The following is a 72,089-nucleotide window of genomic DNA, read 5'->3' as shown; positions in this document are numbered from 1 at the left end:
CTGGGCCATGACGGAGCCACCAGGGGAATGTAGTGACAAGGGCCCATGTTTAGGGGTGTGGCCAGTCAGAGGGGGTGTGGTCAGCTGACCCAGAGGCTTGTATGTATGTATGTATGTATATATATATATATATATATATATATATATATATATATATTTATATATTAAGTGGACACAGGACATGGGGCCTACCAGGGGTTTCCCTGTTCCCCTGTGGGCCAGTCCAACCTTGGTTCTAAGGATGTGGGAGAAGTTTCAACTGTATGGTGAATCTGAATGGATTTGGAAACTTTACTTTTACCTACATACATCACTACAATGCTATAGGCTGAACTTACTTATTATGATGTGTCAATATATATCTTCATAGACAAGGGGTGAAATGAAATAGGAGATTCACATAGTGAGAGATTTGGTAAGAAATCTAAAAAATTTTAAAAGCGCAATCATTTACACTGTAAAACCAGTTTGATTTTGCAGTGTAAATGATTGCCGCTTTAAAAACTGGAGATATTTTACCAAATCTCTCACTTTCTGATTTCCTCATCCTATTACATTTATTTCCCCCTTACTTGATTTACTGTCTCTGTCTCTGTCTCTCTCTCTCTCTCTCTGTGTGTGTATATAAGAAGTGGGAAGGAAAAGAATGTCCTATTGTGGTCCAATGTACAGTATTAAATGATAATGATAAATTAGTGCACCACAATAGGACATTCCTTTCATTCCCAGTCTTATAATACTTATTTTCGGGCCGCCTTGTATTTTACATTTTGAAGAACTCCTGTAGGCCGTGCCGCGGCTACAGGAACATGGTTGCCGGCCTCCTGCATGAGGACATGTTCACATGTCCCGGGCCGGCCGCCTGTTACATTGACATTCTTGGCCAGATTCCTGGCCAACCACTCGTGCCTCTAGGGGGGAAGGGGCAGGCCGCGGTGGACGAAGGACTGCTACTCGGAGGATGGAGCCGCAGCGTGGGGAAGCAAGGCAGGGCAGAGAGACGGGAGCCGCAGCAGTGGAGCACGGACCCGGGCCTAAAAGCAAGTTACAGTACTATGTATTGGGTGTTATAATGGGGGTGGGGGATCTGCCTGTGGTGTCCTGGTATAATTATACAGGGGGAGCAGCCTGTGGTGTCCTGCCAGGACACCACAGGCTGCTCCCCCTGTATAATTATACCAGAACAGTCTTGGTGTAATTATACAGGGGGAGCTGCCTGTAGTGTCCTGGTATAAATAAACAGGGGGAGCAGCCTGTGGTGTCCTGCCAGGACACCACAGGCTGCTCCCCCTGTATAATTATACCAGAAAAGTCTTGATGTAATTATACAGGGGGAGCTGCATGTAGTGTCCTGGTATAAATAAACAGGGGGAGCAGCCTGTGGTGTCCTGCCAGGACACCACAGGCTGCTCTCCCTGTATAATTATTCCAGAACAGTCTTGGTATAATTATACAGGGGGATCAGCCTGTGGTGAAAGGTATAATTATACAGGGGGAGCAGCCTGTGGTGTCCTGCCAGGACACCACAGGCTGCTCCCCCTGTATAATTATACCAGGACAGTCTTGGTATAATTACACAGGGGGAGCAGCCTGTGGTGTAAGGTATAATTATACAGGGGGAGCAGCCTGTGGTGTAAGGTATAATTATACAGGGGGAGCAGCCTGTGGTGTCTTGCCAGAACACCACAGGTTGCTCCCCCTGTATAATTATACCAGGACAGTCTTGGTATAATTATAAAGGGGAGCAGCCTGTGGTGTCCTGGTATAATTATACAGAGGGAGCAGCCTGTGGTGTCCTGATCTTTGAATATAGGGGAGCAGCCTGTGGTGTCTTCTTGTTATTATGCGGGGGAGCAGTCTGTGGTGTAAGGTATAATTATACAGGGGGAGCAGCCTATGATGTTCTGGTATGATTATACAGAGGGAGCAGCCTGTGGTGTCCTATTCTGTTATTTTAATACTGGGGGGCAGCCTGTGGTGTTCTGATATTATACAGGGCAGCAGTCTGTGGTGTCCTGTTATTATACAGGGGGAGCAGCCTGTGGTGTCCTGTTATTATACAGGGGGAGCAGCCTGTGGTGTCGTTATTATGTTTTTTTTTTTATTAATACATATTTCTTTACCGAAAAGCCGCCATTTAATGATGCGTTGTTACTTATGGGCCAGTGCTCTGGACTTGCCCCCCAGGCTAAAAGTTGCCAGCCAGCCCCTGCTTATTGTCCAGTGGTAGCACACCCCAGAAAAATGACTCATGATCTGTGTAGATAGACACCAATAAAGGGGTACTTTATAGGTGATTAGTATCTGTGCGATTGACAAACCCAGACCAATGTGTGTATATACTCTGTATGTGCATTTCCATGTGGCTCTGTACAATCCAGTAGTCCTGGCAGCAGATGTGAGATAGTTTGAGTATATGCCTTAAAACACCCTGTTCTTGGTGGTTTCCCACCTGTCACCCTGTGTAACATAAAAGGGAAGAGAATAATGTGGGGTATACTGTAGATGTGATGTGCCGCATGACCATCACCAACTGCCGCCCGCATGCCACATTGCAATCCTCAGTGCACAGCAATATCACTGGCATTTCCTGGACAGCAGCTGATGTGGACGCAGGAGAAAAGGCCTCTCAGGTGAGAACAATTTGCAGGCGATTATTTTCTGACAGTGATTCTCCTAGTGAGTTATCAGTGAGTGGAGCTCAGCGCACAATTACATCTGTGCTTTTTCTTTCTCTTTTTCCCCCCTTTTCTTTTTTTTTTTATTTGATCACCTTCTGCCTCCGGCTACAATGAGCCGCCGAGAGTTATCCCAGCTGATTGGAAATGAAGGTCAGTAAAATGTTTGTTTAGTAAATTAAATCTTAGACCAATGTCTCATCTCTAGCAGTTGGCCATTGTAGTGGGAGGGATTATAGTAGTGGTGGCTGGCCAGTGTCGATGTGTTACTGGCTGGCACCTCCCATGCTGTCAGTTACAGATCAGGAACCGCTAAGCATTGGGGCCTGCATCCATACACTCATACTGTTACAGCTCTGTTTTTCAGTTGTATAGTAATATAATATATAAATCATGTTACTGCTGGAAGTCTTATTGTACACCAGCAATATCTGATTCTCACATGTTACATATGGCTATTTGTTATATCTACAATATATGAAATATCGTTTTAGATGGACCCAGCCCGAACATCAGAGGGACATGGCTGAGGTCAGGACGCCGCAGACCATCCCGTGGGAGTCAGTCAGCAAGAAGATCTGGACCAACATCGGGAAGAGGAAGATCTGGACGAAGAGGAAGAGACCATCAGGCAGTTGCAGACAGAGTAGATCACCTCCTGCTGGACAGCATCATGCGGCTCGTCCTGTCCCATCTCCCCACCTACAGCAGGCGCACCATTGCAGACGGAGAGGAACCAGAGTACTGCTCCATCTGTATCTCTGACATTGGGGTAGGTACAGAAATGGCTGTATCGTACTGTCACCACACCTTCCATGTTCCCTGTCTGACAGAATGGCTGCAGGTCAACAACATCTGCCCTCTGTGCCGCATGAGACTCTTGAACCCGAATCATTTCTCCCACCTTTACTGACGGCTCCCCAGCAAAGCAGAACAACCAAACATAAGATCATGGTCTAAAGCGGTAAGTTCCTGTTTAATTTTAAAGTTCAAAATATTTTACACTTTTAGAGTGTTTTTATTTTCAATTTACAGTTTTTGAATTTTTCAAACAATTAAAAGACTTGTCACTGATCCCTCCAGTTCCAACAATTGTTGTTACATGTTTACAGTGTTTTTCTCTTTTAATTATCTGTTTTGAAACTGGAGGGAATTGACGTGAACAAGATGGGGATTAGGGCTACTGGCGACACCCCAAAAAAAAAACGACATTGAGCAGCCACCTCATGGGTGTGTTGGAAGAGCTGCTAAGCTGCTAATTATTTTTAAAGTGTTGACAATTAAATCCAACTCATTAATAATTTAATAATTTGAACATTCAAACTCTGGTAAACTTCAGCTATTAATTAGTAAACCTGACCCTTTTCATCGCCAATATGTCTCTAAGTCATTATTTTACAGTCCATGCAAATTCGCATCTCATTAAATTGTCGATTCAGGCAAAAAAATGACATTTAAAAAAAATGCGATAATGTGCGATTTCAGAAACTTCCTAAATATCGCATCCTATTTAGGGCCACATTTATTTTAAGAAAAATGGCAGCTAAATCCCTGAAAACACATTTAACTGCAAATATTAAGCATCCCCCGAATGTACCAAAGGGGACCTCAGCGGATATCTCCGATCCCTGCTTCGATCCTCTCTGCATCGCCGCCGGCCACCTCCCCCATAGGTTTCTATGAGGGATGTGAAGCTGCCCGATGCATCAACAACGGGTAGACCGGCTTCGCATTCTTGGGCTATCGCCAATCTGAGGTGGCGATAGCCCATTGTAATTTTAACAGCTTTTTAACATCAGAGACCTGTAGTGACATATTGTCATACCTCCCAACTGTCACGATTACAGCGGGACAGTCCCGATTTTCGGGTCCTGTCCCGCTGTCCCACCCGCGGCAGGCATTGTCCCGCTGCGGGGGGTGGCAGTTGGGAGACCCCCCAATCTAATAGAATAGATGCTGTGCGCATGCGCACAGCGTCTATTCTCGTATGAAAATGAGGTCACGTCTAATTAGCATAAGCCGTGCCCTCATTTGCATACGCCCCGCCCCCTTTTTCGGGCGCTATTTCCCCAACACAGAAGTTGGGAGGTATGTATTGTGGCTATATAAAGGAATTGCACATTTCTGCAAACCAAGTAAGAAAATTGGCTGCGATCTCAGGGCCTGATTACGATTTGTATGGAATTATATAGCCGCAGAGAAGCTATAAGAAATAGACACCTCCTGATCCTAATGCTGTTCAAGGGGGTGACTCCATATTTAGCAGACTCCAAGGCAAAGGTTTTTGACGGCCGCTATGTACCACTCAGTGGTGAAAAATTTATATAACACATGTTAAGTAAGAAGGGCTCTCATGTTTGGGCCCCAGCTGCACTCCCTGCAACTATGGTAGATACTATGTAGATACAGTAGCATGTATGCACTGCCTAGTGAGAGGGTACGTGCTGCCCGGTGCCCTGACAAACATCCACCACCACCCCCCTCCCCAGAATCTCCTCTCTAACATGGGAGGGGATGTGTTCCCTAACACATACCCTTGCATGCGGCCATCCGCCCAAAAAATAATTTAATGGTCGCTCACCATCGAATGATTTTTCTGCCGTTCGCATTAATCGGTCAGGGTCCGTGTTCTCACCAGGGAAAATGTTTTTTGTTTTAACCATATCGACCTAATACATGTTGACCTTTTATCATGTGTCCACCTACTGCCAGTCGACAAATAGTGGTCAACCTAATGACTGCCTGCCTGTCACATTTTTGGATCAAGGGCCTGATTCAGACCTGTTCGCTAGGCTGCGTAGACTCACAGCCTAGCGAACAGGTAAATGTCAGCTGCCCACCCTGAGCAGGCATCGACTCACCTGCGTTCGCAGGGGTATGCTCAGCATTTTCATGGGCGCACCCGAGGTTTTTGTAGGATGTACCCCTGCACCAACCCCCTGCCTTCCTTTCCCGGAGCAAATGGCCCAGCGAGTGTGAAACTCAACTATGCCGTTCACTCCCAGGGTTTGCACATGCTCAAACCAGGAAGATCGGGGATGGGGACACATTCTGAATCCCTTTGCCAAGATCCAAGGGTTGTCAATATCTTGGAATCGGATCACTACATTTTGGCAACAGTACCTGATCCTAGGTTTAAGTTGTACATCCTGTCTTTCTGTTTAAGGAAAGAAAGGAAGGAGGGGGGTCAGGGCCGGCGCCACCACTAGGCAGCCTTAGGTATTTGATCAAGATCAAGATCAAGGTGAGCGTCTCCCTCTGCGTGTATGTGGATGACAACAAATTTGTAAATACCTACATTTTTATATAACACAATTTTAATAAAAAATATATTAAATGGATAAAATAGACATACAACATTTATATGGATAAAAGCAATAAATGATAAGTAACCAATAGCTCGAGTGTTCTATGCATATGGGTATAGTCACCGATAGGTCATGTAATCTGTTGTGGCTGAGTGTCCGTTCCTAGTTGTGACTCACTGGTATGGCTTGATCCCGAAAGCAAGTTCAAATTTTGTTTTATGGCTTTATGGAGGAAACAGCCTCCTATACTCCTGGGATGTTTGCAGCACTGGCTAACTTGGAAGTGGATGAAGGCCTCAACCGGGTTGTCACCCAGGAGAGCCAAATGTTGTGATGCTGGGGCTGGTCAAGACACTTTGGTAGCTTGATGGTGACTGAGTTGAGTGGGTCACTTGCACAGAGACCAACACATTTCGTTGCACTAGAAACTTTATCAAGGTGATCACCTATCTGTTTGAAACACGAGTACTAGTTGCTGATTGGAATAAAAATGGGGTTTATTAATAAAAGTCATGTGTCATGCACCTGCAATTGGCCTATTGTAGAAAACTGGTTGAGTCTTGACAGGAAATTGTGAATAAGGATAGAATAGTCTGTGTGTGGGTATATATAGCATATATTTATGCATTGTATTTATATATATATATATATATATATATACACACACACACATCAAGCGCTTTCGGGGTCGCCGCCCCGTCGTCAGGATACCAGCCCAGATAAACAGGTTACCAAAAGTGCAAGTCCCATCCCCCCACATTAATTAACACATTGATTACTCACCTGTCCAGAAGCGGGTACTCCGGCATCACAGCTCCAGGGTCCCCACTGCACTCACCAGCACTTCCTGCGTCTTAGCCGGAAGCTGTCACTGGAGCGCATCTTGCGTTCCAATAGCTCACTTCCGCCTCCCGCTGTCAGTCCGGCACCCCTATTGTGTCAGTACAAGGATCAACAACCAGCAGCAACGTTTTTAGACAATCCTCTTCAACCTCTAATCAACCATAGGTTGAACAAGATGGACGCAAGTCTTTATTCATCCTCACCTACTATGTAACTATCAAACGGCAATCCACCTTTTTGTTGGATACATCATTTTTGGAAAACTTGCAACAACTACCACCATTAACTGAAGACTGCAGCTTAGCTACAAATGACATTGTTAATCTTTATATGGTGATACCGCATTCTTTTGGTTTAGTGGCTATTAAAATATTCCTGGTCTCCAACAGTGACTTTGAGGCAAATTAAATTGATTTCATATTATTACTCCTGGATTTAATTTTACATAATAACTTATCCTTTATAACAATTAGTTTAATTTACAGAAGCGTGGATGTGTGATGGGATCTTCAGTGGCACTTTCTTATGCTAACATTTTTATGGGTACTTGTGTATTTTGGCGGCGCCCGATTTCAGCATCGTTCGATGAACGTATCGCATCGCATGCCATGTACCCAATGGCATGCGATGCGACGCGATTTTGACCCCCTATACGATGAAAAATCGTATAAGCACCCTAAAGGTTGCTTTTGAGCACCCTAATGGGTGCTTACAATGTTGAATGCACCCCCACGCCACCCCCCCACTATAAACGTGAACCTGAAGCGTGGCGAGCGCAGCGAGCCCGCGAGGGGTGGCGGTACGCGTCCTACGACCTTTTCCTACCCCCACTATCCACGTCGGCGTGGAGTTGAGAATAGATTAGTGTGGCGAGCGCAGCGAGCCACCGAGCCCGAAGCGTGGCGAGCACAGCGAGCCCCGCGAGGGGACGCGGATACCTTTACAGGTAAACGCGTCCCTTCGCGGGCTTCACAGGTATCCGCGTCCCCTCGCGGGGGTCGCTGCGCTCGCCACGCTTCGGACTTGGTGGTTCGCTGCGCTCGCCACACTAATCTATTCTCAACTCCACGCCGACGTGGATAGTGGGGGTATGAAAAGGTCGTAGGACGCGTACCGCCGCCCCTCGCGGGCTCGATGCGCTCGCCACGCTTCGGGTTCACGTTTATAGTGGGGGAGTGGCGTGGGGGTGCATTTAACATTGTAAGCACCCATTAGGGTGCTTAACATTGTATAAGCACCCATTAGGGTGCTTATACAATGTTTAATCGCATCGCATCGTATGGCATTGTATGCCATGTACAATGGCATACAATTTGAAAATTGTATGCCATCGTACACTAACCAACGAAATCGCGTCGCATCGCATACCATCGCATGCGTAATGGTATGCGATGCGATGGGCGCCGCCAAAATACACAAGTACCTTTTTATGTTTTACAGATAGTTGTTTTTCAAGTAATTTTTTTGTTATTTAAATGCTATATCGATGATTTATTCGTTATATGGCAAGGTGATAAAATTTTCAGTGCACATAATTCACTCGATAATCCGATAAAATTTAAATTTGAAAAATGAGTTATCAATATGTTCATTTTTTGGACGTGGATATCCATCTGGTTAATAATTGTTAATACTGTAATTCGATCTTCTTATTGATAAATCTGTAGAACACGGCTACAATAAGCATGAGCTTCTACAGTGTTAAGATAAGAGTATTACAAATTGAATACCTTATTGTAGTCAAAACCTAAATCGGCCAGTATACCAAATACCCTTATGTGGGTTAATAGATATAATACTTCCTCTAGGGTGATCTCATTGGTGGTGAAATATTGTTGTCCGGTAGTTGAGAGTGATAAGGCACTTCCTTTCACTAAACATTCTATCATGCCCTATATAATAAAAGGTCACACTTTATTGTGAGTGTGGTACATCCTGTGAAACCTGCACCCATTTTCTCCTTGAAACATGATAATCCTACACATTTAACTCCATAACCCATTTGGTGAGAATTGGAGAAGAAAGAATAATCCCTTTTCCCTTAAGAGTTATGGACAGCGCTCTGGACATATCCTAAAACCTTTTATTATATTGTTTATTCACTTGTTTTTTTGGTTGAACAAGTTCCTGGGATATATTGGAGCTGCTCCTCCTGAAATTATGCCCTGATCACTCCAGTGTTTACACACTTTAGTCTCATTGGCCCTTATTCTGATCGGTGCGGTGTTTTCCGCTTGCGGTCGTACCGCCGATATTTGTCGTCTGCGCATGTGCAGAGGTCACTCTGCGCATGTGCAAGCGGTTTCGCCGTACGTTTTTTTTTAGACGCCGCACAGGGGGCGGAGAGGGGAGTGAAGGGCTACTTAGCCTCATTACCCTATGCATACGCCCCGCGTTTCATGGGCGTTCCCATGCAAACGCTGGGCGTATGCATGGTAATGAAGCCGTGACGCATGTGTAGGGGGCGGGCATCTGACATCGCCGGATGTCAGCTGCCCGCCCCCATACATGATTTCATACGGACAAGTGTCCGTGTGGTCTAGGGTGGCGGGAGCTGGTGGAGCGTGCGGCCCTGCATTCGATGGTCGGCGACCATCGAATGCAGGGGCTGCTCCCAAGATGGAGGAGGCGTATCCCCGTCCACTTTCATGCGGACCGCCACATATCCGCGTACGGACGGAGGTGGCGATCCGTATGGAAGGCGGGGATTCGCCTGCACGGTCCTGGCCGCATATTCTGATCTGGCCGCACAGATCAGAATAAGGGCCATTGTATCATGCCCTGTTACTCTAGGGGTCGCAACCTCAAAGACCTCCTGGTCAAAACTAATATCACATTTAATCCACTCCTATTGGAACTAGAGATGTGCAGGCTCTGATTTACTCTTATTTCAAAGAAGGATCTTATTGGCTATCAACTGTCAACAACTGTCATGTGATTTGGGATAGCCAATAAGATCCTTCTTTGAAATCAGAGTAAATCAGAGCCTGCACATCTCTAATTGGAACCATCTTGGTTAGGTTAATTGCGACCAGGCAAGCTATTTAAAATTTGACACCATTTTACTTGTTCCTCTACATATGTGGTTTATCAGCTTATTTGCCCTTGCAGTTTAAATTATATAGGGAAAACCAAAATGCTAATTTAAGGAGCGTATGCTTCTACATCGTAGTGCCATATGCTTAGCCTTATCCAGTGTCAAAGATGATCAGCCGGTAGCCCGGCATTTTTTGGAGCAGCATCATCCTCTTAATAGCTTAACGATGATCGATTGAATACCTGCATCGATCAGATGTGGCAACCACTCCTTGCTTCTCCTGTGATGTGAGTCCCGCTGAATACGTTGTATGGACATAATTGCACCGAGGGGTCTAAGTGAACAGATTTCCTTCTCTGTTTTTAGATAAAATAGCATACTACCACTTTTTCTACATGGTCCTTAAGTATCCTGGTATTAGCTCAATTTTTGGGGGAAGTATTACTTATTCATAAAGCCCCAGTTCTGTATATGGTACAATTTAGATTATGCATTCTTTTTTTATATCCATTTATATATATGTGGTTATGTTCATTGAACTTGCATCTTATTGGTTTGGTGATGGTTTAAGCGCACTCGTCCCTGCTGACCCAGTATAATGATGTCATCGTTGTTAGCGAAAGGGCGGGTGTCTGGTCCCATCCCACTCTGCCACACACTTCTTGGTGAGACTCTGCAATAAAGGTATGTCCACTTTTCTATATGTTGTAACCTGATGAAATTTTTTTATTAAATCTGAAACTTTTTCATTTATTAGATAAAATATAAAACAATATAATCCCTGGTGCAAGTAAGGGCTGCACTTAACCAAACTGGGGGTTACCTTCCCAGTAGAAAATAAACAATGGTAAGTAGACAGGAAAAAGCGCCCAATAGTTAGGTACAAAATGATGTGATCTTACTGTTTATGTACAACATCAAAAAAGCCTCTTACAATCCCAATGTATGATTCAACAATGTCACAGGAAGGTTTTTCTTGTGCTTTTCTCCATACGGGATATGAAATAATAAAAATACAAAAACACACAATGTGTAATCTCATTTTGTACAACAAATTGGTATGGGGATCTCCCAAGAAATAATAGTCCTTTATGTGGTTACTCCTTCTTCCACCAGTGCTTGTTCGGATAAACAGTATAGGTTCACCACTTGTCACCCACAATGTAATATTCTTACATGTATGCTTACATGCAATAAACACCATCTAAACACATAAAGGTTTATTTTGTGGTATGGTTATGCGTACTTGTATGCTTACTTTCAAAGTATGTGACTCCTCCTATCAACACCATCTGGGAATTACCACTGAAGGCCTGACTCAGAGTCAGGCCTTCAGTGGTAATTCCCAGATGGTGTCGGCCAATGAGACACTTGAAGACACATAGAGAAGTTTGTGTAAAGAAACCTTGATAGGAGGAGTCACATACTATTGGGCGCTTTTTCCTGTCTATCTACTTACCATTGTTTTTCATTTATTGGTTTTACTTCTAGTGCCTTTTATATGCTACGAGTGCTGCACCCCTCTCTCTCTCTCTCTCTCTCTCTCTCTCTCTCTCTCTATATATATAGCTTTTTGATGCTCGGCACTCAGGGTACTGGGGTTGTAAATCAATAATATGCCGGGTGCCTTCTCCAATGTCAATTTGGATATCTGCGGCTGTGCGGGCGGCACTCTCGGTCCTTGATGGCTATAAAAGAATTGAGCCAACTGCCAGGCGGTGATACGTTTCGATTTATTATCGTCTTCAGGTACATGAAGACGATAATAAATCGAAACGTTGTATCACCGCCTGGCAGTTGGCTCAATTCTTTTATAGCCATCGCCACATCAAGTACCGAGAGTGCCGCCCGCACAGCCGCAGATATATATATATATATATATATATATATATATATATACAGTATATAGATTGTAGGTAAAGTCTTGTGGCGGGATGCACTAAACTGATAATGCGATATAAACCCTGTTATCGACTTTTACTGCATTTTCAGATGTTTCAAAGCCCCACCGCCTGAGTAACCCCATATAAGCCTATGGCCGCTCCGGTGAGAACACTGGCCCAGACCGATTAATAACCACTGTGCTGGCTATTAATCGCCGGGAAAGAGCCCCACACACACAGCGGTGTAGGGGCCATTTTATGAGTGATGCAGTTAAATTAAGTAAAATCGCTCAGAAATGGGCTGTATATTGCTATGTTTGTAGGCCCCATAAGTCTGCGATCATATCTGAGTCAACCATGTCGACATTGTCGCGTTTCTTTATAATGCCTTCATTATAATGCCCTTCAATAGGACAAATAACTGCTTTGTAAATACAGCTGTATCTAAAACACAGGGCAGAGCTGATGGCAATGAAAATAAACTATGCTGAAAATACAAAGGCCTGTATCATATGTAAAGTGCCGATGTAGGGTGCACGCTTCCATACATTGCTATACACACAGTACTGCGCCAGTATTAATTGACCATACATATTAAAGGTGCCCTCATATCTCTTACTAAAATAATAACACACAAAGACAACATTCCAGACTTTTCTTTAGTTTTGTTGTTTGTTTGTCATTTTAAATGATTATTTTACAATTTTTAAAATCACACACAAAAAAAAGGAAGGCACTTAAAAATCTCTTGTTTTCTCAGCAAAGAATTCAAATGGATTAGCTTCCGTGTTCTCTCAAAAGACAGATATACATTACAAATATAGAATATAATTAAAAAAAATAACTTTAGGAATAATTGCAGCCCTTTTTCCAAGATATGTGTTATCCTGTAGACAGAATGACAAATTATTTTCCCAATGCAAGCCCCATATAAGGACAGAAGTAGATCCTAACCTGGCTGCAGAACACTGTATCCTATGTCATGCACACTGCAGAGTAAAGTAAGAGCATTTGTGATAAGTGTGTGTATTATATAGATATATTATATAATATATATATATATATATATATATATATATATATATATATAGCTGTGATTAATAGACAATTTTAAAAGATGCATGAGAACTAAAAACAGAAATCTCATTAATGGACACTGAAAGTGTCAACAAATGCATTTAGAGGTTTAGAGGAAGGTGTGCTTTTAGAAGCAGTTTCTCCACTGTTTCACCACTAGGGGAAGCATCTCTGTTAATATAAAGGATAACCAGCAAAAATACATGTTTTAAGTAAGCGGGAGCATCAGGTACTTCCAAATACCTTTTCAAAGGTCCTTTGCTTTTTCATTATAAGCATGTCCATTTTATATTTCTAAAATGGTACATCTCTCCCTTTATAAAAACAACAGAGGTTTATGAATGAAAATACAGGTGACTTTGTAAAGTGTTTGCAATATAAAGACGGCAGCTGTATTTTTTTAGAAAGTGCCTCTCATTACTATACAGGACAGAGGACTTCAGATTTATTTCAGTCATGCTCCCTGCTTATGATCTCTTTTGAGATGCAGCATAGTCCAAAATTCAATCAAGCTAGCCACACCAACTTGCCAGTGATGTTTGGCAGCAGTTAAAATAAGCGATACATTTTACATGATATAACTCATTGTGGCCCTTCTAAGCAATATCACTTGTAATATCATCTAGTGTGTACAGTCAATGGGCCAGATTCTCTAAGCTTCAAAAGGGATAACATGGAGAGTGATAAACAACCAGCCAATCAGCTCCTACCTGCCATGCCCCAGACTGTGTTTGAAAAATATCAGGCAGGAGCTGATTGGCTGGCTGTTTATCACTCTCTATTTTATCACTTTTGAAGCTTAGAGAATCTGGCCCAATATCATTAACAATGCACGCTCCTGTGGGTCCTCCTTTGTCCTGGATGTACATATGGTGGAGGACACCACTATGTACTTGATACCTTCATCCTGCCAAATCCCCATCACCCACGATATCGCTGGGTACACACATTGTATAGTGTGTACCCAGATTTTGGGTGGCAGTTGGTGTGACTCCCCTATTTGAATTATAGACTGTGGTGCAGCCCCACAGCTGGAGCCATCACTGTTGGCAGGTAGTGTTAGAATTAGTAGGAATATTACACAACCTCATCTAGAGCTAGGAGCAAATTTAACTTAAAAGCGCAAACTTGCAGCTGGATACATGATGCAAAGAGGGGTTGTGGCAAACTCAAGAATTTTATTATTTCTGCATGCAGGGAAACTAATTGACAGCTTTATTTTACACAAATTTAGAAATGAGATGGAACCTGTCACTTTTCCAGCATGACCCTCAGATTGCCTTTCCCTAATGCAACAAGTTTTTGCCATGGTAAAAAAAATGGTACCTTCTGAATTTACTGCTCACTCTAGATGAGATCCAAATGTAGATGTCGTTTTAGGACTCAACATACATCACATCTACAGACTGAGCCTGCAATGCCTCAAGCTTACATTTAACACTGCAAATGATACACATAGAAAACCAGCATGATACAAACAAGAAAGTATCATTGTGGAATATTAAATACAATTAACAACAATTCAGTCAAACAGCCAATCAGCATAATAGTGTTTATGAATAGAGGTTCACCAGACTGCTCATGCAGTAAAGGTAGGAACCTGTATAAGAGGACAGTTACAGTAGATCAGACCTGGATGTCTTTGCAGTTATGTCCAGGGTTTCCAGCAACAGATGAACCTAGGCATGGGTGCCAGTGTTTACGGGGGCCCCAAAAACACTGATTGAGTTATACCTTGTATAACATTGTTCTGTCAGTGTGGGTAGCAGGTATATTAAGAGGCAACTGGTACTAGTCTCTTAACTGTGAAGAAGCTGTTCATTGCTGCTCCTCCATGTTGATAATGAGTTTGGAGTGGATATGCGACACTGATTTTGCTTCACATAAGGTAAGAAGTGGACATGGACATCCCTGTATGAAATATGTGTGTGTGGGGGGGGGGGGATATAGAACCTATTTCAGGGGCTCTGTGACTAGGTAGAGTGTTTTCCCACCACCTCCATGCAAGCTCAAAACAAGTGTTCATTTTATTATTAAAAATACCATTTCTATAGTACCTGTTTTGGTATGGAGAGGGAATATGTCATTGTGGGGCATAGAAACACAGTATTTGATGGCAAATACAAAATATTTGGCCCGTGACCAGTCTGCCTACACAGTAACACCATATTCTATAACTGTTCTAACATTATTTAGGGTAACGGGTTAACTCTCCTGGACCACTGGGTCAATGATCTTGGTAGCATAAACTTGGCCGGGTCTATGTCTACAGTTGGCAGTATTCCTCCGTGTTGGAGCTATGTCTGATATTGCTGTTTACAGAGGGTGACCAGTAGTGCCAAAGGTAATTGGCAACGTTTCTGGCTTTACGAGACTCTGCTAAATACAGATAATTGTGGGGGTTCTAAGGGAAGGATTCCAACCAAAGCACTATGGATGGGAACATGGAGGGGTTAGGGAAAATGTATATCTAAAGTGAAAACCCCCTTAAATGAGAAAGATTGAACACATTAGCATTTCCCACTTAGAGTAAGGCATTGAGTGTCTAAATAGAGGGCCATATGTACTAAGCTTGAAAAGTGATAAAATAGGGAGTGACAAAGTACCAGTCAATCAGTTCCTAAGTGCCATGTTACAAGCTTTTTAAAAATGCCAGTTAGGAGCAGATTGGCTGGTGGTTTATTACTCTCCATTTTATCACTTTTCAAGGTATAGTACATCTCGTCCAGAAATACTAGATACAAAGAAATGCCAAATTCTTATGTAACCATAATGTCTAAAATCATATATATACAGATATACATATTTATAGGTATAAACTAGCTGAACAAAACAAAAGTTTTTAGTTTGCTCCAGACTGCCCACCAGTGAAAACTCCCATATATACTAATGCAGCATCCTTACAGACTTACAGATGCAACAGTTATTTACATCACTAGGCCGCCAGCTTTGCAGCAGTCATTCATTCAGTGAGACCAGTGGAAATACAAACTTTATGTTGAGACCACTTTGCCTGGTTCATGGCAGAACTGCATTTTAGTTAGTCATGAGCTCTGCCTCAAAAAGGTGCAAATACAACAGCATAGCAAATTAATACTAATCTGAAGGGAGAATGGGAGTATTGATGCTGGATCAGACTGTATCTATTCATATACTGCATGACCCTTTACAACAGGAGTTTAGAAAACATTCCTATCAAGAAAATACAAGTACAAACATCGGCATAGGCACTTCTGCAGACAAAGATTAAGGCAAATGTGTATGGATAAAACGTGGAACAAAGAGATGAAGAAGGCACAAGTATAGCATCTCTTAAAGTGTACCTGTCTCCTATACAGAGAGTGGAGGCAGCCATAGCGTATTCAATAGTGGCTCATGAAATCAGTGAGGCATGAGGCAGTTTGTGTCTCCTACCTCCGTACACACACTAGTCTCCGGATTCATCCCACATAAGGAACACCTGAAATATGTACAGGAGACAGGTGCCCTTTAAATCCTGTGGAACCCTGATCATTTGGCACCATCTGTGTGTAAAGTCTGCGGCATTCAGAAGTAATCAATACAAAAAGGCACTTTACGTCTCTATGAAGTTGTCTCGCAGACCTTCAGCATAGAGCCGCCATTGTTTTTTGCCAAGCAGTCAGATCAATATTGCATTTCAAAGCTCTTTTTCCATAAACCTCAAGAATGTAGATTCCTATTAACCTGCAACGCGCCCTGCTCCCCATACCCAATACTGTGCAGCAACAGATTCACTCACCCACATCTCTACAGCCCTATAATGATATGGGACACCTTCAAGTCACAATAGAAAGGTTTGAGCATCTCAGATGTGTTTTTCCTGGTCCCTAAAATGCCCCCGTTTTACAGCTTAGAAAGAATCATACCTAGGAACGATATGTAAAGTCTGTATGGTTCTTCTATTATCAGCTACAAATAATATATGATCCAGACCACTGAGCTTTCTGTCTGTCTGGCAGTGTTTACCATTAACAAGTCCTTAATGGTTTATAGTGTGATATTTGGGTTATAACATTACTGGAAGTATTTGCTTTTTGCTTTGGGGTGGAGGACTAGAACAAAGATTGAACTTTCAAAAAAATGCACATTTCCAACTGTACGCTGCCCTCTCTCACCAAATCCCAGCATTCCACACCCAGCGGGTACTAGTCTAATCCCAACTGTGACCAGCACATAGGGAGGTATCCCAGTGTGTAACCCACACCTCTACACACTTTCCTGGCCCTGTTACTCCTCCTGCATTACATGCCATAAAGAACGTTATCTGAATACTAAGGGTGGCTGGCGGGCTGTTGCTTTCCTTCAGTATCGGCAATTAAGCCAACCTAAAATCACCATGAAATAATTTCACTATGAAACTTTCTTACCAAAACTTCTAAATCTTTTAGATCCTTTGTGAAACTTAAAGGATCCCTTTCCCATTCTTCTAGTCTCCTTAAATGACCTCTGTGGACCAACAGCAGGAGCTGCTTCAAGTTTAAAGCATTCTTCAAATTAAGGAATAAGAAATTGTATCACTAACAAACTCTCTGAAAATAAAAGGTCATGAAATTTCAGAGGAAACGTGGAAGGTGTTGCGCATTCCTTGTCTTCAGAAAGTTCTAAGAACCATTCATCATTAACTTGTGGGTTTTAGGTGTATATAAGTAGTTAAGAATTCTCTCGCCCTCACTGACGCTAACACAAACTGAAATATTCAAAAAAATTAGTTGAAAATACTTATGATTTTGGTATGTAATCGGCAAGATACAACCCACAAAACCCTATTAACACCAAAGGTGTAGGGTGCAAGAACGCTGGATAAACAAGAGCCAATACACTCCTGTCCGCGGTTGCAGAGGCAGGAGCCATTCTCCGGTCCTTCCTCAGACCAGTGCAGGTGTGAGCTGCCGCGCACGTACACGCAGAAGCTCCTTCACCTCCAAGTCACTAGCTGGCAGTCCTGCGCTGCTTAAGAACGCTGTACACGTCATCCACTCGGCTGAGTTTCTCAAAGAAGGGCAGAAGATCTAGTAGTTCTGTGTCAGTCATGTCATCAAACCAGGATACTACTGGGACCTGCGCCAGAAAGAGGATCTGGGTGTGAGATTGCTGGCAAAACATTTTACTGATTCAATTACAAAGCTGGTAACATTCATTTTGAAACACAAAAAGAGTCTGTGATTCCAGATGATTTACAACAGGGGTGGGCAAAAATGGCCATCCTGCTGCTGAAGAACTCGCATTCCAGCATACTATGCCACAGTTTTACTATTTGTCAATGCTGAAATTGATGCAGGGCATGCTGGGATGTGTAGTTCAACATCAGCGTGAGGGCTTCTTATTGCCCACAGCTGATTTGTACTCTACATATATTCACCCAATAGGTTACTGGACTTTCCTTTTGGATTACTGTTTACACCTCTGTGATTTTAGCATTCAGAGGAACAATATACTGCTCTCTTATAAAGAATTTACACCTCACATTTTGAGCAGAGGCAGGTCTAGGTTATTATGGCCATGCACTGTAGCATGTTATTTATTTTGGATCTATGAGCTTGGGATTCCTGTATGTAACAGTCTACATTTTCCGGTACTCTTTACCTAGCACGGCGCCCATCGCGGGCATCGCGGCCATCGCATGCACTAAAAAACGGGTGTGACGCGATGCCCGCGATTTCCCATAGGGAACAATGTTAAAAGTGTCAATGGACGCGATTTTAGTGTTCAATGCCCGCGATTTTTCCATAGGAAACAATGTGAAATGGGCCACAGAGCCCAAATAGTCCCCCTGAAGTCTTAAATGGCCCCCACAATTGTTAACGCCACCCCATGATCAACGTGAACCCGAAGCGTGGCGAGCGCAGCGAGCCCGCGAGGGGCGGCGGTACGCGTCCTCCGACCTTTTCATACCCCCACTATCCACGTCGGCGTGGAGTTGAGAATAGAATAGTGTGGCGAGCGCAGCGAGCCACCGAGCCCGAAGCGTGGCGAGCGCAGCGAGCCCCGCGAGGGGACGCGGATACCTGTGAAGCCCGCGAAGGGACGCGTTTACCTGTGTGTTTACCTCGCGGGGCTCGCTGCGCTCGCCACGCTTCGGGCTCGGTGGCTCGCTGCGCTCGCCACACTATTCTATTCTCAACTCCACGCCGACGTGGATAGTGGGGGTATGAAAAGGTCGGAGGACGCGTACCGCCGCCCCTCGCGGGCTCGCTGCGCTCGCCACACTTCGGGTTCACGTTGATCGTGGGGTGGCGTTAACAATTGTGGGGGCCATTTCTGGCTTCAGGGGGACTATTAGGGCTCTGTGGCCCATTTAACATTGTTTCCTATGGAAAAATCGCAGGCATTGAGGCATTGAACACAAAAATCGCGTCCATTGCCACTTTTAACATTGATCCCTATGGGAAATCGCGGGCATCGCGTCGCACCCGTTTTTTTAGTGCATGCGATGGCCGCGATGCCCGCGATTTTTTACCCCCGATGACCGCGATGGACATCGTGGGCGCCGTTCTAGGTAAAGAGTACCCATTTTCCCTACAGAAGCCTTGCACACCGTCCTGCTCTTACTACAGATTTTGTTCACTTCTGTAGCCGGAATGTGTGTACCCAGGATAAGTATTGTATATAACAGGAATGGAATATTTTAGTGGCAAATAATCTGAATGACAGATATGACTGAGAGATGGATTATGCGTTAAGATCTTTAGCGTGACCCTCTTAAGCCACATAAACAGTAGACGATTTGCAGCACAGCTAATATCATTAATAATATTAGTGGTGCTCCCAGACGAACAATCTACTGCATACACACTGAACAATATCTTTAACAATATCGTACTATGATGTATGCATATGGACTACTGTGTAAGGGACACTATGTAAGCATCTGGCATTATTACTATCATCGGCATTAGCTATGCAAGAGATAAAATATATCAGACCAAATTCAAGGCACATTGGCAAGTAAAGCTGCATTGCATTAATTTACTGTAGCATTTATATATAATACATTACAGATCAACCAAGTGGAAGAGAATGTTATACCGCATTATCTGGATGGAAGATATAGGAGGCTGGGGAATTGTCAATAATAATAAGTTTATTCAGGTCCCTCCCCAGCCTGCTCAGGTCCTTGACGTAGTTTCCCCTATGGAAGGCACAAGACTCCCGGAACAGGCGGGCCCGAAATGCTCCCCATTTATCCAACAGATCCGCAACCGGATCAGCATACTGAAAAAACAGAAATACATAGACGTGGGTGGAGAAAATAAGAGGAATTACAGGAACAAAGTAATAGATAGAATAAGACAAATGTGTAATAATGGATTACAGGGCCTTATTCTGGTTGGTTCGGACGGATGAGTATTTCTGGATTGGATCCGAGTGTTCTTAGCCCCGCCTTCCATACGGATCACTCACACCGTCCGAATGCGATAAGCCGCCAACCGAATGAACCGCGAGTGGATTTTCCATGTGCCTCCTCCATCTGTGAGAACCTCCCCCATCATTCGATGGTCGCCGACCATCGAATGCTGGACCGAGTGGTCAGGCAGCACCGAGTGCTCCAGACCACTTGGGCATTTCTCTGTGCAAAAGCAGGGATATGGGCGGGCAGCTGGCATCCGGCTATGCCATATGTCCGCCCCCCACACGTGCATCACGGGCGCATTACCATACGTACGCCCAGCGTTTTCATGGGAACACCCATGAAATGCGGGGCGTACACAGATGGTAATGAGCCCAAACAGCCCTTCACGCCCCTCTCCATCCCCTGTTCAGATTGTACAGAATTCACACCATATTTGGACGTGCATGGCGTTCACACATGCGCAGATACGCCTCTGCACATGCGCAAACACCAACCATCGGCCGTCCATGCGCATTCGGAGCCATCCGAACCAACCAGAATAAGGCCCACAGTTACTAAGCAAATTCTAATGCTGTTGTGCTGTAAGTAAATCCATAAGGTACGGAAAATCTCATTCATATGAGACTATTACAGTGTTGAAAATACAGTCTGCCTTTTGCAAAAATCCACAATGGACACTTCATTCTAGGATGACCCATAATTTAGAAAAGGAAAATCAGGTAATTTATAAATATATTACTTTAGGAGCCATGCAATATGATGTTGTTTGCATGCACTTTGTTTGTGGTGCATCAGTAGTATTAAGGGAATTATAATCTCATTGCTACAGAAACCCAATGATAAGGATTTTCCGAAACCCAATGATAAGGATTTTCCGAAACCCAATGATAAGGATTTTTCCGAAACCCAATGATAAGGATTTTTTTCCGAAACCCAATGATAAGGATTTTTCCGAAACTCAATGATAAGGATTTTTCGGAAACCCAATGATAATGATTTTTCCGAAACCCAATGATACTGATTTTTCAGAAACCCAATGATAAGAATTTTCCTAAACCCAATGATAAGGATTTTTTTCCGAAACCTAATGATAAGGATTTTTCCGAAACCCAATGATACTGATTTTTCCGAAACCCAATGATAAGGATTTTTCCGAAACTCAATGATAAGGATTTTTCCGAAACCCAATGATAATGATTTTTCCGAAACCCAATGATACTGATTTTTCAGAAACCCAATGATAAGAATTTTTCTAAACCCAATGATAAGGATTTTTTTCCGAAACCTAATGATAAGGATTTTTCCGAAACCCAATGATACTGATTTTTCCGAAACCCAATGATAAGGATTTTTCCGAAACTCAATGATAAGGATTTTTCCGAAACCCAATGATAATGATTTTTCCGAAACCCAATGATACTGATTTTTCAGAAACCCAATGATAAGAATTTTCCTAAACCCAATGATAAGGATTATTTTCCGAAACCTAATGATAAGGAATTTTCCGAAACCCAATGATACTGATTTTTCCGAAACCCAATGATAAGGATTTTTTTCCAAAACCTAATGATAAGGATTTTTCCGAAACCCAATGATACTGATTTTTCCGAAACCCAATGATAAGGATTTTTCCGAAACTCAATGATAAGGATTTTTCCGAAACCCAATGGTAATGATTTTTCCGAAACCCAATGATACTGATTTTTCTGAAACCCAATGATAAGGATTTTTCTGGAACCCAATGATAAGGGTTTTTCTGGAACCCAATGATAAAGGTTTTTCCAAAACCAGGTCACCCTATTTTTTTAAACAATAAAGGAGCATAAGAAATGAATAAATATGTTTGCATATACTCTTATTATCAAATGAAGGTTAAAAATAGAAAATGTTCTTGAAGTTTCACCTTAGCCAGACTTGCAGTGAAAAGAACACACTCAAACATCTCTCCCATCCGCTTCAGGAACTCATCTACATGAGGCCTCTTTAACACATATACCTGGGAACAGAACAGGAGAAAGTGATGGCAGTGAATGAAAGCCAATTGTTTAAAGAGATTGAAGTCTAATGAGCATCATATACAATTAGGCAGTGTTTTTACCATGTAGGGAAAAGCTCCTGGTATAACTTCTAGATCTATTAAATGATTCTGCTTTTTCTGCAGTACAGCACAATCCTATACAGAGTCAGCCTAACATCCTGACATCTATAGGTTCACACATGAATTCGATCACCCTGTTCCTTGCAGCTAATTTCATATGCGCCCAGGATTCTGGGAAATCAAGTGTTCTTGCTGTGATACATCTACAGCAGCCCTATGTACTTCCAGGAGGCAGATCCTGTTGCACAGGGTAGGCGCTGGCCACAAGTTATCAAGAATAGGCTCAAATACGACAACACAGCCTATCCTGGATTACTTGAAGCCCGCACCAGACCAGAGTTACTGCTGATTCCTAGAACACTGGCTCAGTCACTTGTTGTATGTCGACTTGGAAGATATATTATGAGATTACTGAATGAAAAAAAGAGGACAAGAAGGCAATCTGGAAATAATATTTACCTGATGAACCGTTCCATCAATCTCAACAGGAATGATAAAGTCAGCATTGTTGACCGGCTGCAAAATAAATATAATTATTAGTGTATGTAATAATATGTATGTAAAAGAATCTGTCGCTGTATCTTACTAGCCTCTGCTTCAGTAAATGCACCACAACTAAGGCACGTCCAAGGAAGCTTGGGGCCTATAGACATGACCAGAATATAAACACAAAACTACAGAGTTCATGAAACAAGTTTGGGCATAAGACACATTATCCAAGGGAACCAGGGGAGAAATTTAATGGGATGAGAGATTCAGAAAGTGAGAGATTTGGTAAGAAAACTCCAGTTTTTTTAAAGCGGCAATCATTTACACTGCAAAACCAGTTTGATTTTGAAGTGTAAATTATTCCGCTTGAAAAACAAAACCTGGAGTTTTCTTAGCAAATCTCTCACTTTCTGAATCTCTCATCCTATTATATTTCATCCCATATGTCAGCATTCATGTAGTGTAGTTATAATAATAATAATAATAATAATAATAATTATTATCTTTTATTTAAATGGTGCAACAAGGGTTTCGCAGCCCCCAACTTATCTGTGATTGACTAAATATCTGACCTTTGCATCATGTATTACACAAGACAAGGACAGTAAATTACCTTAAACGAACTATGAACCAACGTTTCATCCAGGTCAATGACCACGCATATCTTTCCAGCATCATGGGGCTTCACCTCCGGCAGGAGATACTTAGTCGCCTAAGAAATAGAAACAAAAGGTTCACAGACCCTCTCTGAAGTGTATGCTTTTGGCTGCAGATTTCCAAGCACCTTTACATAAAATATACAATGCCACCTTGTGACCTATGGAAAAGAAACTGGTCACATAGCTATTACAGAATTACAAAAAAAAAATGCAATCTAAGTTATCACCAATTATTGCATTTCAGACTGATTTCCATTTTTAAATGTTTCCCAGAAAATCTGCAACTCGATTGGTGAATTAATATAGTTATCTATAGGTCTGTCACTAATTGACAGGACAGTTGTGAAATGCGCTAGGGGCCTTATTTTGATTCATTTGGTCCTCCGTGCATTTGTCAATCCAATTAGTTTCTAGTTTTCTTTGAACTTAGCAGGCGCTGCATTGTTGTGTTTTCTTTGTTGTAATTTTCCAGGTTGGACTAGACCTGTTGTATTTGCAACAGCCAATAAGGGTTAAACAGCTCACCCTCTGCGCCCCCAACTGTTCCCGTACCCCGATAGGGACACGGTGACAAAAAACCCCACAAAAGTCTGAATTAAGCCCTATGTACGATTTAGACTATATTATACTATAATTGCACATTTTCTAGTCAAAATTGTCATGCCTGCCCAGTGTATTTTTTTATTGCGATGGCACACATCGACATCGCAAGCTGTATACACATGGTGCTATATGTACTACGTTTTCTACCAATATGAACTGGATAGTCCATTTCAGTAGTTCATATTGCACCATGTGTATACAACATAATAGTTGGTCGATTAATAAATAAGGGCGGGACCAGGGATTTCCCAGCATGGGCAATTCGCATGCTGTGACTGGCATTAAATTTTTTGGCACTGTATTAAATGCCATCTGGACAGTGTCCTTCAGATGTGGGATGTGAATGCACATGCCTGTAGTGGAGGGGAAGAGCTCGCAGAATAAAACTTTATTTTTTAATACAGCTACAGTAAAAATACTCAGTTAAAATATTTATATTTTATCAGTTAATATCTTGTCTCTCCTAAAAATTAAATGGATGTTTCTTCAATACGAAAAGATATTACCTAACAAATAGGCTGTTTTATTCTTCTTTGGGCAGTATTCAATGAGAAAAATTCTCTGTGTTTTATGGCGAGTTTGTGCTTTTCTCGCGTTGGACGGAGACTTTTGGTCTCAAAAAGCGAGCAACCCTATTCAATGTAAACTTCTCGCCGTCTTTCTAAGTGATTTTCCCGGGGGGGGGGCAGCCTGTGCTGCCTGGCTCCCGGGGAGCCCACCTCCCCCCCCACATACGTTCTGGGGCAGGCAGGGAGATTTCCATCTCCCTGCCTGCCGCATCCTCAGGCTCCCTGCGGCATCACCTCATACGCCGGCGAGTAACAGTCACATTGAATACTATCTAAAGTGCCGTGGCAGAGAATCTCCAAACATGGAGAATCTCCGCAAAAACACGGCGAGTGCATGGCGAGCGAAAAAAAACGCTCGCCATGCACGGAGAATATTTTCATTGAATACTGCACTTTGTCAAAGGTCCGTCCTATCATCCATGTTGTTAATCCAGCCTGATAATGCTAATGAATACAATTTCAGGGCAGTACATATATCATTCCACTAGGGGGCACTAAATGCATGGCCACACAGACACTTTTTCTTAAATAAAATTTAGATTGAAAAATACCTCTGCAATCTTTAAAGTTAATTAGTGCACATTTAATTACTGTTTCATACATTTACAGATCTCCACAGCAAATGATACAAAGCCTCCATTTAACCTCTCCGCCTTTCCACTTACCTTTTTTAAGTATAAGAAGCTTGAAACTGCTCCCTATCCAGATTGTGTTAAGGTGCATACACACAGAAAGATTTGAAGCAACATGTAGGCATTCTTGATCGATCAGAACGTCCAATCGTTCTGTGTATCGTTCAGGATGCGTGTACCCAACGATTGTTAAGATTGGTCTATAGTCTTCCATGCCAATCATCATCGGTAACGATTTTGTATCGTTTCCAACATTGTTCCATGTATGCACCTTTAGTGAATTGCATTCAGGAATCTGGAGTAATGCCCCTTATATACGAGGCGAATGGAGCTTTGTGCTAAGCGATCAGCATCGATCAGCACCAGTGGCGTAACTTGAAATATTGCACCACAGAAGGCAGCACATTCAGGAGGCATGGGGGAAGCATATGTCTCCATCATTGTCTGCATGAATAGAACATTATATGTGAAAATGGTGCAGGGAACCACACTACAACTTCTAAGAACAATTTAACAGCCATGTCCAGTGTTAGGCATGTCACAATACAATGTATGGTAAGTGATTTCAAAACATTTTAACATAACACTAAATACTTTGTACGTACATCGCCAAACCTGCCCTCACCTCCAGTCATGCAATGAAGGAGGCTTGACATGCGTGAAGTCCTGTACGCCTACTGGGAATGCACCAACCATGTAAACACCTTGTACACATGGTAAACAGATACAACTAGGTGACTGGAACTATAACTTGGTAATGATCAAAAGGACATGAGAGTGTCCGATAGTTATTTTACCAAAGACCAGTCACTGGGTAACTTAGAAGACTTGGGAGAAGTAGACAAGGTACTGTTCAGGTTCCAATTGGTTAAGAGTCTGATGCCATCTTCTGGAGTAGTTACAACGTGGGTAGAGCCATTTCGGCAGATGATTTACATGGTAGGAAAGCCCCACCTGTATTGAATTTCAGCTTTTTGGAGCACTTTGGTCACTGGAAGAAATGTTCTACGGTGAGCTGTGGTGGCCGCAGAGAGGTCTCCATATATCTGAAGGGAGCCTAATATTGGTGCTGCCACATGTCCGGATCTGGCGGCCCATAAGACTTTTTCTTTAATGTGGTAAAAGTAAAAGCGCACAATAGTATCTCTGGTAGCATCAGGTGGGACTGCTTTGGATTTAGGGAGTCTGTGCACACGATCATACAGTAGATCCCGATCATTAGCTTCTGGAAGAAGTAGTCAAAATATTTTCGTAACATGTATTAAGCCTTAACAAGAGATAAATGCAAGGGTGATAAAGAGAGATAAACGTCCAGCCAATCAGCTCCTTACTGACGTTTTTCAAACAAAGTTTGTAACATGGCAGTTAGCAGGTGATTGGCTTGACGTTTATCTCTCTTTATCACCCTTGCATTTATCTCTTGTTAAGGCTTCATATATCTACCCCATTAGCCTCTAATTCTGAGGCGGTCATAGATTCTGGTATTCCTCGTATTTTGATGTTATTACGTCATGAGCTGTCCTCGAGGTCCCCCACCTTGCTCCATAAGGATTCAACCTCAGATAGCAATTCGTCATGCGAGGTGAGGAGGGCATTATGGGAGCGGACTACCTCTTCAAATTTATTCTCCAGGTGGTCCTTTGACCAATGTAATCAATTGATTATTGTCAGGTGTGCAAAGCTTGTTTAAATTCTGAGGTAATATCCATTTTGAAGGACGCAAGAAATTGTTTCATCAGACCCACAGTAAGAGGAGCATCATTTCCTACCTCGGTGTCATCAATTCACAGGTTGCCCTTGGGATCAAACGTGGCCGAATGAGCTGATAGTCGCTTAGAGTTTGCCGTCTCAGGAGTAGACAGCCTTGCAGAGGGGGAAGAAGTGTGAGCCTTAAAGAAACTCGCTTGTAGAGTTCCTGGTGCATCCTTTTGTTGTTTTGATGGCATGGTGAAGTAGCGGAGTCACCAAGAGTAGACAGCGTGATAGAGAGGAATTGTTAAAATGTGGGGGACCAACGTGATGCTCGAAGGGGTCCAAAGCACAATTCTAATTTTAGAGAATGACAGAGTCACTTAAACCAATTACTTCAAGATGGAGTTACATCTAGCACATTGCCGAAAACGCACAGCTATATAGGTGCTAGAGGTATTATATTTAGGAACACCAATATGGCCGAAAGAAGGAGTGAGTCACTGCGCTCCCTGTGAATGTTTACAGGAGCGCTGCCAATCCAAAGGGGATCCCCAATCCCCCAGGGAAAAAACTTCAGAAATGAAACAATGAGATTGGCGCTGCTCTAAAGTGGGTGAGGGGGGTAACAGGAATCCTAATGCGATTGGAATATTAACTAATGTATGTTAATAGGGCACCTGATACTCTCATACATATAATGGACTGCAAATGATAAATGAGGTATTTATGAAGTGCTTTATTGTGTGGATCATACAATGAGTATTTAAAATAACGGTGGCTCTCGAATGCTCAGTCTTAATGCAATGGCGTGTGCCCACTCTGGGAAGTAAGGAATATGTGGGGAAGGTGCTGTGTTGAGGGAGGCTGGCGTCCCGACCTCCCCCAGTGCACAGAACACTTTCCGAACTCACAGTTTGTATGAAAGATGGTCCCACGCCGAGTATCCGTCCCCCGTAGCCGCTTCCCCTTTTGGGGTCCCGCGGGATCTCTTCTGATGTTATTGATTTCCCTCCGGTGGTGGCCTGCCGGTGGCTGTGCCGGCTTCAGGGAGGCACTGGTGTGGGAAATGTCCGGTGTGACAGCGTGACTGCTGTACGACCACTGCGCGATGTTGACACCGCTGCTGTGCGGCGTTCAGCAGCACACAGCCGCGCTAGTCTCTGTGGCTGCAATGTCCTTCCTGGATGCCGCAGCAGAAGCAGGGGCTGCCTGTGTCCCTTCTGCCACGGTTGGATAGAAGTTCGTTCCCGCCGCAGCGTGTGTGGTGCCGCTGCTAGCGTGCAAGCTTGGGCATAAGTGGATGGGTCCAACCAATATGGCCGCCTGCTATATGTACAATAATAGCATTCACCTGTGGAGATCAAGCATTCAAGGGACCTGAGGAGTGGAGCCCTTATATGTCCCAGTATAAAGAGTTCCACCAGTTGAGGAGGATTGAGCCCAAGTTGTCAGGCAGGCAGGAATGCCACACTCAGAGGGGGCCCAGCCGCGTTAGGGTTACCGAGATGGCCACCGGAGTTCTTTCCTCCTCAGTGTTCTGTGAAGAGCTCAGTCTACCTGGCGCCGCTACAAGGTAGGGCGCGTGCAGAGCACCAGAGCAGCGGGAGTCCCGGCAGGTAGGGGAAGCCCCGGGGAGGTGATAGAGAGCAAGCACTCGGCCATTCCCAAGATGGCGGTCTCCTGTTATGGAAGGAACCCTGTCCCACCCGCAGTCTAGCTAGTGGAGGGGCAGTGGGGCCAGCAGGGGCCACAAGAGTCCGGCTGTAAGCCGAATGGGGGGTTCCCAATGTACCTGGATGCGATGAGGTATGAAAGGCGGTCGGCGCTGTTAGTAATAGGCTTCCCAGGAGCTGTTCACTAATTGAGGCCGCCGCACAGTCATTAAATGTGGTCCAAACGATGCCCGATGGTCAGGGTGCACATTTACGATCACAGAGGTGTCTATTTTTTCCAAGGGTGGCTTTATCAGTCTCTTAGAAGCTGGCTAATTGCAGGAGCTGCAGCAAGATGCGTCCTGCTTCTCCAGCGTCCAAGCCACAGCCTACGTGCTCCATTTCTAAGCGATCTAGTCAGATCACTTAAAAATGGGGCTGAAATGACCCTATGTGTATGTCCCTTAAGACAGTGCAATTCCTGCTATGTCATGGGGTTTTACCTATAAACAATGAACAGCATGTGCAGCGATGTGTGCTGAGCGATCCGTGCTTCAGCAGCTTGCTCAGCATGGGCTGCAGTCGTCCTGTGTGTAGCTTAAGTCTAGTCAGGGGGACCGCGCATCACCAGGGGCCATGCACACTGAGTGATCCGTTCTTCATTTCTAAGTGATCTACCTATTTATTACTGGGCAGCAGCGGTCTGTGTAATGTGTAGTAGGAGCATAAAGTTTAGTAATAATAAAAAACACAGATGAATGGCAAGATCCCCTTGTCATGGATACACCACAATTCTGTTCTGCACTGTGTACAAATTAGAGATGTGCAGACTCTGATTTACTCTGATTTCAAAGCAGGATCTTATTGGCTATCAACTTTCATGTGATTTGGGATAGCCAATAAGGTCCTGCTTTGAAATCAGAGTAAATCAGAGCCTGCACATCTCTAGTACAAATTTTTCAAATAGTTATGGTGCCCATACACTAGGGCGATATTGCATACAATCCTTCGATTTTGACCGCATCGGTGTGATAAATCACATGAATGTATGCACATCGAATGTGTCCCCAGTTGCGATACACGGGCACGCTGGTCGATTCTCGCACCTCAAAATATTATGTTCTGCACTTAATATTAATTGCATTGCATGTGCGATCGCATGTGGTTTTTAAAGACATGCAATTTATTGCAATGCGATGTGTGATCTGCCAGTTTATATACCCCCATATAGTCCACCTCATTACATCACCCGATTTCAGGTCACATGGGGCATGCGATAAATCATATGATTGTATGCACAAAAAACACTTTCAATGCAATTTCTCGCACAGGAAGCTTCAAGGGAAATCGCAGCGCAATATCGCAGCGCACTCAATTGCACACGTGTATGGGCCCCTTACTTTGATTTATATCCACGTGAAAGAAGAAAAGCCCCACATTAATGTTATTGTGGAATGGATGAAAAGCACGAAACGAAAGCCATAAAATAAAGGTGCTCCAACCTATTCTAGAGACAAAAGGCAACCCTGCGCTAATATTCGCAACGCCATTCTCAGTGTGACTTTGTCACTTGACAAAGCCAATAAATTAACCTCGTGGAAAAGTAGAAAACACTCATTTTAGAGGGTGTAATTATTTAAGTGAAAAATCAAGAAAACCAAAGAGACCCAATTACCCACTCAGCAGCTGATTCGTTATAGTTGTCATCTTGTGATGTTATAACCTTGGAGTTACAGAACTAGCAACTAGCAGGAACATAGTAAAACCATCTTTGAGTAAATCGGAAAGAATCTCTTAAAAAGCTTTTATTTTCATAGTTTCTTAAGCTCAACCTTTCAGCACAGTTCCATTGTGTTCCTTCTCTTCCCTAGAAACCTATAGGGTGACATTCTATGGGATGAGATAAATGCGCATTTTTTTTATCGCACCACTTCGCCCTTTTTAAAATCGCAAGATTGGCCCGTTTTTCGCATATTTAATGAGATGCAAAAAACGGGCCAAATAGTGCGAATAGGTGCGAGGTGGTGCGATGTCTTTAGTCCTGAAAATGTGCGATTTTCATGTCTGAAAATCGCACGTTTGCAGGAAAGCGCAAATTAAAATTAAAAAAAACGAGCGCGGGGTCCCCCGCCTGAGCATAACCAGCCCCGGGCTCATTGAGCCGGTGCTGGTGACATAAAATCAGGGTCCCCGACAAATAGGGGTCCCCTTGATTTAATGAAACCAGCACCAGGCTCAAGGTCCGGCGCTGGTTCCCAAAATACGGGGGACAAAATGACTAGGGGTCCCCCGTATTTTAAGAACCAGCACCAGACCCAACCAGCCAGCAGGGTAAGGCCACAGCCGGGGGACACTTATTATATAAGGTCCCGCGGCCAAAGCATTAACCCCCTGGCTGGTCAGCATGGGCAGGGGTCCTGGGGAAGTGGGGACCCCCCCAAAGAAGGCCCCCCCCCCCCCCTCCAGGACTTACCAGCCCATGCTGAAAGTCCGGGGCTGTCCCCGATGCCCGTGGGCTGATGTAAAGTGTAAAAAAAAGAATATAAACTATTGTTTTCTACTGTAGAACTATGAGTCCCAGCAAGCCTACCCCGCATGCTGGGACTTGGAGAACCACAAGTCCCAGCATGCGGGGCATTAAAGGGCCCGCTGGCACTTGTAGTTCTACAGTACAGAAAATAGTTAAATAAAACACACTGACACCCTGAAAAATAAAAGTTTAATACACACATAACACACTGATACTTACCTACCTTGAGCCCGTAGGTCGGTCCCTGGATCCTGGGTCCGGGCTCCGGGGATCCAGGGCAGAAGAGTCCGGTTCCGGGGCCTTGGTCCTGGTTCCGGGGCTGGTCCGGGGTTCCTGGGCTGAAGAATCCGAAGTAGTCCACAGGGGTACCTGAGGAAGGAAATCCTACTCACCTGGTCCCCGGCGACGACATCGGCATCCTCTCCGGCAGACGCGCTGCTCCCGGCTGGTACCCGCTCTCGGACTGAAGAGGCGCAGAGATGTTTCATCTTCCGCGCCTCTTCTCAGAATGATTCCATTGGCCACCTTTCTCGGCTCCTGATTGGCCGCTAGGCGGCCAATAGAATCATCCGGAGGAGACGCGCAGAAGATGAAAATCTCTGCGCCTCTTCAGTCTGAGAGCGGGTACCAGCCGGGAGCAGCGCGTCTGCCGGAGAGGATGCCGATGTCGTCGCCGGGGACCAGGTGAGTAGGATTTCCTTCCTCAGGTACCCCTGTGGACTACTTCGGATCCTGGACCCCGGATTCTTCAGCCCAGGAGCCCCGGACCAGCCCCGCAACCAGGACCAAGGCCCCGGAACCGGACTCTTCTGCCCTGCAGCCCGGACCCAGGAACCGACCTACGGGCTCAAGGTAGGTAAGTATCAGTGTGTGTGTTATGTGTGTATTAAACTTTTATTTTTCAGTATGTCAGTGTGTTTTATTTAACTATTTTTTGTACTGTAGAACTACAAGTGCCAGCGGGCCCTTTAATGCCCCGCATGCTGGGACTTGTGGTTCTCCAAGTCCCAGCATGCGGGGTAGGCTTGCTGGGACTCATAGTTCTACAGTAGAAAACAATAGTTTATATTCTTTTTTTTACACTTTACATCAGCCCGATGCCCACCGCCCACGGGCAACGGGGACAGCCCCGGACTTTCAGCATGAGCTGGTAAGTCCTGGAGGGGGGGGACCCCTTCTTTGGGGGGGTCCCCACTTCCCCAGGACCCCTGCCCATGCTGACCAGCCAGGGGGTTAATGCTTTGGCCGCGGGACCTTATATAATAAGTGTCCCCCGGCTGTGGCATTACCCTGCTGGCTGGTTGGGTCTGGTGCTGGTTCTTAAAATACGGGGGACCCCTAGTCATTTTGTCCCCTGTATTTTGGGAACCAGCGCCGGACCTTGAGCCTGGTGCTGGCTTCATTAAATCAAGGGGACCCCTATTTGTCGGGGACCCTGATTTTATGTCACCAGCACCGGCTCAATGAGCCCGGGGCTGGTTATGCTCGGGCGGGGGACCCCGCGCTCGTTTTTTTTTTTTATTTGAACTGTTTAATTTTTTTTTACACCAGAACCCTGCACAGAACATTGCGATCTGTGCAGGGTTCTGGCTAATTCGCCCATCAGAACCTGGTCTGATTTTTGGGCGAATTATAGACACACCTTATACAAATCGCATACCATTAAATATGCGATTTGTATACTTTTTCATGTGAAAACATCTGGATGTGATGTGCTGCGAAAAGCAGCCATCGCATTTCCAGTGTGTCCAACTTGTTGGCAAAAATCGCACTTTTTTCACATTTTCGCAGCTCATTAAATATGCGAAAATGGAAAAAAATGCGATTTCGGCCGTTTTTGCGGAAAAAATCGCAAAAGTCTATTTATCTCATCCCATAGAATGTCACCCATCGTTTCCTTTCCTGTCAATCATACTTACCAAAGTGAAATTTATTTTGTACAGGCATACTGTCCAACCCCAGTCACAATCACAACTAGTAGATAGACAAAGTGGGACTTGTTACCTTGGCAACTGATCCATTTTCCTCCACCAGAAGTGGGGCATTGTTATTGACAGGAAGAGGCTCCTCATCCTCTTGACACAGACAGCAGAAGAGAGTGTGGAAGATGCTTCGGTTCCGAGGTTTCTTGGACGAGGTTGAGTTGTGAGCACCTGAAGATGAATGCAAGACATTAATCTAAGAGCACAGACACTCACTGAATTGATTAATTGGTCATTAAATAGCAATCTTTTAAAAGCTATGGGGAAATAGGCAACCTATGCTGTTTATCGTCTGTGGAAAAAAACATCCAGACTTTTTGTGTCTTTCATCTTTGACTAGCAGGCTAATACCTCATACACATAGAGTGAGGGAGCCTCAGTACTGACTGAGCGATATTGCTTAGCACAGATCGCTCAGCACACAGTGGTGAAGCACCAGTGATGTGTGCTGAGCGATCTGGCACGGCCAGTGTTCTCTGGTGACTAGATGACTAGATTTATACTGCATGCAGTATAAATCTAGCCTGGCGATGGTGACGCGTGGGACTGCACATTGCCGTCGCTGGGACTGGGGTGCATACACACGGAGCGGTCCATGCTTAATTTCTAAGCCAGTGGTGTCAATGTTATGGAACTACACATCCCAGCATGCCCTGCCACAGTTTTAGCAATCCATTATATAAAATCTGTGGCAGGCATGGTGGGATGTGTAGTTCCACAACAGCTGTTGGCCTGTGAGTTTGACACCATTGTTCTAAGCGATCTAGTCAGATTGCTTAGAAACAGTGCTACAATCTCCCCATGTGTTTGCATGCTGCATTAGAAACATATAATAAATTATATTTATTTATTATCAGTTTCTTATATAGCACACACAGATTCCGCAGCACTTTTACATAGAGAATATTTGAACATTCACATCAGTCCCTGCCCCAGTGGAGCTTACAATCTATATTCCCAACCACATGTACACGTGCACACACAGACATTCTAGGGTTCATTTGTTGGGAGCCAATTAGCCTATCGGTATATTTTTGGATTATATAACAGTTTTCAATTTTAATTTCATTAAGTATTGAGGTTTGTGTGAACCTAATTTGTTGCTATAATAAACTAAGAGATTATAATCAGAAATTGTTTGAAAACGAGGTACTTGTGTATTATAGCCCCCGATGTGCATCGCGCAATGTTTTCATCGCATGGCATGCATCGCATGGCATGCGATGCGACGCGATTTTTGCCCCCTATGCGATGAAAGATTGTATAAGCACCATAAAGGGTGCTTTTAAGCACCTTTATGGGTGCTTACAATATGAAATGCACCCCCACGCCACCCCCCCACTATAAACGTGAACCCGAAGCGTGGCAAGCGCAGCGAGCCCGTGAGGGGCGGCGGTACGCGTCCTCCGACCTTTTCATACCCCCACTATCCATGTCGACGTGGAGTTGAGAATAGAAAGTGTGGCGAGCGCAGCGAGCCACCGAGCCCGAAGCGTGGCGAGCGCAGCGAGCCCCGCGTGGGGACGCGGATACCTTCACAGGTATCGGAGTCCCCTCGCGGGCTTCACAGGTATCCGCGTCCGCTCGCCACGCTTCGGGCTCGCCACACTTTCTATTCTCAACTCCACGCCGACGTGGATAGTGGGGGTATGAAAAGGTCGGAGGACGCGTACCGCAGCCGCTCGCCACGCTTCGGGTTCACGTTTATAGTGGGGGGGTGGCATGGGGGTGCATTTCACATTGTAAGCACCCATTAGGGTGCTTATACAATGTTTAATCGCATCGCATTGTATGGCATTGTATGCCATGTACAATGTCATACAATTTTTAAATTGTATGACATTGTACAGTATCGCGTCGCATCGCATACCATCGCATGCCTTATGGTATGCGATGCGATGGGCGCCGCCAAAATACACAAGTACCGAAAACGATTGTTGCATTAGCTTCCAACAGTAGGCCTGATGCAGACCCGCTCGCTAAGCAGCGTTCTTTTGCTGCCAAGCAAGCGGGTAAACTCCACCGCCAGAGGAAGTGAACACCTGCCTCCCTTCGCTGACCGAATGTCCGGTCTCTAACCACAGAATGATTTATTATTCGCTTGCAAATAAAAGTAAATCTAGGCTGACTTTTATTTGCCTTGGAATTGTCCGAATATGGGGCTCTGAAACGCCTGTGTTCACATGGGGATGCTCAGCGTTTTTTTGGGTGCAGAATATTTAGCATGCTCTTGTGACCATTAAGGGTTGGCTTTGCACTCCTCGAGATTTCTCTCCCACAACACAAAAAACACACTGGCGATATGGTCCCTAAGCGAACATTTAGCCAGCGATAATGGCTTAAATCGCCACGTGTGTACAGGGCTTAAGTCACAGTTTTCTTGTTGTGCTTATTTGCTTATGTGCTCTGTAACTAGTGGCTGCGGATTCCTTGTGGCACTATATAAATAAAGGATAATACTAATAATAAAAGAAATGAAAAGGAAAGTTTTGCTTGCATGCTAATCATTTTGGTTTTAACAATTAAACCACACCCCACTTTGTAGGCAGAGCTGTAGGTTGATGAGACATTATTCCGCAATATTATGACTAAAGATAAGAAAAATTACTTACAGATGGAGCCAGGCTCCCTCTTGCTGGCGAATCGCGAGACTGTCTCCGCCAGCAGCCCGCAATCCGCCAGCAGCCCGGCACTCCATCTGACTGAGACGCACGCGCGTCTCAGTTTCCAGGCGGCGGAGCGACGGGAACCCTGTCCGTCTCCACTTCAGGGAGACGGACAGGGTTAGGGGAGGGGGTGCGGGAAAGCGGTGGGGACCCCGGGTGACCGCTGACAAGCCGGCGGGGACCCGGGGGAAGCGCCGTCGGAAGGGGACGCGCGTGCATCTCGTGCGCGCGCATCCCCGTTTGTAGATACAGATGGCGGGGGATGGCGGCTGGCAATTCTGCAGCCATCCCCTGCAAAGACAAGCCCGGCTCCATCTGTATGCCAAATAAGTAGACAAGTTTTAAAGCTGAACATATGATTTTGCGCATACACACTATAAGCCTTATTCTAGTTCACTCTTAGAGGCAAATTCCTTCTTAGATGGACAAAACCATGTGCACTGCAGGGGGGCAGATATAAAATGTGCAGAGAGAATTAGATTTGGGTGAGTTATTTTGTTTATGTGCAGGGAAAATTCTGACTGCTTCATTTTTACACTGCAATATAGATCTCACTTTGAAGAAAAACCACCCAAATCTAATTCTCTCTGCACATGTTACATCTGCCCCACCTGCAGTGCACATGGTTTTGTCCAGCTAAGAAGGAATTTGCCTCTAAGAGTGAACTAGAATAAGGCCCTATGTAGCTAGAGGGGCCACGGACATCATAGCCTATGTAACTGCACACAGAGGTTATAATCTATCACTTTTTAAGGCTTAACCCTTTGGGCAGTATTCAAAGAGGATAATTCGCCCTGTTTCACGGCGAATTTGTGCTACTTTCGCGTTGGAAGGTGATTTTTTGGGTCAGAAAGCGAATCACCCTATTCAAAGTGCACTTCTCGCCGTCTTTCTAAGTGATTTTCGCCGTGTGTCGCTGTGTAGCAAATCGCCATCTTTTCATGGTGAAGTGGAAAGTGAACTTTTAAAATAAAGTTGTTGTTTTACATTTGGTGTCAAAAAATCAGGAATTTTATTCTGTGAAGGGGCATGCTATTTTTATTCATGTGCTTATAGCACATGAATATATATATTTAATTTAAAATATATATATATTTTTTTACACAGAACAGCGAGCAGGGGGCCGGGAGCCACTCATTAGATATTCATATATTCACTGCACCCGATCATTACATATGTACGATTGGGTGCAGTGAATACCTGGTCCCCTGCTGGCTCTCCCGGGGGGCAGCCTGTGCCACATAGAGTCTGGGGCAGGCAGGGAGACTTCCATCTCCCTGCCTGCCACCGTCCTCAGGCTCCCTGCGACGTCTGCCGCAGGGGTTCACACTCGCCGTCAGGGGCAGCGAGCCTCTGCGACGTTGAATAGGGGGGACAGCGAGGCTACGGAACATGGCGGGCAGTGGCGACTGTGCAGCGAATCCTAAACAGGATTCGCTGCATGCCGTGAATATTCTAATTGAATACGGCCCTTTGAGTGCTGAGATGATATGTTAAAATAGGTATTCATCACAATGACCTGCAATGTTTACCTTATATAGGAAATATAAAAAAAAAATTAACACATTTTTTATTTGAATTTATGTAACAAATGTGAGCGACGCTGGCATTTCTAGCGGATATTTTGCACATCTCTCACAGAGATGTTGGCACTGAAAGAGTTAATATATTTGGTCCTATATCTGCTGTATTATAGAGGGCTTTTATGTCAAACCAAGAGCCTGATTCAATTTGCTCGGTAAACCAGAACATCACAGCTCACCTGCCACCCCCCGCCCCTCTCCCCCTGCTGTGAATGGTTCGTCATGTGTGTAACTCGCCGCGCCCATTCCCTGTCAGGGTTTGCACATTCGCAGAAATGCGCATGCGCAACCCCCGACCTTTCAGGGCAGGGGACAAATTCGGTTCACTTCAAGTGACCCATAATTGACTCCCCAAATATGAACTGCCAAAACGCATTAACAAACTTTTCTTGTGCACATGACCCGGTTGGTTGTAAGTAAACCTGGTGCATATGATACAGTTACTTATACTGCTTTCACATTGCAGAAATGGGTAATGACACGGTATTCTTAAATGGGACTTTAAAACGGGTCTGAGCCTTGAGACCTTTCACATTGCAGGTGAAAACCGTTTTAAAAATCATTTAATACCATTCAAACATTCAACCGGTTTAACCCCCAAGGGACACATTTCAAGCCATAGAAATAGAGCTGTTCACACTGCCAAAAAAACGGCTTTAAAACGTTTAGGACTCTGCTTTTTAACGTGTTGAAATACCGGTTAACTTTAACCGGTAAATCAACTCTGGCACTTTCACATTGCAGCCTTAAACGTTTTAAAATGGAAAAAAAACAGCAATATACCGTTTTAAAAGTGCAATGTGAAAGGGGTATAAGGAGCGGGATACAACTTCAGATTGCTCAGTCCCAGTTTAAGGGGGATAAATCTGCTATGTATATATAAGAACACCAATATGCTCAATGATTATGATTTTCTGGTCCACATTGGCCACAGCCAGCTTGGTGATGAAGCAGAGATCGCACCTATACAATACCACCCGTGTATACACATGTGTATGCGTTTATGGTCAAATGTGAGGTGTCCTACTGGCCAAGAGTAGGGCTGACACAGGCATTTTATACCTGATTTTATAGAGTCAGAACAGACACATTTTTAGGTTCTGAATATTCAACTGCCTCCAGATCTGCAGTCTGACAACATATTGGCCCCACCCATGGAAGAGATGAAATTAATCCCTAGAGATCAGCAAGGATTATCATACCTTAATCGTCCTGTAGTTAACAAGATTTAATTAAATAGGGGAGATGTGGACGTGATTTAAGCTGGCAAGCAGATGTCAAGCAATACTGTAAATTAACTCTGTTACTGATAACCTATGATAATAATAATACACCATTGTGTTAGGTGAAGTGGATGTGGAGTTCTTCCTGTAAACAGAAAATGTGTTTGTCACAGTAATATCATGCTGATAAGGTGTTGTCGTTATAAAAAGGGTTACTGGCAAGAACTCATAGGTGACCAAATACTGGAGGCCAGTGCAGTAAGCTGCATCCTGGAATCCTTGCTAGGGTGACTCAATATTGTGGATAGTGGGCCTGTCACTTACACAGAGGAAATGGCCCCAAATCTCATTGCTATAACATTGCAAACAGATATGTTTTCAAGTTTGAGGCATATTGATTAAACACATTTTATGGGAAGACTATAATCAGTTCAAATAGCACAGATAAGAAATCATAATTCTCGGGGGTCTGACCTGGTAACTAATAAATGGCATTAATTAAGATAGAGCACTGTATTGAATTGATGGAATATTTAATTAATAAAAAACAATCTCCTCCGGGTATTAGGTGTAGAGAATAAGTGGCAGACACGCAAAAGGGTGTCTGTCACTTTAAGAAGCGCGAACCTGCTCAGTAATTAAATGACCAAATTTAGGGTAAAGAATATACACAATTTTTATTAAAATAACATAGAAAATAATCAATAATTCCCCCCCTCCATTACAATTCATGTGCACAGAAACAACGGACAGACAAGACAGACAACAAAAAACATATAATAAAAGCTGGATTAGCTGAGAATGCCTTTTAATACAGTCACTTGGATTGTGGCACTTGGATTGTGGCAATGAATGAGGCAAGTAAATGAGGCTTTTGTGCAAATTAGCTAGAGGCTATTGTTGGTTGCGCCCGATATTACTTTGTTTAATAAATGGCCCCGTATCCTTCTACTTAACCTTCAGAGCAAATTTTAGATCACTATAACCACTAATACCCCTTTTACACCAAAATGCCGGGTTTTCGGACCCAGCTTCAATCCGGGTGTGATCCGGCGTTTGTTACCTTTTTCACCGGCAAATATCACGTGCACGCCGACCACCACCCCCACTCCCCCCCCCCCCCCCCCCCCCCGGCGGAGGTGGGTTCTGAGCTGACGCTTGAAGAGGACATAATTTCCAAGCACTGGGACCGCTGATCGCCACGCTGGGCCCCGGACCGCCGCGCTGGGGGCAAGCCCAGCACCAAAGTGAGCTGCCACCAGTCCCCTCCATGAAGTGAATGGATGTCGCACACAGGCATCCATTCACCTCCTCCCTGCCTCTGCTGCCGTCTGCAGAGTACAGCAGACAGCAGCGGAGGCTGTGTGCGCCCACCCGTCCAACCTGCGGATGCTGCGGTCCGGAGGTTGGGCTTCCCCTATTGATGTAAACATTTATACTGCCCTCTATCCAGGTCCTGCCTGTGTTCTATCCTGGTCAAGTCCCATCTAAAGGGACTTGGGTTAACCCCTTTTACACCACTGCTGACCCAGGTCCAGGAGGGAAAAGCTGTGTTTTTGCAGCGATGTAAAAGGGGTAGTAGAAAACAATGCTTCTACTCTAGATGACCCTACAATGTACCATGTTTGATAAATATATATTTGATGGCTGCAGTGCAATTAGATCAGCTTTTGCTGTGTGTAAGTAATGGGCCCCATACATCAAAAATCACAATTTATGAATTTCCAGATCCAGGGATTTTTTGGCCAGATAAATGGATTTTACAATCTATCTGACTTTGCCCACACATTACAGATTTATTTCAGTGATCGGCAGATTTTTCCATCTAAAGATTGCATCTTCATATCTGGAAATTGCCCAATCGATTGTCATTTCAGCTGTTCATAATGTAAATAGATGAAGAAGACGAATTGGGAATGCCCACACATATAAAAAAGATCCGCAGATAATACCAGATTATTAAACATGTTTAAAAACCTGATTAAGCAATCGATTGGCAATTTTGATTGGGATTGCCAAAAGGGGGAGCCCACACATCTAAAATTAATTGTGGCAATCATCTCCATATCTGAAAATTGTCACAATTAATTGCTGATGTATGGGGCCCTTAATGCTTACACACTAATTACAAAGCAGCTATGCAGCATGCATATTCCACATGTTCAATCGATGTCGGAAAAATACAGAGATTCCCCCCCATAGTATTCATAGAAAGTGCCAGTGCACCAAAACCATGCGTTGTCCTAGATACCTTGTCTTGCTATGCCAGTATAAAGAGATTTTGGAAGATAAATATTATTTTATATTTTAATTAATAGCATAATACAATAAAATATTAACTAAACATATAATCAAATTGGAATCCAGGATTTATGATTCCATATGAAATGGCTTTTGGCTTGTTTATTTCTTCTGTACAAACAATTATGTGACAGTATTTATAAATAAGCATGTGTATGTAAATATCTGCCACTGTATGCGGCCTTATACACTAATGTGAGGCTGTCTGTGTGTGAAGGTTTGGCCTCTTCCCTCATGTGTGTTTCGTTCTCTTAAGCTGGCCATACACTACTGCAATGTATCACAGCAGTGTATGGCCATCCGATCCCCCACAAGCAACCCAAGACCTTCACGGGTGGCAGGATCGCATGCAATACATGCGATACACTTTCACATGTGATGTATCGCAAGCAATGCCTGAACCCTGCCGCCAGGAGGAGGATCAGCGTCAGAGGCCGGACCTGCATGCGGGTCCGACCTCCGACTTAGGTCCGATGCCCATGGGCCAGCGCATCAGACCCGATAGCATGTGGCACAAGACGATTTCTGGTCCCGATCCATCGGAAACGGGTGAATACTTAGATAATCTTCGATGGCAGCAAATCCCTCGGTTTTCTGCCACACTGATACCTATTTCAGTCTCGTATGCTGGTATGTGTATGTACCACGTACTTGTCTTTTATTGTCTTCAAATGTAAGGCACCTTTTCCTGTTTTGTTTATTGTTTATGTACTCTGTAAATGGGTGCTGTGGATCCATTGCGGCACCATATAAATAAAGGATAATAATAAACTTATGGGCTGGGGCATCTTAATGTGATTTGCAGGGTCTGATCACAGTCTGATCACAAGCAACTCTTGGCCATCACGAACTTAAGGAGCGTACACTCTAGACAATTTTTTATATGATTTTTTACATGATATGCACCATAACAACCATCGTTAATGAGATTAATGTGCATTATGTACACACTATATTGTTAACAAATACATGCTGCTGCGAATCACTAACGATGGAGGATATCTCTTTCGAGAGCAGTGCTGTGGAATGCAGCATGTCCCCTTCCCCTTTGCTGTCGCTCGGCATCGGCAAGTGTGTACGCATTTCCTGATGTCGACTACCCGGGTCTCGTTGCTGCCGGTATCACACCCGCTACACATCATCTAATGTGTAGCCAGCTTTAGGAATCTCACAAATATGGGATTGTAATTATAATATTAGAATGTAAGCTCTCACGAGCAGGGCCCCCTTCCCTTATGTGCTTTTCCTTCTCTTACTTACACCATCTTTGATGGCACCCAATCCTGCGGTTTTCTGCCACGCTGATACTTATTCCAGTGTCATCTGCTGATGCATCTATGGTTATGTACCCTGTACTTGTCCTCTATTGTATTCAACTGTAAGTCACTGTTTTGCTTGTTCGTTTATGATCGGTAATTGGTCACTGCGGATCCCTTGTGGCACCATATAAATAAAGGATAATAATAATAATAATAATAGTATAGAGCTGGTAACATGTCTTCTTTCCAGATGTAGCAGTGTGTGTATTTTGCATCTAAAAAGGAATGTTACAGTGGGCGTACAGATAAAAGAAAACAGCAAGATAAGTACAGTATGTTGTTTTTAAGGTCACGGGGTTGAAAGCAGTGCAAGAACACTCAGAAAAACAAAACAATGTCACCCCTCCCAGGAATGTCATTGCAACACTGGTTAATACCTAACAGGATCAGCTTAACCCTTTCTTATTCACAGCCAGCAATATATGGCCTCTGGTAATAAATATGGTTAACTGTCCCTGCTTCCCTTACACAGGGTAGAACACCAGTTTGCAACCTATCAGTGCATTAGAAGAAAATGACAGCAGCGAGACAGGACGCACGTGGTGAGATCACCATTTCAGGGCTGAACAAAACTCTGGAGCCATAGTTAGAATGTTGACCTATATATTAAAACCCCAATGTTGACAGTTATGGTGTTGATATTGTTGAAATGTTAACATTAAACATGTCAGAATCTGCGGAATGCCAACATGCTCACAATATTGGCATGTGACACGTCGACATTCTGTTTGGGTCACTTCCAAGCATGTTGACGTTGCAAACATGTACTGTAGACACTTATGAATATCAACAAAATAGATAAATAAAAACACATTTGAAAAATGACCCCTTATTGATCCTACTGCCTTTTAATTAGAGTGACTCCAGAAGACATGTTGAGCGTTCCTTATCCAAAATGTTTCAAACCGAAAGCATTTTTAATAACAGATTATTCCATATTTCACAATAATTGTATATTTCAATGAGGTATCTTGAGGACGGGACTCATGTGTGAAGACAAAATGCATTTATGTTATATAAACACATCAAACACATGAAATGCACATGTACATATTTGTGCATGAAACAAGGTTTCAAAACATGAAACAAAGTTTGTGTGTTATCTTAGGCACTGAGGGGTTTTTTCTGATTGATTCACTCGGATGCGAATTCACACCCTTGCAAATCAACCAAACCCCGCCTTGCAAATGGTTGGCTGCCGCTACCCATTCGCAAGGGTGGAACCTCCCACATTTTTCGATGATCACCAACCATTGAAAGATGTGGAAGGTGCACGCTTATTCAAGGTTGCTCTGAGCAACCTTACATATGCGTGCAGGCTGGGGAGGAAATGGGAGGGCAGCTGACATCTGGTGATGTTAACTGCCCACGCCCCCACCCCCAACCGCATCACGGCCTCACTACCATAAGAACACCCAGCGTTCTCATGGGAACACCCATGAAACGCTGGGCATTCCCATATGCTAATGGAGCTGTCCGGCACCCAGGGCCATCTTAATGCATGGGCTTAATGGGCAGTTGCCCAAGGGCCCCATAATCCTAGGGGCCCAGCGCCCAAGCGTTCTATCTCAGGCCATCAGAAAGCCCCCTCCCCACCTCTGATCTGAGGCACTGTTCGCACCAAAGTTTGATAGCTGCCCTGCCCTGCACTGTACCGCCGAGGCCCGCAGAGCATTACTGGGGAGTGGGGCCACCTTCTGGTGAATCCCCCCCTTTTAGTGGTCTCTTCAGCATATGTCAGAGGGGAAGGCCTGGGCGGAGGAATAGGAAGCCCTGGAGCTGCCACTCAACGGGAGGCCTGGCGATGGGATCTGAAAATCCGGAGCTGCTGCTCAGCGGGAGGACTGGTGCCGGAGACCAAGGATCTCCCGCTCAGAGGTTGGAAGACCTGAAAGAGCCAGCACCTGTGAACTTGATAACCGCAGCTGCTGGTGAGTAGGGGGGGGTGTTAGGAGGAACTGTACAAGTAATCACTGGGTGCCTGCATAACCAACACTGCTCGCGCGCTCCCCTCCTTGTATCTCACCCCCTCTCACCCACCCTGTCTTCTCAAATACCTCTCCCTCTCTACCCAACACCGTATCTTGCCTTCCCTGTCTCCGTTAACCCCCCTCTCTCTTCCCTTCCCTCTCTAACCAGCACCCCTCTCTCTCTCCTACTCTCTTTCCACTCTCTCCCTCCACCTTGCCTCTATCCCTTCCCTCCCTTTTTTCCCAGCACCCCCTGTCTCCCCATCCCTGTCTCTCCAGCAACCCTCTCTTGCTCTCCCCATCCCTGTCTCCCAGCCCACCTTTCTCTTCCCATTCTTCTCATTCCTCCCCAGCAGCTCCAGTGCCAGCAGCAAAGAAAGGACCTCAGTATGGCTTATTTTCTTAAACAAGGCTGTGTGATATTGTACAAATATATAGGGGCCCCCTCTGCGCTGCTTTGCTCGGAGGCCCATAATGCAGTTAGGATGGCCCTGCCGGCACCCCATGCCCCTCTCCGTGCCACCCACCCACCCCAATCCCCCCCCTGCCAGCTGTGTTGGGTGCATGCACCCGGCAAACAGTCTGTTTTCCATGGGTACAAGCACCCTGCATATGCACATGCGCAGAACTGCACACAGCGCAACCATCTGACCCCGTGAGAACGCAGGCAATCTGCAAATGGACCTGAATAAGCTCCTGAATTTGAATGCTAAGCAATCCTTTTCTTGCACATATTTAGTGCCAGTTACATATCATGTCCCAGTAGTGCCAGTTACCGATTATGTCCCCAGTAGTGCCAGTTACCGATTATGTCCCCAGTAGTGCCAGTTACAGATTATGTCCCCAGTAGTGCCAGTTACAGATTATGTCCCCAGTAGTGCCAGTTACCGATTATGTCCCCAGTAGTGCCAGTTACAGATTATGTCCCCAGTAGTGCCAGTTACAGATTATGTCCCCAGTAGAGCCAGTTACATATCATGTCCCAGTAGTGCCAGTTACAAATCATGTCCCAGTAGTGCCAGTTACAGATGTACTCAGTAGTAATATGGTTTTCAGAATTATTTGGATAACAGATATCCTGATAAGGAATACTCAACCGGATCACCGAATGCATACCCTCCAGATATTTTGTAAATAGGAGTTGGTGGTCTGGCGCACGTCAAGGGCGTGTGCATCCATAAAGGTGGCATGGCTTTGCAGGAAATGGCATAGCTGCAAACCATTTTTCCATCACTGTGGGGTATGCCCAGCTCAGAGGGAGCTGCTTAGAAGCAGCAGCTCTCGTCTGTGAACACAACACTGTGTACATGGGCACAACATCTAATCACCACTACTCTGCTATGCAGAGGACCGAGTGACGGGGGGCCCCCAACTCCCCCGCACCACAACCATGGAACACCTCGAGCTGAGGGTGGGACAGTGTCCAAAAAGTGGGACTGTCCTGCCAAAATCAGGTCAGTTGGAAGGTATGCCAAATGTAAGCTGGGTACACATCTAAAGATTGTTCTGTCCAATCTGGTGGGAACAAAAATCTGGTAAAGCATGAAAGCATAATTATCTATCAACAGTTTGACTGTATTTAGGTTGACATGCATTGGGTTGATCACTGAAGGTTAACAGGGCTCAGGTCGACACCTGAAATAGGTCGAAGTAGCTAAGGTTGAAAGGGTTGGAAGGTCGACACAAGCATTAGGTCGACAATGGTACACAGTCAAAAGGTCGACATGAGTTTTTATGGGGGTTTTTCTGAGCCGACATGTGACAACAGGCGGTATTTCATGCACTACCATCTACTAGGGCATGGTGGGAGAATAAAATAGTGTGCCGAATGCAGCAAGGATGGTGTCCATGTTGAGTATGTGGAACTGCACTGGGATTATTTGGTTAAAACAAAAAAGTCACTAAGGAGTCCATGTAACAAGCTTGGATGCGGTGAAATTAATTTTGCATGATAAATGAGATAATGTAGAATCAGACAGATGTAGGAAACAGTAAAGTACGGGCTCGCCACCCATCGCTGCTCCGTGCACACTGGGCGGCTTTTCAGCTGAAAGCGATTCAAACGGCAAAACAGCAGATTTCAGATCAAAGTCACCCAGTGCGTATGGGCCTTAAGATTAATTTCCAATTTTGGGAAATACAGTGCCTGGGATTTTTCTATGTGGCAGTAAAACAGTTGCAAACATCAGTATAAGTGAACAGTTAATGATTAATCCAGCCCTTAAGTCAATGTTTTGGTAAAAGGTTAAAGTTTCTACCCATAAGGTATGAAAATATAATGCGTCTGCTTTTGCTATGACCACAGACTTTTAAAAACCTCAGTATTAATTTCCATATCTGCAGTACCCTAATTTGTTATGAAACATTATTTTATGGATAGGACACTAGATTAGTATAAAGGGGATGGAAATTAGAAATATTAAGTATGTGGACCGAATACAGATAAAGATGACATGCAAAAATCCGATCATGCTGGATGTTTCCTCCATCGTTCAGCCCCAGCATGCACACTGCCCTTAATATGGCCCTTAGGCTCCATGTAACTCTGGCTTCCATGACGTCCCAATGTTTATCCTCTTTCCCTCTTCCTTAATCCAGTTGTAGCTCCAATCTTAGCTCCCAGAATGCCCTGCTGCCAAAACAGGAATAAGACAAGGCCTGCAAATCCCCAACCCATTGTCTTCTCAGCCACTTGCCATCCAAAACACACAAAGAAAGGTGATGGAAATGGGGTATGGAATATTAATCAGATTTGTTATATTACGTAATAACTTTGAGGAATGATTTTGAAAAACAAGTGTTATAACAGTTAATCTGTTTAAACTGAGGTTGCTTCCAAAGACAATATAGTATATCTTAGATAATAAGTACTAATGTTCCTATAACTGCTGTCAGTATCAAGTAGCTCCAGGGTTAACCATTTTATACAACCTTGGTTTAAACCAGGGGTGGAGAACCTCAGGCCCTGAGTGGCCCTCCCAACCCACCCGGCGGCTTTGCCGGGAGTAAAGTACAGGGGAATTCTCGCGAGAGGTCGGTCGTTCTCGCGAGATTGATCTTAATCAACAGCAGCCGTAGGCTGTTAGTGCTATTCAGCGGCAGCCGCCGGAGCGTGAAATGGCTGCAGCGGGACAATTTGTAAGATACATTTTTACATATGGCCACCCAAAGGATTTTTTCCCCATACAAACGGCCCTTGGCACACAAAAGGTTCCCCACCCCTGGTTTAAACCATGGATTTAAAAAAAAAAAAAAGACAACACTCTTGTTTTTCCATTATGCACCGACTACAGGTACGACACCGTGACTTCTTAAAAAAAAGCCTATTATACAAAATAAAATAGAGTGTTTCCAATCAAAATGTTTGATGCCAGTTGCATGCCCAGTGCTAATGCTTAACATTCCCTTTGTGTTTGTATGTGTGTGTCTGTGTTCTGAAAAGAGCTTTTGCATTATGCATTATATTAATTTGCTTTAACCTCATAGGTGGTATGCCCTGAAATTTTACAATTCCTGGGCATGCCACAATATGTAGGTGTGCGCCAGTGGTGCCTCCAGCTGTACACCCATGGGGCAAACACATCACTTGCGACACTTCCCCTCCCCCCCCCCCCACGTCGCATACCTGCCCCTACCCCTTGCACATACCTCCCCGCCGACGTCAGGCCCCGCTGTGGAAGTTTGCAGCCTTTCAGGAGCCCTCTGGTGTTCCTGTGTTCGGGCGTCTGAATACACGAGCGCCCGAACACCCAGGCGCGCTCAACCGCCATAATCCCATGAAGCCAGATGCAGCAGCCCCTGCTCCCCTGGGGCTGCTGCGTCTGGCTTCAGCTATGGGTACTAGTGCAAATGCTGAAGGCTTAAAAAACCACAGGTTAACCCCTTGAGTGGTGAGTATTACTGGGGCAGGACACACCTACCCTGGTAGGTGTGTCCTGCCCCAGGAAAATCCACCACTTAAGGGGTTAACCTGTGGTTTTTAGGCCTTCAGCATTTGCACTAGCACCGAAATAAGGGTATTCAATTATGGCTGGATCTTCACATTTGAAAAATCTAAAGTTTTCGGTCAAATTAGTTTTACCCTATTCAATGCCCGGGCCAATTTTTTGACTGGTTGAGAAATCCGTCACAGTTGAATACCACATAGATAAGTGAATTTATGGGCGTTTTTGACCGCTTTTGGGTTTGTTTTCACCCATGCCAATAAATAAATACTGAATGGCAGAATTAGTACAGAAAAAACAGCACTATTTTTAACATCCCCCAAATTGTTCTATAAAATATGCTCTTCAACCTAAAATAATTTCAAGTGTCACAAGTGTGTCATCATACATCATTTCTGAAGCTGAGTCAAACAGCCCCTCTTAGTGCTCCAGGTCCTACTAGAATCCTATTGTGCCGGGCATTTTTTCTGGTGAAAATGCGGCGCAACACGATGCGACTAGGATGCATGAGGAGACTGTGCTGTTTAATGCGATACTTGTATATGTGTGTGCTACTGAGTCTCTGTATCTGTGTGCAAAGTGTCACAATGTTGCAGCAGCAGCTTTTTTTCTAGAGTTTTGTTCTGCTCAGTATACAGGACTCAAACACACACCATTGCCCTCCCCGCAGCCGTCCGCCAAATTCCCCCGATACCATCGCCGGGTGAGTTATTTTGTTTCTGTGTAGAGTAAATACTGACTGCTTTATTTTTACAATGCAATATAGATCTCACTTTGAAGTAAAACCCCGCCCAAATCTAATTCTCTCTGAACAAGTTATATCTGCCCCCCCTGCAGTGCACATGGTTTTGTCCATTTGAGAATAAATTTTCTTTTGCGACTGAACCAGAATAAGGGCCTATTTATGGAAATTAGCATCTCAATATATTAATGCTTGCAGCAAAGTGTGTAATTACATATTTTTGGGGGGATCAGTAGTGTAAAGGTGCATAGAGTAGGCTTTTAGAAGGCCAATGTGACTTTCAAATTATGTATGCATGTAGGATGTGAACGTATAGATTTATGTTTTAAGAAATAAACAAACAACAACAACAACAACCAGCATTTCCTTCTACAGACCAGCACACACAGACTATTCTCACTTTTACAGCCATGGTATGCAATGCCTGGAGAAACATAGATATAGAGGTTGAGTGTTCCATATACAAAATGCTTGGGACTAGAAGTATTTGGGAATATATGCATACCATCAGGGGGCTGGGACATACACCTTAAAGATACAGTCTGAAGGTAACATTTTTACTTTTTTTTTTATAATTGTGTGCATTAAACAAAGTTTGTCTACATTACGTCATCAGAAAGCAAATGGGGGAAATTTACCAAGATGGGAATACTTCACATGTGATATTGATATGGGCAAACAATCAGAAGCTACTTCTTATTTATTTAGAACCCTCCTCTAGAAGAGAGTAGACAGGATCTGATTGGTTGCCCATAGCAATATCACATGTGAAGCCTATTTCCCATCTTAAGCTGTGTACACAGCGGGGCGATAGGGGCCGAAATCGCTGGGAATATGGTCGCAGGTGACCATATTGCCAGTGATGGAAGTGCGCGCTCCTGCGACCAGCTGATTACCTCTGCGGCTCCCCCGACAGCGGGTGCGCACTCCCGTTTTCAGCCCCATTCTAATCACTGGCGACCAGCTGATTACCTCTGCGGCTCCCCCGGCAGAGGTTCCTTTTCATCAGCGACCATCTCTGGTCCCTGATGAAAAGGAGACACTGGGCAATATATTGCTCAGCAATGTATTGCTGAGCAATATATCTCCCCCGTGTGTACGGGGCTTTAGTATATTTCCTCCAATGTGTCACTATCTCAGTCTCACTCCCAAAAAATGACATATTGCAGATATTTCGTATTTTGACAATTTTGGTTATTCAAGGCTCAATCTGTAATACATTGTCGGGAAGTCAATCATGCATATTTAACTGTGAATGTAAAATCTCTACACCAGATTGCTACCAAATTGTCATGTTATTATACTTCAAATGTTCCCTACTGTGAGATTCCAGCTGCTTGAAGAAAAAGCTCTGTTGTTATTACTGACAACAAAGATTATTACTATGCAAATGTCACTAACAACAACTATAAAGCAATTGTTAGGAAAATGTAACAGTTTATTGCCTATTGTAACACCCTTAAACCACCATGTTACAATGAGAGAAAGTGGTTCACTTCCTTTTTAAGTGAACACCTTGTAAAAGTAGCATTCATTCCACACTGAAAACGGAGTGGCCACAGGAGTCATACAAGAGTCCAATGCAGATATTGGAAAGCAAATAATTGTGTAGTATTATATATATCATTTATATATATATATATATATATATATATATATATATATATGTCACAAGGTAGCATATTAGTAAGCCCGCTCAAAGCAAATGCCTCTAAAGCTAGTAGATGTAGTTTCACTTGCTGCCAACAGATGGCAATGTAAGCCCGCTCAAAGCAAATGCTTCCAAATATGTAGTTTCACTCATTGGCAACAGATGGCCGTATTTCAGAGCCACATTGACACTATATATAATGAGATATGTATATATAGCATTTGGATGGCTGCAGCACTCCTCTGGTCAGTTAATGAACACCTGGTGGTAATGGATCCCCTGGGGGTTTCAATATGTAACGTGGTGGGAGCAGCGGCACTCATAAAAACGACACAGACGACCTGGATAAACCCAACGTTTCAAGACCTGGTGGTCTCTTTATCAAGTATATATATATATATATATATATATATATATATACTAGTAAGCCTGCTTAAAGCAAATGCCTCTGGGTTTGTGCATGTGTGAGCGAGAAGCGAGAAAGAGATGTAGTTTCACTCAGTGCCAACAGAGTGTTTTGGAGACACACAAGCAGACACTAGACATATATATCTATATAGACAGATAATAAAATAAATAATAAAATAACATATTTGTGACATATTTTTATGATGGCAGTGTCTGAGCAGTTGTCGTTCACAGATATACAGATGTAGCATGCTACATCTTTGCCCAGCGCCCGCCAGATTCCTTTCACTGGAGAGCGCCGGCGATAGGGACTGGGACGCGCGTGCGTCTTACCCGTGCGCGCAAGCACGTCCCAGTATCACAGCGGCTGGGTAGCGTCTGCCTGCCCGTCTCCGCTTCAGGGAGACGCAGCCCAGTTCGGGGGGGGGGGGGGGACGGCGAGGGGGACCGGTGGTGACGGCGGGGACCCCCAGCAGGCTTCGTTGCTCGTGCACGCGTGCCCATGGCGGTAGCCGGCCGCTGGCAATAGAAGCGGCTCCATTTGTATGTGCAGCACAGTCATAGGACAATATTCATTGCTGTGTGTTAAGCCCCGTACTCACGGGGGAGATATATTGCTCAGCAATATATTGCTAGCATATTGCTCAGTGTCCCCTTTTCATCAGCGACCAGAGATGTTCGCTGATGAAAAGGAACCTCAGCCGGCGGTGCCGCAGAGGTAACCAGCGATTAGAATGGGGCAGAAAACGGGAGCGCACACCCGGCGATTTATCACCGGGGCACACTCCCATCACTGGCAATATGGTCGCCTGCGACCATATTTCCAGCAATTTCAGCCCCTATCGCCCCCATGTGTTCACAGCATAGGGGCAGTCCACCACCCACCCATATGATTGCTGCATAGACTGATGCCTCCTCCATTCCTCTCCCTGCATCATGACACCCCCTTGTCCCGTGTTGATCTGTCTTCACAAATCTGCCTCCCACATATTCATATACTCCTATCCTTAAGTGTCCTGAGCTCAGGGCCTGATTCAGGTTCACTCGCAAAAGCAAATTCTCTCTCTCTAATGGACAAAACCATGTGCACTGCAGGTGGGGCAGATGTAACATGTGCAGATTAGATAGTTAGATTTGGGTGAGTTATTTTGTTTCTGTGTAGAGTCATTACTGATTGCTTTATTTTTACACTGCAATATAGATATCAGTTTGAACTACAAACCCCACCCAAATCTAACTCTCTCTGCACATGTTACATCTGCCCCACCTGCATTGCATATGGTTTTGTCCGTAAGAGAGATAATTTGCTTTTGTGAGGGAACAGAATCAGGTCCTTAATCTCTTAGACACTTTGTTAGTAATATTTTATAATACAGTTTTATTTTCAGTTTGCTGCAGAAACAGATCTCAGGTATAAACAAATTGATATGACCAGGTATACACCCATGAGATGCTGAAAAAACTTATGGAAAGTTAGCATTTGGAAATCTTCAGTGCAGTTGACATAGTGCACAAACAGTTACAGGATCCACAGAGCAGGGGAAATGGGCCTCCTGTGTGTGTCCCACACCTCATTGCGTGGGTAGCAGCAATGTACACGTCCGCCACACCCATGCATGCTGTTGGATACAGCACTCTTACTGCCCTGCTGACCATGTATACATGGCATCATCAGACACTTCTCCAAATTGCTTACATTATTCCCTAACCTTCGGGTAAGGATATTAATAATACCTATTACAGGATTAGCGTGCACCGGTCACCAGCAATAAACATTTTATGACTCAATTTAAAATGTAAAAAAAAAAAAGTTGAATGCTTTAACCAATCAACATGTTTGGATTAAATAATTTTTTTTTTTAAACTGTGTTCTCCATTATTCTTATTGAGCAGAGGGAGGAGACTGATTCAGAAGCCTTTAGTATAAACAGAAGTATGAGTTCTCTGATTTGGAGGGAAGATAAAAGCACATATTGTAACATAGGTCAAACTTTGGTTCTAAAAACATAGACTAATCATTATTTTGTCAGTAAATACACTAGTGAAGTTTTATGAAGGATTACTTGAAGTAATCGTTTGGCATTTCGTGTTCCTGTTGAATTCCAAAGGTCCATACACACTGGGGGCGATTATGCCCAGCGTGTATGGACAGTGATGACCGCTATCAGGGGAAAGCTGCTCAGTGCACACACACCGAGCGGCTTACCCCCTTCCCGGTTCTGTCAGCTGAGGGGGCGGGCCGCTTTGCATAGCACATCGCGGCTTTGAGCTGAAAGTCGATAAAACTCATGTTTCGAGCGGCTTTCAGTTTAACATTGCCCAGTGTGCACGGGCCTTAACTCATAAAACATGCTGGGAATCATAGTTGTATACAGTAGCTGCAGGAAATCCAGTTTGCTGCAAAACCTCCTTGGTTTAACCATGAGGGGAATACAAGTAAAAGTGGGGTCTACTTTTGCAGAACATTTTTTATGCTGAAAAAGCCCCACTCGGCTTATACTCGAGTGAGGGTCCCACTTGAGTCAATAAGTTTTCCCAGTTTTTTGTTGTAAAATTAGGTGCCTCGGCTTATATTCGGGTCCACTTATACTCGAGTATATACGGTACCTTCAGAGCAAGTATGTTATTTTCTAAAATAATTTGTGATAAGAAAAAATCACCAGGACTTGCTCTGGCACCCATATGGCACCCCCTGGAGGACTAATTAAGCAATAGAAATATTCCAATTAGCTAACTTGGTGAGTAATTACTCACCTGCTGAAGTGGTCTCTTCTTCAGCCAGAGTCAAGTCTTCGCCAGCATGGCTGATTGTGAAGTGTGTTTTAGTGTCTTTGGGCCAGATGTACTAAGCTTGAAAAGAGATAAAATGGAGAGTGATAACGCACCAGCCAATACGCTCCTACCTTTGATTTCCAAACCCTGCCTGTGACATGGCAGTTGGGAGCTGACTGGCTGGTGGTTTATCACTCTCCATTTTATCACTTTTCAAGCTTAGTACATCTGGCCCCTTGTGAGGGATTAAGTATGTGTGCGCGTGTGACATGCCCAGTGTGTGTGACACCCCACTGCATCCATTTTTTTTTTTTATTAGATAGTGCAGGTATAGCGAGCTTGCCTACCCATGAAAATCCAAATCCGTGGACGTGTTATTTAAGGGTTTTTACCATGCTAAATCTTGGGCCATTAAATTAAATTACCCCTATATGTGAGGTACTGAATACTGATTAACAGAATCTCCACAAACAAATGCCAATGGACAATATACCGACAATCGAAACACTGACAGTATCAAAATACCAACAAGTAAAACCCTGATAGGAAGAAAACACAGACAGGACTCCAATGCCGACAGCCAAAATAATAACACAAATAATACCGAATTTTTCATGATTTTTTTTTTTCAAAAACCGACTTGTTTATACTTTTATCATGTCAGTGGGCATAAAGGGAGAATATAACAGTGTGCCAAATGCAGCGATGTGCCTGAATTATGGCCAGTGCAGTGACCAACACGAGGGGACGTGGTACACTATTACGGCGTCCATGTCGTCTTTATAACTGTGTCTGTATTTTAACATTTCCGGCATTATGATCATGTCGATATATTGACTGTAGGCATTTCAGCAGTCAGTATTATGTACCTGTCAGGATATCGACCTTAGGTATTACAACCTGCCGGTATAACAGTATCGGTCAAGTAATTGTCGGTAATTCAGTTGTTGGTAAATCATACTGATCCCAAACATACTGTAGCATCAGCATGTGATAAATTAGTGTCCGACTGATCACTATGGAGGTCACTGAGCAGATCACCATGGCGTTTGTTATTCATTCAAAAGCATCGTTCTGCAGTTAATTTTCATATGCCATGGCTACCTGTATATTTCGTCATAAATGGCTTCATAAAATTAGTCGTTTTTCTAAATTGTAAATTTTGACCCATGCAGTAAGTATTATATCATGAATAATGTCTATAGTAACATTTTAGACAATAATTTGAGCAACTCATACCAGGGATTTCAACAGCTGTGTAGAACCCCAGCAGCTCTACACCAGGGGCCTGATTCTGGTTCACTTGAAAAAGAAAATTCTCTCTCTAATGGACAAAACCATGTGCACTGCAGGTGGGGCTGATGTAACATGTGCAGAGAGAGTTAGATTTGGGTGGGGTGTGTACTTCAAACTGATATCTTACAGTGTAAAAATAAAGCAGCCAGTATTTACTCTGCACAGAAACATAATAACACCCACATTTACATCTGTCCCACCTGCAGTGGACACGGTTTTGTCCATTAGAGAGACAATTTGCTTTTGCAAGTGAACCAGAATCCGGCCCCAGATCCTTAGCAAATGCTGCCAAAGCTCTGTACACACAGCATCAGAGCTGGGAAGTTACATTGCACTTTCCCCAGAGAAAAGCAATGTGATGGAAATTTCATTAAAAAAAAAAAAAAGTATTTATTTCCCCAACACATAAAGGCAATAACAAAGAGTTTATCAGGGTCATTTATGAAGGCCTCTTGCCAGGACAGTGCTTATCTTGGTGAAGCATAATAATTAAAGTCCAGTTAGCAAATACCGTTTCTGAGCTGTTCAGACGGCACTGAAACGTGTAGGATCCTGCTTTTAACGCGTTTCAAAATACCGGTATTTTGTAACCGGTATATTGATTATGGAGCTTTCATATTGCAGCTGGTACCGTTTAAAGCAGTTAAAAATCGGCAATATGCAGTGTTAAAACTGCAATGTGAAAGGGGATTTAGAGGTATCCTTTGTGAAAATGTAGCCTGTAGGGCAGGCTGTAATGGTCAGTGCTACTTAAAGATGTCAATAATACCCCTTTCACATTCGCAGACCCGGGTCACACCCGGGAATGTGCTCCCGGATGCATCCCGGGACACTACCCGGGAATGTACCCTTTCACACTGGCCGGAATGAAGTCGGGCGGGTGGAGGCTTGGCCGGGGCGGCGCTGGGAGATGTCAGCACCTCCCAGCGGCACATTTTCACTGCAGTGAACGGGATCTGGGTCATGCTGACCCGGGATACCCGTTCACACTGACTGCATCCCGTGTTGATTCCGGGTTCTACCCAGGTCAGGACCTGGGTAGAAATCTCGGAATGCTGAACACGGGATATTCGTCAAAGACCCCTTCACACTGAGCTAAATCCCGGGTTGATGTGCAAAAACCCGGGATATTTTTGCAAGTTTGAAAGGGGTATACCTGTCAGGTCCAACCTGAGCTTTTTCAGATCTGGGTAAATTGGTAATTTTCCCAGTTTCCACATAAAAATATGGACACTGCTTTTGTATCAGGAGAGGGATTGCTGCAGCCTTCACTGAGATCTGCAACAGTTGGAAAATCTGCACTTTTCGCCAATTTTCTGATAAAATTTATATTCGACCTATTCAATCCAACTGCTGATTTTTCGTCTGAAAAATCAGCACGGTAGGAAAACACATGGAACGGAGAATTACTCGACGATCAACATGTTTTAGTCAAAAGTGCGTCTGTTTTTGACTATTTTCAGTAGATGAAGATTTAACTTTAAACAAAGCTGACCTGCATGGGTGGAATAGGCAGCCAATATCATATTGCAGTTTTATAAATAAGCCTCTAAAGGTGGCCATAAACTACTGTACCACAACATATCTGTAGTTGATGTTGCATGTGATTTCCCTTGAACTACCTGGCAGCTTTCCTGGAGTCCTGTACTTACGATTTTGTACACGATTGCTTATTTTCACATTTTTAAATGATATGGCTGTTTTTGACCAAGTGGAACAACCTTCCCTTTAAAAAATGTCCACATATGGGCATGATAACGATGGTTGTTCATCTCACTCGCTGATGCCTTCAGCATGCAGAAAGATAACGACCTATCATTCAGTGTGTATAGTCATGATGAATGATATGCTAATGATGTGTTCATGATTAGCAGACATTAAACGACCCATCTAATCCAGGGGTTCTCAAACTTGGTCCTCAGGACCCCACACAGTTTACGTTTTCCAGGTCACTCTGCGGGTGCACAGGTGCATTCATTACTCATTGACACATTTTAAAATATCCACAGGTGGAGCTAATAATTTCACTTGCGATTCTGTGAGGAGTCCTGCAAAACATGCACCGTGTGGGGTCCTGTGGACAGAGTTTGAGAACCTGTGATCTAATCCTCTGTTTACACAATCACTCTGTGTGTGCATAATATCTTTTGGCCAGGAGTGTTCTGGATTTCAAGGCAAATTGGGTCACAGATTGGATTGTTTATAAAATCATGCCGTGTGTGGGCACCCTTACTTACGCTATATCTTATAAGATCTATGTACAGCACACACATTATAGTCACAGTTTATCTTAAGATTCCTTCTAAATTTAAATAATGGGCAGCACAGTCAAGTGACTCAACTTATGATGTCTATTCCGATATAGAGCAGCTTGGAAAAATGCTAACGATGTGCACCGATTTGACAGCAATTCCGATAAATCCTTATTGCAGCAGTTGAAATCTGTTTATGCAACTTGCAATACACGGTGCTGCGCTTTGGATCTGAATCGTAAGTAAATGGCGTCCGATTTGACACTTTCACGCTATTTATTTGCCCAATGCATAGAAGTCATGTAAGAAAGTCCTGAATGCATGGGACCTTTAGTCTTCAATGTTTATTGTGCAACTATAAGAGATTCTGAGGGTGTATTCAAAACCCTGCCACCAGCTATGTGTCTACAAGTTAGAGGTGTTTAAATTCTTCTGCAAACCAAACCAAATATAACCCTAAAATATATTCACAATGCATTATATGTTATGTATTATACCTCAGTTTACTGTATGTAATGCTGCTTTCCCACTGCAGAGCCGGTTAAAGTACCGGTATTTTTAAACGGTTTTTAAAACGGTATTAGCATTCACATTGCACTAGATTACCGTTTTAAATACTGTTTAATGCTGTGTACACACGGGGGAGATATATTATATATTGCTCAGTTTCTACTTTACATCAGCGACCAGAGATGGTCGCTGATGAAAAAGAAACTGCCGGGGGGAGCCCGGCAGTGGTAATCAGCTGGTCGCAGGAGCATGTTCCTGCGACCAGCGATCACCACAGGGGCAAAAACGGGAGCGCGCACCCGGCGATATATCGCTCAGCGACCATATTTCCCGCGATTTTGCACAAAATCACCCCTGTGTGTACGCACCTTATGTGCTATTCCCACTGCAGTGTACCATTTAAAAAAGAGTGCCCGTCTTTCCTGCCCTGCCCTCCCCTGGTACCTGCCCTGCACCCCCCTCCCTCCCCTGGTACCTGGCCTACAAACTACAAACCCCGTACCTGTCTTGCACCCCCCCCCCCTCCCCTGGTACTTGCCAGTGCGTCGGATCGTGCTCCGTTCATTGAATTCCGGTGGGTGACAGCTCCTGACTCTTGCAGTGCCGGCGGGTGACAGCTCCTGACTCCGCAGCACACTCTCCTTTGGACGCTGTGGAGGCTCCGGCTGTATCACCCCCCATGCATACACCATCGTGTATGCTGGCAGCAGGATCTGATAGTTGGGCGGGGGGGGGGGGAGGGCTCCACACAGCAGGGGGTGCCGGGTATTGCGGCGGCTACGGCCAGCCCTCATCCCCGCTACTTCTATAGCCAAGTGCGTGCTTCCCGGTAACATGTGTGTATGGGATGGATGTACCGCTGTCCAGGGACGCACCTGTGCCATGTCCTCCCTATAGATCGCATACTAGGCTGCAGGTCAGGATTGCTATGCTGTGCCGGGTGCCCGCATGTGCAGCCAGGCTGCTGTATGCTCAGCACTTGTAGTAAGGGGACTGCTGCTGGGAGAGTGATGAGCAGTGGGGATGCTGTTCCTGCTCTGTCAATCCCCATTATGTCCCTGCATTGCCCGGCCGGTAGGTCATACATGACAGGGGGTCACTGGGGGGTTGCCCAAGACAGCCCTGACTGCAAGCAGAGATCAGTCAGGAGCTGTCACCCACAGGGATTCAATGAACGGACCCCGCTGCATGATCCGGCGAGCTGGCAAGTACCAGGGGAAGGGGGAGGGGGGGGGGGGGTTGCAGGATGGACAGGTACGGGGGTTGTAAGCCAGGTACCAGGGGAGGGGGTTGACTGGTGTTGGGGTCCTAAATACCGTTTCAGACCCGTTCCCACTGCCAAAAAAACGGGTCTGAAACGTGTAGGACTCTGCTTTTTAAACGTGTTGAAATACCGGTTATCTTTAACCGGTAAATCAACTCTGGCACTTTCCCACTGCAGCCTTAAACGGTAAATAGTGGGGAAAAAACGGCAATTTACCGTTTAAGACCTGCAGTGGGAAAGGGGCATCTTATTATACAGATTTCATTGCCACCCAAAACAACCATCCAGAATACACTGTAACAAGCTCACTGATAACGAGTCAGCATCAGCTGCTATCTGTACCCTCTGCACCTGCTGTGTCTGCCAGCCTCTGGGCATGTGCCTACCAATGCCAACAGACTAATGTGATTATCACAGGATAGATATGACTATTCATTAAATCAATACCTTCACCAAGGAGCAAATAATGCAAATGCCGGCTCTCTAATCCCCCAGAGGTAGATTACCTGGACATATTCTGAAGCTGGGCACTCACAGCATCACACTGATGGTGCGTACACACGGGGGCGATTATTGCAAATATCGCTGGCAATATGGTCGCTGAGCGACCATATTGCCAGCGATGGGAGTGTGCACCAGCGATAAATCCAGTTTTCAGCCCCTGAATGGTCGCTGGTCTTAGGAGCATGCTCCTCCGACCAGCGACTTCCCCTGCCTCTTCTCCCGGCAGTGTGACATTTTCATCTGCGACCATCTCTGGTCGCAGATGAAAACGGGACACTGAGCAATATGATTGCTGAGTAATACATTGCCAGCGATCATATTGCGCCGTGTGTATGCACCATGACGCTGCAAGTTTACAATAGACTTCACTCCCTTCAGATGTCCCAGCCACAGTGCCAATACACACACACACACCTATACAATATAAGTATGTTCTTTGTCCACCATCTGTCTAAAATATCGGAAGAAAATACACAAAATGGCAGCATTGGGTGAATGCTGGTCAGCAGTGCATACACACTTCACTTTTGGGGCTAATTCAGCATGTATAGCTACATAGAGAATTCGCAAATCGAGCGATTATCGAATAATTGCGCATGCGTAGGGGAACTGACTACAGAAAACACATATGGAACATAATCGTAGTTCTCTCCGTGTTGGTCTGACAGAAAACCAGCGGTGATTAGCGTGAGTGGTTGCTGATTAGCGATCCATTCATAAGTCTCTTATAATTTTACAAAGGTAGTTACTCTTTCTGTCTGGGTGGTGACTTAAGCTGGCCATACATCTACAGATTAATTGTCAGATCTGGCTGGGTACACATTACTTCAATGTGTACTTGTACCCAGCTTCTGAGATTACCTCTGAACAGTTGCTGATAGTTTCAAACATCAGTGATGTATCTTTTCAGAGATAAGTTTGTGGCCAGTTTATATCCGGCACCACAGATACAGAATACTATATCCAGCCCAGGCATTAGTCAACACTCCGACAGACGGTTGCCCGACGTCCACCGGCTGTACTCCCTTGTGGGGGTCCATGGCCCCCATAGAAGGAGAATAGAATAGGTGGCGAGCATAGCGAGCCACCGTGCCCGCGGCGTGGCGAGTGCAGCGAGCCCGCAAGGGGCTTTGTTGCACTCATCATACTGTCTGAGTCCGGGCAGTCGGGATCCCTTGTGGGTGGTAGGACCAGGTGCAAAAATGTAATTTGGGCCCCCTCCTCCACCCCAACCCAAGTTCACAAAATGCAACAGAGCAGCAGGTGACAGGAGAGGCAGAGGGTGACAGGAAGAGACAGGGGAGGCCGAGGGAGACAGGAAAAAACAGTGAGTGACAGAAAAAAGGTGACAGGGGCAGCAGTGGGTCCCTTAGTCTTCAGGGGCCCTAGTGCCAGGTGATGGAACTTTAAGGAGCTTCCAATATCCTTCATTTCATTTACCAGAGGACATTAATTCTTATAATAATAAATGGTCAATAATGCCGCTTGAGGATAAGAAATGTCGATCAGCATATGTCAATGATCAGCAATGTGTCAGACAACTGGTCAAATACAGCATGCTAATCCCAGACTCACAGATCCCGAGTTTGTTTTTGCCGATGCTAATCGCCGGTCTATACACACTGGGCGGCTTTTGAGCTGAAAGCAGCTCAAACGACAAAACTGCGTTGATTTCAGCTCAAAATCCCCCGATGTGTATGGGCCTTTAATTTAAATTGCAGTTTAGCTGAAATAGAAAGTGAATTTAATATCCAACCCTGAGTCAATGTGTAAAGTAAAATATATTAACACAAAAGAGTCAAATACTTGGAAACTGAACACCTAAACCTGGGTACATGCACACTATAAGATATTTGCAAACGATATGCCCAATAACAATATTGTTATTGATATTATTGTGCATATCATCTAGTGTGTACCCACTATATTCTCAATGTCATAAATTATCTCCCCTGTCATCTGAAGATTCAGTCAAATCTGCCGATATCAGCAATGACTGCACGTGCAGCGGGGGCGGGTGATATCACTGAACGATGTTGTTAACTATATCGATCAATGTTTTAGACCTAGATTGCTCGTCCGGCACTATAGTGTACTACAGACCTGATTCCATCAATTTTTAGAAACACAAAAAGAATTACTAAATAGAAATCATGTTGTGTTTATATTCCATATATCAATGGGAAAAAAAACTAACTGGAAAGTCAGTAGTGTCTCTGGTCCTTGTGCAGTGCACCTAATAGGGTTATTTGTTCATTTTATTAAATTGATGCTACCACTGTCATACATGCCAAAAATTCCTTTCACTTTTTTAGTTTGTGCTGTTTAAAAAGGTTTATGGGAAGCATTTGTGAACACATTATCACCCTGGATTATTAGCAGATACAGATAGTGCTGGAATAACAAAGCTGCAGCCAGGACGGCCCCCAGCGCCCCACTAATATCACTAGAATATAAGGGTCACTGAGGTATAATGGGACTACAGTGTGTTCACCAAATTTGCTGTGCTGGGAACATTTCCACATTACACGTAGTAGTAATAATAATAATAATAATAATAATAATACATTTGCTGGTTTATTATTTTATTATTATTAGGTGCCTACACAAATAAATTGACCTGGTCCCCCCATAATCCGGACAGATACAGGCACAGGTTAACCTGGATTATGCCAGGAGGTCAACCTCACGGAGCGGAGAGGGTTAATAGTAAATGAAAATCATCAGGTCAGAAATAGTCCAATTTGTCATTCTGGAAATAAAAGGTTCAATCTTCATCATCTATTGCTGCTACCAAAATATCCATCTTGGGCAAAATCAGAGGACTCTGTGCCCAGATCACTGGGTGCCAGCCGAAGCTACAGGGGTCCACGTTATGTGACATCTATGCTGCCCCGCCCCCTATCTGTCAAACCCCCTTTATATCATTCCCGATTAAATACCCGCTATAGAAGCAGGGGTACAGTATGCCTGGCACAGCCGTAGATAATGCATGGCCTTGCACTGCAATATTGGGGAGATCTGGGGGTGCACACCTTCAGTTGCAGGCACCCAGTCGCCAGCAGCAGGAAACCAGCACTAAATGATCCCTACTATAATGTATGTGATGCCAGCACTCTGCAGCCCCGATCTCCCAGCTCTGGGCCCCGGGCTCACCTTTATCTTGCAGCGGGGAGTTCACATCTTCTCGGCTGACCTGGGTGAATATGGACGGATTGTCCATCACACCTCCCCGGACCTAGATCCTCCAGGAGTTCTGTGACTTCTTTTTCCCTCTGGGTTTTGGGTTGGATGTAGAGATGAAGAATACAGGGCGGAAAGGGGACAGGACGGGGGGCATGGGGGGACAGACAGAGAACGGAGGGAGGGAGAAAAATAAAATAAAAAAAAAACAAAAAGGGGAGATTGCTGGAAACTTTGTTACAACATGGAGTTCTCTGCTCACAGCTCGGGTACAAACATGGAGCCCAGCGGCGGTTTCAAGGGACCCCATTAAAGCGGCGATTCCACCCGCTCCCGCTGGGGGCCGCTCGTTTCGCAGTCCTAGGCTGGCAGAATGTTATCGCTGCTGCTTGGGTGCAAGAGGAGTTCATGCTTGAGACCCACGGGGTCAGAATCACTGGCAGCATGTTGGCCATGACGAACAGAGAATGGAGCTGCAGGCTGCAGCTAAAGGAGAGAGCTGGGAAACATCTTCTGCAGAACATCATCAGAAGGACAGCGTGTAACAGGGGGAGGTGGCTCAAGTGCTGCAGAACATCATTGGAAGAGCAGGCTTGTGAATCAGCTGCTGATGAACATCTTTAGAATAGGGAATAATGGAATAGGAGGAGGTGTATCTGCAGCTGCATTCTTTGAAGGACAGGATTCCCCATCAGCTGCTGCCGAACATCTTTGGAAAGACATGGTCGGTAAATCAACTGCTTCAGAACATCCACGGAAAGACAGGGTTGGGAAATCGAGGAGCAAAGGAAGAAGGCTCTGTTGCTACAAAACTTATTTGATAGGAATATGAAATCTTGTGTAACCAGCAGTGGAGAACCATTTGCTGCAGTCTTTTAGAAGTGCACAGTTTGGGAATCCACTGCTGCTGGACACTGCAGAACCGGAATTGTGGAGTCAAAGAGCCTAGGGAGAGGGCAGAAACTGTTGCACAAACACAGGGGTATATTTACTTAAGTTTGGGTTATAAGTGGAGCTGTTGCCCAAAGCAACCAAGTAAATTCTAGCGACTATCTTACAAGGTGCTAGATAAATAACTAGAATCTGATTGGTTGCTCTGCACAACATCTTCACTTCTAATAACATGCAAGTTAATAAATTCCCCCCCCCCACAGTATTTGGGAAACTAAACCACAGAGTGAAGACTCAGGCTGCCACAGAATCTCGTGGGAGCACAGAGTTGACAAAAACCTTGAGGAGTCATCATTTCAGCAGTTGCAGGGAAGGGGAATCTAGTACATTTTATGGAAAGGGTATCGCTGCTGCAGATTATTGAGAATAGGTATAAACTGGAATGGCCTGGAACACGGAATCTAGACCAGTCTGGCCCACCGCCATTCTGGAGTTTGTAGTGCTCCTCCGAATCCAGGGCTTACTGAGAGCTCAGAAAGCCCTGGATGGGGATGAGCCTAGTGTGCACACTAGATATGGTTAATGATGCGCTCTCCCGCCGTTAATCCTATCCCTTGTCCTGCATGTTCAGCCTGACCTTTGACTCCTGGCATTAGCAAGTGTGTATGCACTTGCTGATGCTGGCTCGCCTGCCGCCACCAATATCAGTCTCGGCGGGGATCTTAAAGTCAGTGCCTGAATAACCAATAGGCTGATTAGGCTGCAGTCTAGGGGCCCAGGACTGGGAAGGGGGGTTGTCCTGGCAGGAGACAACTGAGGAATAAAATGAATGCCTGATTTATTCCATGCTTGTTAGTTATCACCTGTCCGATGTACTGTGGGGGGGGGGGTGCAGCTGCTATGGGGCCTAGAGTGGAAGGGGGCCCATCTTTTCTGTATAACTTATATTTTCTATATACATTTATTGCCAATATTTGGTATATAGGGGCCCTTATAAACTTTTGCTATGAGGCCTGCGAAGATCTAGTTACGCCCCTGTGTAACACGCCAGTTGTATAACCTTCATAACATGGGCCCTTATTCTGGTTGGTGCGGATATGTCCGCGTGCGTTCGTTCCGCCGATGTTTTGTGTCTGCGCATGTGCAGAGGCATATCTGCGCATGTGCGAAAGGGACATACGTCCAAATTCCGCATTAATTGTTTACATTACGAACAGGGGGAGGAGAGGGGCGTGAAGGGCTGTTTGGCCTCATTAACATATGCATATGCCCCGCGTTTCATGGGCGTTCCCATGAAAACGCTGGGCGTACGTATGGTAATGCGGCCGTGACGCACGTGTAGGGGGCGGACATATGACATTGCCGAATGTCAGCTGCCCGCCCAGATCCCTGCTTTTGCATGGAGAAATGCCCGAGTGGTCTGAGCTTGCGGGAGCTGCCTGACCACTCGGTCCTGCATTCAATGGTCTGCGACCATCGAATGATAGGGGAGGTTCCCAGAGATGGAGGAGGTGTATACATGAGAAATCCACTCGTGCTCCGTGCGGTCAGCGGCTTACCGCATTCGGACGGAGTGAGCGATCCGTACGGAAGGCGGGGTTTAGGACGCACGGTCCTGGCCGCATATTCGGCTCCGGCCGCACAGACCAGAATAAGGCCCATGGTGTGAATGGTGAGTCCCCGGCATTACAAGGGAAGCTACATGTGTATTATAAGGCACCTGGAACCTTTAATCAAGTCCTGGGTAAAACAGTCCCTCTTGACATCACAAAGAACGGAATGTGGACTCTATGATACGAGGGGTCCGAAATCTTCTGGTGCTGAACCTTGTAAAAATTTACTACTGGAGAATAATACAAAGTGTTCCATATTTTGATTTACTAAAAAATTCTAGCAGAGAAAGCAGCAGGAAGGATATTGCCCAGAGCTTTATACAGTAGAATACACGTTACTTGTTTCCTAGCACAGCGCCAGCGATTTTAATTGCATCCATCGTGACCCAAAAAATCGCGTCGATTGCATCGCATGCAACCAAATCGCATGCGATGCGATTGACGTGATCGACGTGATTTTTTACAATGGAACCAATGTAAAATGGTCCCTGAGACACGATTTTACATTGGCCCCAATGTAAAATGCCCGCAGACCCCAATTTTCATTGTATACCCACCCTCATGGGTGAAATGCCGCCCTCCCCCCATTGTTAACGCCACCCCACAATCAATGCCAACCTGAAGCGTGGCGAGGGGCGGCGGTACGCGTCCTCCGACCTTTTCATACCCCCACTATCCACGTCGGCGTGGAGTTGATATTATATAGTGTGACCAGCGCAGCGAGCTACTAAGCCCGAAGCGTGGTGAGCCCCGTGAGGGGACGTGCATTACTTCACAGGTATTACGCGTCCCCTCGCGGGGCACGCTGCGCTCGCCACGCTTCGGGCTCGGTGGCTCGCTGCGCTCGCCACACTATATAACATCTACTCCACGCTGACGTGGATAGTTGGGGTATGAAAGGTCGTAGGACGCGTACCTAATCGTGGGTTTCCGTTAACAATGGGGGGGGGGGGGGGGGGCATTTAACATGCACATTACCCATTAGGGTGGCTATACAATCAAAAGTCCATTGGCCCATTTAACATTGTTCCCTATGTAAAATCGTAATGATCGCGTCGGTCGCATCGCATGCCATTATAATGGCATGCGATGGACGCGATCATTGCCAGCAATAAAGGCTAAAAATAGCCAAATATCGCGTCGGTCGCGTCCATCGCATACCTTAAGCTACCTTAACTTAAGGTATGCGATCACCCACGACGGGCGCCGTGCTAGGAAACAAGTACCGAATACACATATGCCTGCATACAGCTTCCAGATGAAAGGCTGACAGTAAATAGGTTGACCCCATATGGACGACATGTATTAGTTCGACTGTGCTTCATGTTAGACGAGTGTTGCAGCTTTTTAGTTGGATTGGCAAGTTGGATGGTTAGTCAGTTAACATGCCCATACACAGGTCCTATTTGGGCTGATTTCACCCAATTCCAACGGATCAGGACTATATATTGATTGTAATCATCCCGAGTTGGCGGTGTTTGACATGTGATCAGATCCAATGTGCGCATCGGATCAGATACTGTAGATCATAAGTGAAGCATGTTTGTTCTATCAGAATCAGATCATAAATGGTACATTGCCGGTGGTTTTTAGCACCCGCAATGCATCGTATCCGATTCCCCTTGAACTTCTCTGGGAGCTCCTCATGAGTTCTTTAACATGCGATAAATCACGTGTGATTTCTCGCAGGTAAAATTTGGCACAAGTGCTAAGTCAGAAGGTGCCCTGACAGGAGGCTGCCGGGGGAGCTCAAGGGAAATCAGGTCTGACTTGTCCCTTGGACATCGGACCTGTGTATGACCAACTTGTCTGTACAACTAAAACAGTGACTCCTTTCACCAATAACAGTTGGTCTAGTTGGGTATGGATCATTGGATAGACATGAACTAGGTCGACAAGCATTAAGTCGACACCACTAGCTCAACATGCATGAATTTATGTATTTATCATGTATATAGTCCAATAAACATAATGGGCGGTATTCAATGAGGCTGATTCGCCAGGTTTTTATGGCGATTTTGTGCTGTAAGGCGAATTTCTGACTAAAACGGTGAATCACCCTATTCAATGACCAGATGGCGAATACATTTCAAGGTTTTTTTCGCCATGATTCACCGAGTAGCAATCGCTATCTTTTTATGGTGAAGTGGAAGGTGAACTTTTAAAATAAAGTGTTTTGTTTTTTACAATTGGTGTAAAAAAATCAGGAATTTTATTCTGAGGAGGGGCGTGCTATTTTTATTCATGTGCTGTAAGCACATGAATATATATTTAATTTTTAAAAATATATTTTTTTTTTTACACAGACCAGCCAGCAGGGGGCCGGAGCCGAGCCGCTCATTAGATATTCAAATATTCACTTCACCCGATCATTACATATTCATGATCGGGTGTAGTGAATATGCCCGGTCCCCTGCTGGCACCCCGGGGGCCAGCCTGTGCTGCCTGGCACCCGGGGAGCCCACCTCCCCCCCACAAACGTTGTGGGGCAGGCAGGGAGACTTCCATCTCCCTGCCTGCCACCGTCCTCAGGCTCCCTGCGGCGTTCGCCGCAGGAGCTCATATTCGCCGGTCAGGGGCAGCGAGCCCCTGACTCGTTGAATACCGGAGCCGGTGAGGCTCCGGAAAGCGGCGACCAGTGGCGAATGTGCAGCGAATCCTAAACAGGATTCGCTGCACGTCGCCGGTATTCACATTGAATACCGCCCATTGACTTACAAATACTGCTTCCGCTTTAAATCACACAAGGGTATACACACACAAGCACACCATTACCATAATTCCCAAGGTGAGCGCTAAACTAAAAACCTATCATTTACCTTATCTTTTGAGTGTGGACAACTCAGTTAAGCTGCCCCCACACACTAAGAAATCTAGCGCTATAACCAATTATAGTCTATAACCTGCTCAACATGCATGAAGGTCAACATGGGTTAAGTCGACACAAGCATTAGGTCGACACAATCTTTACGTCGACATGGGGAAGGTCAACAGGCAAAAGGTCGACATGGGATTTTTTTTGTCCCAAATGTTGACAGAGTCGATATGGACACTGAAACGTAGCACTCGCTGTGCTCGCCATGCTTCACGCGCGGTGACTCATTGTGCTCAGCACACTATTTTATTCTCCCCACACCCTAGTGGATGGTAGAGCATGAAGTACCGCCTGTCGGCACATGTCTGCTAAAAAAAAAACGAAAAACCCCATGTCAACCTTTTGACTGTCGACCTTCCCCATGACCTAATGCTTGTGTAAACCCAATGATCCTGTCGACCTAACTCATGTCAACCTTCAGTCATATCGACCTAGTGGTGTCGACCTAATGCTTTTAGACCTAGTGATCGTATCCCGTCTATTTTATATCAGGGAAAAATATTATGTACTTATGTAGTATCTGGACGCCCGATTTAGAAATCGGGTCGGATCGGGCACATTGCTTCGCATCGCATGCGATCAAATCGAATGCGATGCGATGGACCCGATTTTTCCATAGGATTCAATGGTAAAATGTCCATTTTAACATTGAATTCAATGGGAAAAAGGGGTCCTTTTCATACCCCTACTATCTAAGTGGGCATGGAGTTGGATATAAACCTGTGGCGAGCGTAGCGAGCCACCGAGCCCAAACGTGGCGAGCGTAGCGAGCCCCGCAAGGGGACACAGAATACCGTCCCCTCACGGGGCGCGCTTCGCTCGCCACGCTTCGGGCTCGGGCAGGTTTATATCCAACTCCATGCCCACTTGGATAGTAGGGGTATGAAAAGGACCCCTTTTTCCCATTGAATTCCATGTTAAAATGGACTCAGTCCATTTTAACATTGAATCCTATGGAAAAATCGGGTCATCGCATGCGATATGGTCGTATGCGATGCGATATCGCATCGTATCTGATTGTATGCCTTAACTTAAGGCATACAATCAAAAAATCGGGCGCCCAGATACTACATAAGTACCTAAAAATATTATGTTATACTGAATCGGCTAATGTTAGCACACATTTATACATATGTAAACAATAATAAGTGTAAAATAATGACTTGGAGACATATTGGCGATGAAAAGGGTCAGGTTTACTAATTAATAGCTGAAGTTTACCAGAGTTTAAATGTTCAAATTATTAAATTATCAATGAGTTGGATTTAATTGTCAACACTTTAAAAATAATTAGCAGCTTAGCAGCTCTTCCAACACACCCATGAGGTGGCTGCTCAATGTCGTTTTTTTTTAGGGGTGTCGCCAGTAGCCCTAATCCCCATCTTGTTCACGTCAATTCCCTCCAGTTTCAAAACAGATAATTAAAAGAGAAAAACACTGTAAACATGTAACAACAATTGTTGGAACTGGAGGGATCAGTGACAAGTCTTTTAATTGTTTGAAAAATTCAAAAACTGTAAATTGAAAATAAAAACACTCTAAAAGTGTAAAATATTTTGAACTTTAAAATTAAACAGGAGCTTACCGCTTTAGACCATGATCTTATGTTTGGTTGTTCTGCTTTGCTGGGGAGCCGTCAGTAAAGGTGGGAGAAATGATCTGGGTTCAAGAGTCTCATGCGGCACAGAGGGCAGATGTTGTTGACCTGCAGCCATTCTGTCAGACAGGGAACATGGAAGGTGTGGTGACAGTACGATACAGCCATTTCTGTACCTACCCCAATGTCAGAGATGCAGATGGAGCAGTACTCTGGTTCCTCTCCGTCTGCAATGGTGCGCCTGCTGTAGGTGGGGAGATGGGACAGGACGAGCCGCATGATGCTGTCCAGCAGGAGGTGATCTACTCTGTCTGCAACTGCCTGATGGTCTCTTCGTCCAGATCTTCCTCTTCCCAATGTTGGTCCAGATCTTCTTGCTGACTGACTCCCACGGGATGGTCTGCGGCGTCCTGACCTCAGCCATGGCTCTCTGGTGTTCTGGCTGGGTCCATCTAAAACGATATTAGCAAATAGCCATATGTAACATGTGAGAATCAGATATTGTTGGTGTACAATAAGACTTCCAGCAGTAACATGATTTATATATTATATTACTATACAACTGAAAAACAGAGCTGTAACAGTATGAGTGTATGGATGCAGGCCCCAATGCTTAGCGGTTCCTGATCTGTAACTGACAGCATGGGAGGTGCCAGCCAGTAACACAGGGACACTGGCCAGCCACCACTACTATAATCCCTCCCACTACAATGGCCAACTGCTAGAGATGAGACATTGGTCTAAGATTTAATTTACTAAACAAACATTTTACTGACCTTCATTTCCAATCAGCTGGGATAACTCTCGGCGGCTCATTGTAGCCGGAGGCAGAAGGTGATCAAATTAAAAAAAAAAAAAAGAAAAGGGGGGAAAAAGAGAAAGAAAAAGCACAGATGTAATTGTGCGCTGAGCTCCACTCACTGATAACTCACTAGGAGAATCACTGTCAGAAAATAATCGCCTGCAAATTGTTATCACCTGAGAGGCCTTTTCTCCTGCGTCCACATCAGCTGCTGTCCAGGAAATGCCAGTGATATTGCTGTGCACTGAGGATTGCAATGTGGCATGCGGGCGGCAGTTGGTGATGGTCATGCGGCACATCACATCTACAGTATACCCCACATTATTCTCTTCCCTCTTATGTTACACAGGGGGACAGGTGGGAAACCACCAAGAACAGGGTGTTTTAAGGCATATACTCAAACTATCTCACATCTGCTGCCAGGACTACTGGATTGTACAGAGCCACATGGAAATGCACATACAGAGTATATACACACACATTGGTCTGGGTTTGTCAATCGCACAGATACTAATCACCTATAAAGTACCCCTTTATTGGTGTCTATCTACACAGATCATGAGTCATTTTTCTGGGGTGTGCTACCACTGGACAATAAGCAAGGGCTGGCTGTCAACTTTTAGCCTGGGGGGCAAGTCCAGAGCACTGGCCCATAAGTAACAACGCAGCGGGACAATGCCTGCCGCGGGTGGGACAGCGGGACAGGACCCGAAAATCGGGACTGTCCCTCTAAAATCGTGACAGTTGGGAGGTATGTGTATTAATAAAAAAAACCCATAATAACGACACCACAGGCTGCTCCCCCTGTATAATAACAGGACACCACAGGCTGCTCCCCCTGTATAATAACAGGACACCACAGACTGCTGCCCTGTATAATATCAGAACACCACAGGCTGACCCCCAGTATTAAAATAACAGAATAGGACACCACAGGCTGCTCCCTCTGTATAATCATACCAGAACATCATAGGCTGCTCCACCTGTATAATTATACCTTACACCACAGGCTGCTCCCCCGCATAATAACAAGAAGACACCACAGGCTGCTCCCCTATATTCAAAGATCAGGACACCACAGGCTGCTCCCTCTGTATAATTATACCAGGACACCACAGGCTGCTCCCCTTTATAATTATACCAAGACTGTCCTGGTATAATTATACAGGGGGAGCAACCTGTGGTGTCCTGGCAAGACACCACAGGCTGCTCCCCCTGTATAATTATACCTTACACCACAGGCTGCTCCCCCTGTGTAATTATACCAAGACTGTCCTGGTATAATTATACAGGGGGAGCAGCCTGTGGTGTACTGGCAGGACACCACAGGCTGCTCCCCCTGTATAATTATACCTTTCACCACAGGCTGCTCCCCCTGTATAATTATACCAAGACTGTTCTGGAATAATTATACAGGGAGAGCAGCCTGTGGTGTCCTGGCAGGACACCACAGGCTGCTCCCCCTGTTTATTTATACCAGGACACTACAGGCAGCTCCCCCTGTATAATTACACCAAGACTGTTCAGGTATAATTATACAGGGGGAGCAGACTGTGGTGTCCTGGCAGGACACCACAGGCTGCTCCCCCTGTATAATTATACCAGGACACCACAGGCAG

The 72,089-nt window shown here is 44.7% G+C and overlaps 1 protein-coding gene across 1 annotated transcript; it reads right to left on the bottom strand.

Annotated features, from left to right (window-relative positions):
* Nucleotides 1–14,757: 14,757 nt before the first annotated feature.
* On the bottom strand, nucleotides 14,758–63,180 carry CTDSP1 (CTD small phosphatase 1). Its single transcript, XM_083153707.1, has 7 exons — nucleotides 62,666–63,180; nucleotides 33,127–33,275; nucleotides 23,399–23,497; nucleotides 22,756–22,812; nucleotides 22,102–22,194; nucleotides 19,874–20,059; nucleotides 14,758–17,905 (listed from the first exon to the last, which is right to left on the bottom strand). Exons 1-7 carry the CDS (start codon nucleotides 62,730–62,732, stop codon nucleotides 17,777–17,779), a joined length of 780 nt encoding a protein of 259 aa, XP_083009833.1. The 5' UTR covers nucleotides 62,733–63,180; the 3' UTR covers nucleotides 14,758–17,776.
* Between the last annotated feature and the right edge of the window lie 8,909 nt (nucleotides 63,181–72,089).

This window comes from Crinia signifera, chromosome 7, assembly GCF_055691185.1.
Source record: "Crinia signifera chromosome 7, ASM5569118v1, whole genome shotgun sequence".
Classification (NCBI taxonomy): Eukaryota; Metazoa; Chordata; class Amphibia; order Anura; family Myobatrachidae; genus Crinia; species Crinia signifera.
The sequence above is the reverse complement of the archived record's forward strand: the minus strand, read 5'-3'. Positions and strand labels throughout refer to the sequence as shown.

Bases quoted from the DNA above. Each gene is read 5' to 3' on its own strand.
- CTDSP1 (XM_083153707.1), bottom strand. From the start codon at position 62,732: ATGGACAATCCGTCCATATTCACCCAGGTCAGCCGAGAAGATGTGAAC. The intron at 23,498-33,126 runs GTAACAAGTCCC...TCTATTTCTTAG, and splicing joins AAAATGGATCAGTTGCCAAG to GCGACTAAGTATCTCCTGCC. The intron at 20,060-22,101 runs GTGAAACTTCAA...CTGTTTTTTCAG, and splicing joins TCACTGCAAGTCTGGCTAAG to TATGCTGATCCGGTTGCGGA.